This window comes from Tyto alba, unplaced genomic scaffold (genome assembly GCF_018691265.1).
Source record: "Tyto alba isolate M040663 unplaced genomic scaffold, T.alba_DEE_v4.0 Super-Scaffold_38, whole genome shotgun sequence".
NCBI classification, from domain to species: Eukaryota; Metazoa; Chordata; class Aves; order Strigiformes; family Tytonidae; genus Tyto; species Tyto alba.
Genome location: NW_024881313.1, coordinates 32,818,250 through 32,879,197, shown reverse-complemented (window position 1 = coordinate 32,879,197; position 60,948 = coordinate 32,818,250). Strand labels below are relative to the sequence as shown.

Sequence of the window (60,948 nt, the reverse complement as noted above, 5' to 3'; positions counted from 1 at the left end):
ATGCGCATTCCCAAAGCATCAGCTGAAATTGTGCTACTGCAGCATCGAGTGGGGTCACTTTGGATCTTCTGTTTGTTCAGATAGTCAAATCAGAAGAATATGAGATAAATTTGGTATTTTAAACCCCAACAATTTGAAAATTCTCTACAATAGATCATATTTTAGCAATATAAGGTCAGATTGCTGTGTTAAACCACTGAAATTCATTGCAAAAGCAGTTTTCCACAAAAAGATACCCATTAATAAGGTGTCAGCCTTAACCAGAATTGTTCTTTATGACTAATTATGACAAAAATCCAAAAATAAACTTTCATTCCATCCACAGTATGGAAGCATAATGCAATGTGGAAAAAAAAAAAAAAAAAGAGGTTAAGATTTAACTTAAATAGCTTTATCAAAAGAAATTGGTTTCCTAAATTCAGTCCTGGAAAGCAAAGGTAAAGTTGTTGGAGCTGTGACCTGGGATGTGGGACATGGGCGTTTGGCTCTGTCCTTCCCTTTCTGAATGGAGTAGAAGCAAATTCACAGAGGCACAAGGTGGGTGCGGCTGCTGAATGCCTACATCCTCTGCACGTCCTTTAGCCACAGAGCTTTTAACAAAAATGAGAATGAGACCATCATATCTTCCTTCCACCACATGAATAAGCCCTGAGAGCAGCTCCTGGACAGAGGCCTGTCACTGTGCTTGGTGAAAAAAGACTCAGAAAATCTTGCCTGAGCTCAAGTAGACATCAGGTCAGCAACCAGCTGTGTAGCACAACTGAAGCAAAGACATTTCTGCATGTGCCACAAAACTGCGCAGCAACTGGTCTACAGAAAACCTGCCTGGTAGAAGTTTAGACACCTAACCGTTCTAGTGGGCCCTGAGAAGTAATTTTGTAAATCTCAGTATTGGCTTTTGGGTCACACAGAGTGGCTGTTGTATTATCAGCAGTGATACTAAGCTTCTCACACAGAAGTATCTTTTTTTTTTACCCACAGTCTTGCTGGCTTCAAGATGACCACTCCCACGAGAAAAGACTACTCATATGAGTCACAAATTCTTCCCCTTAATTATCTTCTAAATAAGCAATAGAATTAAATTAATGAACATATTTTTTACTTCTTTATGTATTTCATGAGTCACCTGTCAACAAGTTATTTAAATTCTAGTAATTAGACCATTTCTAACAAAAATGAATAGCTCCAATTTTTGCATTGTGTGTATGATCTAGTTTATGAACCATAAGAACAGAAAACTAGATTGAAAAAATATGTTATTGAACAAGATAAATAGCCCCTGTATTTGCCAGCAATAAATTCTGGGTTCTGCTCACAGGTCAGCACACAAAACTAAGTCAAATCTCAAAAGCAAAAGCTGGTCCGACTGCTTAGTCGTAGCAAGGTGTAGAACAAAGTGCTCACCTATATCGAGCATCAATACAGATTTGTTAGGTCATCCAACAAAGGTAAAGCTCATCTGCATGAGCTCAGAGGGACAATGGCAGGAGGGGGAACCCACAAAATACCCTGCCGGGCTGCTGCCAGGCCCATTGCAGGGGCCATCAGTCCATCACAGGCCCATCTGCACAAGCTGGAGGAGCACAGGGACACCACCTTGTCGAGGCTCCCCTCCCAGGGCTGTGTACATATATATATGCGTATATATGTATATATATATATTTTCACTAGTGGACTTCCATACTGTCCAGCCAAAGAGGCAGGAGGATAAGGCCACTGGTGCTGTCCATGTTGGTGTGAGTGCACTGAGTGTGTCTGTGATGTGTGTGGCAGGGCATGCATATATATATTTATGTATGTCTGTAGCGTATATATGTGCTTGTGTGTGTGTGTGCTGGCTGGGAATACATGTTCAGCCTTGCTACTGGTTGGGCCTGGAGGTGTGCAGCAGCAGCAGTCTCATCTCGCTTGGGCTGCAGAATGTGGAATGGCCTATTTTATTCTAGCAGTATTCATGCTCCCCATTAATTTCATCCTCTTTCAGGAGGGTTTTCAGTCTTTCCCTGTCACATCGCCGGCGTTGCGCCCGTCATGTAACATGGGATGCTCAGTCCCATGGTGGCACGCTCGTGTGTCATGCCAAGCGACTGTCGGTAGGTCTGATCACAACACGCAGGGATGAGATGAGTTCAAAGGAACTTCACTCTTGCAGAGGTGCTGAGCGCATGACAGAACCTTAATCTACCCAAGAAACGTCCCAGATTGGACTCTCACTTTAAGTGCAGTCTCTGCTCTGATGCAGCCACAACAGTGTAATTGCACGGGAGCAACTACTCAGAGATCAATTACGGCTTAATATGAGTTTATTTCTGTGCTTAGTTACTCTAGTGAATAGACTGATATGCACATCACCATAGTCCACGATCATCTGAACAGCATATTATCTGTACTATAAACACACCAAGCACAGTATCTAATACGTCTTAACAATGAGAGCTCCGTACATAGAAGTTGGAACATAGAAGCTCCAGAAGAGCTGTAAAGTGATCTTTATTTTAAATCAAGCGTTGCTTGCACATAGGGAAAGCCCACTGAGTTGACAAGATTTGTGCAGACAATTAGTCTTTGCTTACATAAATGCCTTATTTGTGTGCACAAATGATTATATGAAAAATTCATATGCACTTACAGTATCATATTTAGGCATAATTACAACTGAAAAAACAATGGTTTGATTTTTTTTTTCCTTGCAGTTAATTAAATTCAGAGCTTATATTAAATTGTATATTTGTTTTACTCCAGTGAGCAGAAGGCTTTCCGAGTCCTTTTTTAATAATACATACTTGTTTGGTAGCAGCTGGCTCTCTAGATGTTACTTTTCCAATAAAATTCATCTTCACAAAGTACCCAATTTTTTACAGAAAGCTGATGATAGTTTCAATGTGTCTTGAAAGTTTCTGAAAAGTCACAGAAGGCATGCTTTCTGCATTTTCACCATACTGATTTCTTAACATGAATAAGAATCTAGTTTTATAATCTGAACCAAAATATGCAAAACACGTACATAAAGGGCTCTGCTTTGGCATGAACTGTCTATGCATTTTTCCTCTTTCCTTCAGGTGGACTAGCTGCAATGGCGAATATGATTTAAAATTAAAACCTTTTTTTATATCTGTACTACAACACTGAATCCTAAAATGCTCTCTTGGAACAGATAGTTTCATTTTTAATTCTCTTCCAGTTCCAGAACTGCACTGAGAATGCCTTGTCATTTGCTTGACGGTTTCCTTTTTTAATATAATAGTTACAAAATGTTTTGCAAGTGCTAGGTAACAAGGTGTACCGTTACAGTAACTGTGCATAAATGAGAGGAGGAGGAGAAGAATGCTCTCATTAGCACATCTAACGTAAGGGCATTTTTTATCAGAAGTGAGACATAATATTAAAGGATGAGATATCCTCCTTCCTATTGCCTACTAAGGAATGTGTCTGGCATGTAAGCCCACAGGGAAAGGTGAATGAGATGTTTTATGTCACATTTCAAGGATAAAAAGGCAGCCCTAAGCGGTATCTGAGTATGCCTTTATCAAAATAGCTAGCAGGATGGTACATGGTGTAATTGCACTAGTTACACTTGCCTAAAGCCACTCCTGCTCCAAGATCTTCTCCAACAAGTGTAAGTAACATAGCAGCTCATCATTACAGGGCCTGCTTGAAGTAGGTCTACTGGGAAGGTTGCATAGTAGTTTCTAGCTAATAAAGGAGTTAATTATGCAGACTGATGTGGGGATCTTCAAAACTACAGTCTTCACGCATACAGCTGAAAGTAGGTGCCAGCATGGATGGGGGAGAGCAGGAGGAACCCCTAGTTCATCCCTCTCCTTTAAAAATTCCAATGATAACATCTACACAACCTTCCCGATACCTTGTTCTAGTGTTGTAAAAATTCCTTATGCTTAGAAAGTTTTCCCTAATATGTGATCTAAGTCTTCTGTTCTGTAAATGAGGCTGATTCTTTTTTCTTTCCCTCAAACTACTACTAACCCTCCCTATATTAATTTTCTAGATAGATGCATACATACTTTTTTATATAAATACATATAAATATATATATATAACATTATAATACTTTCTTTGTGAGTTCTGGTCCTGATTATAATGTACCAGGAAAGAAGAATGCAAGTCCTGCCAGAGCTCTGGGCAAGAACAAATAATTTGCTACAAATAAAAGGTGATACTGTTGTTTATAGGCTCCATTCTTTGCATCTCAGGAGAAGTCTTTGTTTCCACTCCTACTAAGGTATTCGCCAATTCCTGTATATTTTCTGAGTTTGAGAAGAAATGTTTGTGAAATGTGGTGGGTAATTATCTCTATCACCCTTCTTTGTAGCTTGTCGAGATTTCCTTCATTTACAGGCTTTCCACTGGGGTATATTAGTGGCAGCCAAACAATGGAAAATGGAAATTTTCCTCTAAGCCTGGGCTTTCATTCGTGCAGGCTTGAAAAAACTTAATGAAACCTGGAGTTACTAAAACGAGTTTTTCGAGAAAGGAACAAATTTGACATTTTTTGTGCCAAATCTTTATTATGTGATTCAAAGGATGCTAACACTTGTATTTATTTTTACATTATTAATGCATAAAAGCAGAAGAAGGCAACTGAAGCTGGTGGCATTCCAGAGCATGTTACAGAACAGTATGAAGAGTGAGTCTGGGTACGTCACTGAAATGATCTCCATTATTCATTTATGACTTTGTGTTTATGAGTAGAATAAAAATCCTAAATTTGTGCTGATAAAACCTTTACATCAGATCGCTCTCTTTCTCTATGTTATCCAGAAAGTTAAATGTTTGTTTTACTCATCTGGAAAGAGGAACGGACAGAAGACGCTTGCCTGAGGAGGTGGCATCACATCACAGCTGTGCTATCCTGCGCTATTCTGCCGCTGGCTGCTGCTGCTAAGAGGGGCAGGTTTCCTCCCTCCGTTCCACGGCAGCCTGGCTGGTTGGTTGGTTTTTGCTATGCTTCTGTTTTGCTGTACTTCCACTGCTCCTTTCAAACAGGTTGTGATCTTACCGACATGGGGCCAAAGTCACTGAGAACTAATTGTCTGGTCTAGTTCCTGGAGCCTGGATTTATGCAAGGCCTGAAGTAGCATAAAAGAGAGCTCCACACTGCTGAGATGGGAGGAGTTGTCCGCTGCTAACTTAGATCCTCCAACCTGCATTCTCAATTAAGTTGACTTAAACCACCCAAAGACCCTGGTTCTGGCCGCTCATTTCTGCCTCTGCACTTTTTTCACTGCTATGCTCACACAGAAGTTCCAGTGCCTCAGGGGTGACCCACACTGACCTTGCTGAGAACAGCCTATTGAAAACGGTTGGTTCTTCCACAGGTAATTTTCCTGACTCAGTCAGCCTGGTGCTGGCTCGGCATGGCAGTAACTCAGGGTTTGCAGAGTGAGAGACAGCAGCTGCTGCACAAGCCTGTCTGGACGCCTGTGACTCCAGAGAAACTCATATGTAGCCATGGGGTCTTAGTGCTAAAACCAGTGAAAAATATTTCTGCCAGGAAGCTTTCCCTGGCTGATGTAAATTCACAGCAACTCCATCATCTTCAGAGCAGTTCCTCCAACTTACAGAGTGTAAGGCCAGAAGGTTACTTAGTTAACCTTTCACATGGAACACAGGGAGCAGAATTGATCACTCCCTTGTTTTTCTCTAAAAACAGCCCCAGTCTGGGAGCACATTCATGCTTTATGGCCTTCCCGAATGCTGAAACTTTGAGCAGCATTTTCAGGCTAGCCAAAGGACATGTGCCTGCACATCCTTAAGCATAGACGCAGAGGACTACATACTTACCTGCCTATGATATAGTACGAACAGAGAAGCTGATTTAATTTGTCACACATTTGTGGTTGCAGCTTTGGGAGGCTCCCAGTGCTTACACGTGGATGTTACTGTACTATGCAGACAAGAAGTGATTTTTGCTAGGTTGGACTACCATGTTCTTTTTTTGTGGAAAAAACCTGATTTCTATTTCTCATATTTTTTCAAATTAAATTAAGAACTTACACTGACATTCTAGAAAAATATGTTCTGAGGGCATTCTGCTAACAGCCTTGAGGCCAGAAGAAACGAGTAGATCTTCTGGTCAGCCTTTCTTAAAATATGCCCTTAAATTTCATCCAAAATACTCTTGCTCTGAGCTGAGTGTCTTGAGTGACTGATTAGTCACCGTGGAACTTCCTGAAGGATATTGAATCTTGATCTGAAGGCATCAAGAGATGAAGAATCCACTGCTGCTCCTAACCAATCAATAATTTTAACATGACCTTGGAGACTGATTAATTAATTAGAGATTGATATCTAAAACACTCTGCCTCTTTAGTATGCCAAGCAGAAAACATTATGAAGTAACACATTTGTTACTTAAGTCCCTAATTGCCACTCTTCAATGCAAAAAAAATTAGAATTATTGATTGGGTATCTAGAGTAAGTTTGGTTTAATGATCTCAACTACTCAGTACTAACTGGGAGTTGGGATTCAAAAGAAACAGGTCTCACTGTCAAGACTTCTCTCATTAGAGCTAAGCTCAGGATGAATGCAGGCATACTGCTTATACTCTTGGGCCAGCCCTGGCTCTAACTCTCTTTTTTTGCTTCCAGAAGTCTTTCAGGGAAATAAAGGCTCTGTAAGTCCCTAAATGTTCTAGTTACTTGAAAGATGCTCTGTGATATGCTGAAGCTCCCTCAATATGAACAAATAGTTCTCTGAACGAGGAAAGCCTACAATCAATTTATGTCTCAAGGTCCAATTCCTCCGTGAACTCGCTGAGGCCAAATAAGGTTTATGTTCACAGTGTGGCTCCTTCAGTGTCTAGGAAGGTCTTTCACCCCTACCATATCCCTGATGCTTCTACAGCCCGGTCAGATATGGTTGCAACCGCCCAGGAATTGGGGAAAAGAAACAACGGCCATACCACACACAAGAAAATGTGATCACATTGAACCTCTCCAGGACACCTGACTACAAAGAAGCTGCCTCTTTTGGTTTGGGTATACTAGAGCCTGAACTTGTTAACTCTTCTATGTGCTTAAAGGACCGTCCTCCACCTTCTTCACTGAGGCTTCTGCTGTATTCGTGTCAATGTTAGTAATTTTTAATCTATGACACTGCAGTAGACACTGACAGATACAGGTTTAACCTTCAAAGAAGCCACTGAAAACTTCTCAGGGTTTATTTAGAGCTTGCTGAGTTCCCTATATAAATTATAGCGGCCTCAGGGTCCCAGAACTTGCCAAGTCTGAATTCTCCGTGTTGCAAATGGAAGAAAACGTGGCATGAGACAGCAAGCACCAAAGCTGTAATGATCTTCCTTCAGGGAGTCAATTACATTTGCTGTTTGCCTTATGGCACACTTAGGTGATTACAGTGTGAAGGCCAGGATACATTTGTTTAATGTATCCTTGAACTCTATTACATTTTCCACTCATCTTGCTAGAGCCTTATCTTCAATTACACTCCTCTCCATATGCCCCAAGCTGTTATTTGTTACAAGACTAACCTGACCCTCTTGTATCAAAAATGTCAGTGAATTAAATCAAATTTTTATACTTTTCAACTTGAACAGTTATCTCACGATGCACATAACAAACAGATAATGAGATCTGCATTTTATTTGACACAGTGGCGCTTACTGATGTTTAACTATTAGGCAGAACCATTTCGCTGCTCAGAGTTACAATTACATTATTTTTCTCTGTGACTGGATAGTCATCAATTGATTTAACTCATTCTAAATGTGCAGTGTAGTATTTTCCTTAGTGTTGCTTGCACTCAGACAACTGGATAAATTCCTAAAAAGGGAGGGACGTTTCCATAGTTCCATTTCTCTACAGTCTAAGCTTTTTGCCTCCTATATTTTGTGACAATTTTCTCAAGCTTTGTCTCTGAGTCAGGGATGCTCCAAAATAACATTCTTAGCTTTAAGCATATCCTCAAACCCCACTCATTTTGATAGGACTAAAGCACATACTTGAAATTAAACACAGTCATGAATGAGGATGCGTTCCTGAAATAAGTCCATGTAAAAAATTACTCACTGGGCACATTCCAATGGCTAACATATACACCAGCTCGTTGGAGCGCTCTACAGATTTTATGCTTTATATGTACATGCTTATAATTTATGATTCATACAGTGCTCATAACAGTTAAATGATAAAAGCAGCAAACTGGGATCTAATCAATGCAAATATTTAGGTCCATCAGAGGATACACGAAGAGCCGCCCTCCCCAGAAAAGCCTGGCTACCACGTGGCTCTCCTACACGCCGGGAGTCGACTCACACATTCATATATAATCCAGTTGCTAAATATCAAGTGGTTACATACCCTCACTGGTTTTGTGTGCATACTCCTGTTCTGGCTCAGGGCAAGGGAAGAAAGAGAGCCGTGCAGGGAGGTAAATCTAACTCTCTGCATTAAGCTGACAAAACCAGAAGCGTATATGTCATCATTTACTGCATCTCAATTTGCAGAGGGTAATTTCTCATAATATGCTGACTTGATTGCTTACTGAACATACCTTGGAGACTGTTAGGTCTTGCTTTTGTACACCAAAATCTCCCCCACGTCTCTCTTGACTCTGAAAGAATAAAGGATGTAAAAGCTACTATAGGAATATTATTATTCAGATAAAGAAAATAAAACTTTATTTAGATAGGGATGTATTTTTGAGATTTACTAAGCAGTACAGAGGATTTAGATACCTACATTTTAGACATTTCAGTTTTATAAAAAATCTTGTTACAGTTTAAAATAATAATCCTCCTGAGATGAATGGAAGAGAGGCACCCAAAGCCATAGATTGCTTAAGAAAATCTATTTCCTCACCTATTTCACTGATGCTCACAGAAAGTAGCTGCCATCAATTTTTATAATAAATGCTAGGCATATTGATGGCCAACTCTGTTTACACAACCCAAGCCCTTGCACTAAACCCCACCTGTGTAAAACAGTCCAGCTGGGTGTTTATCAGTAATTGTTTGCAAGATGTATCCCAATGAACCCCCTGTGGTTCTCCATGACCCATGGTGCTCTTTTGTAACACTTGTCATTAATCTGAGGCTGTAATGAGGTGTTTAATGGGGCGTGCCTCTTACTGGGCAGGAGGGATTATCTGGGGCAAGGACATTGGGATTTATGGTTCCTTACAGTCACAGCTGTCATAAAGCCAGAAAAGCTGCAAGAAAACCTTGAAACAGAGAACATGCAGTGGGGCAGAGGCCATTTGTCTTTGTGCATCTTCCTCACAACGTTTTGAGCCCTGGGCTCCAGTTACAGACTCCCATCGAGGTGTGGCCATGCTGCAGAAGGGATGATGGCAGGAGAAGGACAGAGCACTGGCAGCCAGACTGGCTGGAGTGCGACCAAAACCGAAGGGATGGGGAGTACACATGTGTGTGGGCAGCTCTTCAAGGCTGAGAATAGTGCTAGGAGTCAAAGCTAAGCAACAGGAGATGCTGTATGTGTGAATGTTGGGGGAAAAAAAAAAAAAGGCTTTAAAACATGTTAAGTGTTTTTTTTCTCATTCTTCTACTGAATTACTGATCATAGTTGCAAAATTACATTTATAACCCTGCTGCCAAATCAGTTGCTAGTGGTGACGTTTTAAAAGGTGACCATGTTACCTATTCTAGTGCTCAATAAAGCATAGAAGAAAGGAGAGGCATCAGCATACAGTGAAGATGGTGGAACATGTAGAGGAGGAAGGACACCAACAGTCTGCCCAGAAAGCTCTGAAGGTGTGAGGTCAGATGAGGAGTCCTTTCTAAAAACGTAGTGATTTCTTTGTTTCCAAAATGAGATTCAGTTTTTAAAGTAATATATAAGCCATCTTCTGTGCAGATGGATAATAACTTCTTTAATGAAGATGCCCCATGAAGTATGCTCATATGAGACCCTGAATAATTCAGTGGTATCAAAATGGAAGACTTTTACTAACTTTACGCTGGAATTCTGATAGGGAAGTCACTTTTTTGGTTCCTTTAGTAGCTGAGTTTGAACCCACTGTGGTAGATTGGAACATGAAAGAAGAAGGTAACCACAGAAGATGTAGAAAAAGGAACTACAGAAAATTAATTTACAGAAGCCACCAGCTTAACATGGTCAGCCAGGTCCTTTGCCCTTTCAGGTCACATACTAAAATGTTCACAGGGAGATGGGACAAGAATTACACAATACGTTGCATCTACTTGGAGGCACCTGAAGAAAGGTGGAAGAGAGGGATCTGAAGAAAAAGGAGAAATTCACTGGTGGCAGATGCCAGCAGCTCCCTCTGAGCCTGGTGGCTTTACTGTGGGACAAGGCAGTGGTGGGCACAGAGCTGTACCCCAGCGTAACACAGAAATGCTGCCCTCAGCTGCTCTTGCTGGATCATTTTTCCCACCACCAGCTCTTGCTTGAGCAAATTCCCAGTGTCACACGTCATGTCCCCAGTGTGGGAGCTGCACATGAACTGCTGGTGAGCTGCTGCAGCTCACAAACCTCTCGGCCACCACCTCTGAGGTACAGCCTACCAGCCTTGACTCACAGACGAGGAGACTGAAAAAATACCAGCTATTTTATAATAAAATGTATTGCTAGACAATTAAGAAAGGTCTGGCAACATTTTGGTGTCAAAGTAGTGAATACTGGTTGTCAGAAATAATGATGCTAGTAATAAAAATCCCTGTGAAAAAACAGAGAGACATTTAGACACATTTATACAACCGCTTTCATCCCAAGGGTCCATAGAATTTTATAGCAGTAGCAAGAAGACACTGCTTGATCAGGTGCCTGCTGCAGTAGAGGGAACCAAAATAAAGTATTTGTAGCATGATACTGCCAAATTCTATGAGAGAAATTATGTTTGGGATCCTTTAAAAATGGCTGTCTCTGTTCAAATAGCTGGAAAAGTTTGCAGCCTTGCCTGCGATCAAGAGGTGAGCTCTTTGTCAGCCTACGGGAGACATTTGCAAACAGTTTTCTTGCACAAGCATGGGAGCAGACTCATTTTAGTTGCAGAAAGAAAACATGTGGTCATGTCCTCCCAATTTTCTAATTTGTAAATAATTCCTCTCATTTGTATGAGCTTCTCATTCACTTAAATAGCTACATGGATATGAAATATAAATAAATTTCCACAACTTTCCCATTTTCTCTAATGACCTGCCATGTTGCACAGTTTGAAAATACCAGGAATTTACCTTACTTAAATTAACAGCAGTTCTGCTGATCTATGTGACCTGGGCAGGCAGGGGCAGAGAAACGTAAAGATACACTGAATAATCAGGGGGAGGAAAATATTCCACAGCTGGAAGGAAACAGCATATGAATATGAATGTGAGACACTCATCAGCAATACCCAAGCTGAGAAAGTGGCACAACTATGTCAGTGCTTCCTCTGGCAGGTAGAGATGTGGCTGTGGCTGTTTAGAAATCTGCAGGGAAGAAGGCAGCAACCAACAGCATGAGACGAAAGAAAAGAGGAGGAGAGGAGAGGAGAGGAGAGGAGAGAAGAGGAGAGGAGAGGAGAGGAGAGGAGAGGAGAGGAGAGGAGAGGAGAGGAGAGGAGAGGAGAGGAGAGGAGAGGAGAGGAGAGGAGAGGAGAGGAGAGGAGAGGAGAGGAGAGGAGAGGAGAGGAGAGGAGAGGAGAGGAGAGGAGAGGAGAGGAGAGGAGAGGAGAGGAGAGGAGAGGAGAGGAGAGGAGAGGAGAGGAGAGGAGAGGAGAGGAGAGGAGAGGAGAGGAGAGGAGAGGAGAGGAGAGGAGGAGAGAAATCTCCCACTGAAGACATCATCTGATGACACGCATCAGTGGTTTCATTTTTGCACGTACTGCCAGTTTGTTATAATCAGAAAACCAGTCTTGAATGCTAAAGTCAATGGTGGTTTGGGGATAAGGTACTCCGGTGGTTTGGGGATAAGGTACTCCAACCAAGGAAGACATAGGCATGGGAACACACTGCCAAGGAGTCAAAGGGAGCAGAATGGGGATGGAAAGATGTATAAGAAAAAAAATGTTGAAAAAGTTCTGGCCTGGAAAACTGTTTAGAGTGATTTCTCTCCTTATTATGGTAAATGGATCTTAAAACATTTTGCCTCTGGAGTTCTGAGAGAACATTTGCAGACTACGGATGGATTTATGTAAATAAAAGCTCAGAAACCTACCACCTGCAAGGAAACAGAAAGCTAACCTGGAAAACAACACACAACAGAAAAAAACATGTTCAGCCTAACACTATCACAACCTTTCCTATAGCTTCACACCTATGCAAATTATCTGCCAAAATGCATAAAGCTCAAAATAAACAAATCTCTTCCACGACTTGGCATATGGAAAAAGGGTCTGGTAATTGAGTTTTAGAGACCCATCCATTCGCTGTCATTGTGCCATCTGTCTCCCTGGCAGAGTCCTGATAGTTTTCATTGGCAGCTTTGATTGCCAAAGCTAATGTATTAAGTTAGAGTTACCTAGTCTTCCCACACACAGTTTCTTATTATTTTTCTATAGGCCTGCTATTCTATGATTGACAGAACTGCAGGATACCATGTACTCCCTGAAGCATAACACATTTTGATATTTTTAAACATTTTTTTTTAAAATCAGAAATATGGATAATTTTCTGTTGTGGTTTGTAAGCAACCTGCAGAGACCAAGTCCATCAGAGTCCAGAGAAAGATTTACGTCTCAGGGACTGACCACAGGTAAAGAAGATCACAGGTGCTGGTGTATTTATGTGTTAAGTATTTGCTATCACTGGGGTAATAAATGAAAACTGTGGATGTCTTATGAGGGCAGTACACCCTGAGGGAGGCTCCAAGTTATTGCATTACTGTCATAACTACTCACTGCAAAGCACTTTTGACTAAAAGCCAATATGACACCTAGCATAACTCTGCTGACTCCCCTGAAATTACACAGATGATTAATGTTGTCCCTTAAGGTATGAAAGAAGCAATAAAATTATTTACATTTCATTTATTTACACAGAGTGCAACTCTAACTGCAGCAGTGAATGATGCGGAAGTTGCCCTAAGACTTTATTAAGTTATGTTCCATCTGGTCCTTTGTCCATGATCATGGTTTTGGCTATGCAAGAACGAAGGGTTTAATTCCAGCAGGAGTTAATTCGTGTTGGGCAGAAGACAGATAAACACTCCTGGCAGTCCATTTACTGAGACATACACAGTAATGTGAGGTACCGGAGTCCATCCTCCCTTTAGGCTGGCTGTGTAATAGATTGTAGCCAAATTCAAGCGACACAGGGACTGAGACACCACAGGGTTTACATAAGAGAGGACTCTGCTCTAGGCAAGACGGATATGCAAAGAGGCTGCTGTGTTGAGCAGCTTTTGTTATTGTTCTGCTTTGTTCCTATTGCAGAATGAAACAATACTTTAGTTATGTCACTGAAGTTACACAATTGGTGACAATTCCTAAAGGAAAGCTCACATGGCCTAAACCAAGTGGGACCTGCCATTAGAGGCTGGATGAAGAATAGCTTTCCAGTCATACAAATAAAAAGACAAGAGGATTTCAACTCATTGTTTTCATTTCTGCCTCAGGACAGAGAGACTTTTCAAGGTTCCTCACAAGCAACTGGAGCAAGAGAACCCAGTTTGGCAAACAGGTCAGTCACTGGGACACTCTGGGGACATGGGACACTTGGATGCTCCTTGTTCCTGCTCTGACGTACTCCTACAGTCCTGCTGAGTGGCCTACTAACACATAGTGGGATTAGTCCCTGCTTCTCAGTCAGTAGGAGTTGCTCCACTTTGCAGTAAGTAATTACATGTTACTGGGAAAGAAAGGCTGACTCCATCTTTCCATTGCTGTGGCACTTGGCTGGGATGTTAGAAAACCTCAGGTAAAGCCATGCTCCAGTGAATATGCTATTATTAACCAGCTTCAACATAAGAAACCTGAGAGAGAGCTGCCGAGAATAGCCAGCCACTTGGCAATTCAAATGCTTATGTGGGATATGAGGCATCATGATTCAAGCCCATGGCCTGAGCTGGGATGCTTTGAACTGTGACTGCCTGTGCCCCAAATACGTGCTGTCACGGACCACCGGAGAGAGAGGGAATCACTCAGCCTTCCTCCCAACTGGAGTTACTACCCTGCACCTGAAACAGCCTTTATGGGCTGAATTAGACAAAGAGATGAGTTTCACAAAAGCCTGTGCATGTCCATTAAGAGCTCTGGTTCGGCATTCCCCCTCTCCGCTCCCAAAATGACAGTCCTAACACCATGGGACACTCGAGCAAGAGAGGGGGCATCATGAGAGTCTATCACAGTGCTGATATTGCTCATCTCTGAAAACCTCGGTTTTGGAATGAGTGAGACTCAGAAGTGTGGATGGGCGCTGAGGGTGTGAGAACAACCTCACAGTCTGTGAATTTTGACTGTGTTGGTATCTGAACATTTTGTTGTTATAGGAGGGGAGCGGGTGGTCTGCAAGTGTGCTCAAAAAGCACGTCTGGATGTAAAAAGTGTGGGCTGGAGGTGATGAATGTTAAATGAATTTTAAGTGATGGTTACCTGAGTTTTAGAAATTGCCTTGACAGGTTGCACACTTACTGAGCAGTCTGGCTGGCAACCGAGCAGAGCTTTCAGTGTTGATATATATATACAGTGAGTATATGTGTTCCCTCAATCCTTGTTTAACCTAGCAGCTCCACCTACCCTGCAGACTGAAAATCTCATTCATTCATTAAGTATGCCCAGCAAAAACACCTCCTGAGCCACCTCCTCTCCCTTTTCTGCCAGCTATAAGGTTCAAAAGATCTACATGCAGATTCACAATGTAAGTCCATTCACCCTGTCCCCAAGAGCAGATACTACTTGGATGCCCACGTAGGCAGTGGCACTGATTATTCACTGGGAATTCCCTCCTAATCTCCAACTATTAACTACGTATTTTGAATTGGAAGGTACCTTCAGTAAATGGTATTTAGTAGCAAGCATCATTTAATGTCTCAGCTGGAGGGAACCCTGCTAAATCTAGGGAAGTCCTGTCACTTTTAATTCCTCTGGCTGCATCAATAAGGATGTGAGATAACCCTGAGTTTGTAGTGTGGGTGCTTTTCTCAGAGACTTTCATAGATGTGATCATTCCACAAGCATTACCCACTCACCACAGATCCCAGCCTTCCACTCACCTAAATATCAACAGTTCTGAGGAAATCAATGGGCTTACTGATCTGTGTAAAGTAAACAGAATTTTGTCCTTAATAATAACAAAATTAGGTCACCTCCAGCATCTGGTGCATTCAGCCAATGTGCTTAAAGATTGCAGAATCAGAATTGTGGAATGACCTAGGTTAGAAAGGACCTCTGGAGCTCACCTAGGCCAACCCCCATTAAAGAAGGGCCAACTTCAAAGTTAGATCAGGTCACTCAGTGCTGTCCAGCTCACTTTTGGACATCACCAGGGATGGAGATTTCACAGCTTCTTTGGACCCATTTCAGTGTTTGACCACTCTCCAGGTGAATATTTACTTCCTAATTTCTAACTGGAATATCTCATGTTGTGACTTGCATTCATTGCATCTTGTCCTATCACTGTGTACCTCTAAGAAGAGTTTGCCTCCACCCTCCCCTGAGGTAGCTGGAGACATCAGTAAGATCTTCCCTTTAACCTTCTCTTTTTAAGATTTATAAACTCAGTTTTCCCTCTCTTTATACATCATATGACAGTCCATTCATCGTCCTGATGACCTTCCACTGCACTTCTCCCAGTATGTCAGTGTCTTGTACTGAAGAACCCCAAATTGGGCATAAAACCCCCAGGTTTGTTGGATAGAGAGCAACAGTCATATCCCTCAACCTGATGGCCACACTCTTGCTCATATAGGCCAGGATGCTCCAGGATGTCCAATGGCACATTGCAGCCTGCAACTTCTTGCCTGAGAGGCCACCCAGGTCCTCTTCTGGAAAATGCTGTCTACTCCGTCAGTCCCCAGTCTGCACTGTTGTATAGAGTTCTTCTATTCCAGGTGCACACCTTTGCATTTCCATTTATGCTATATATATATATATGTATTTGTCTATGTTTTCTATTTCCAATTAGTACTCAGCTGACCCATTCAGCTCCATAACCTGCTAACAGATATTTTTAAAGTCCAGTAAGATAATGAAAATATTAATAATTTTTTCATTAGAACATAATCTAGTTTTACTTCTTCAGGTTTAATATGTTTTATTTCCATTTCCCTTTAAATTTAATTTTTGTCTATTTGTTCCTGAAGCAAAAAATAATAATATATTTTCAGGAGCACATATTCCTTAATTTGTGGTTGATTTTGTTGATTCTGGGCTTCATAGGCTTTTCTGGGAAGGGCCCACGCAACGAAAAGCTCTCGGCCCTAGCAGTTGCTGAGTGTTTTGATCAATTGAATGACAGTCAAGGATATTTGGCACCTTGCAAACCAGGAATTTTAAATCAGAAGGCTTTGTGAAAGCCTGCAAACCCCATTTGTCCTTTGAGTTGTAAGTAAAAAACCTACCCCTTCCAAAATTGACAGTATTCATGTGTATAAAAGATGAAATTATCACCTCTCCCCCCAAAAGATGTCAGTATATTTCCAAAATCATATAGTCTCTAAGTCTGTATCTGTTCTGGTGACTACAATAAACCAGGGACTGGTCTCTGGCTCTGAGGACAAATACCACAGCACAGCATGAGTCCATATGGGGAAATTCCCATCCCGACAAAACAAGGTCCTGGACCTGTTTTGGTTACACTGACTTGTTTGTCACTTGGTAGTATGGAGAAACAAGTAGCAGCACTAGAAAACATCTTGTTTCTTTAGCCCTTGTTATTGTTACTTTGCCATGTTTCATGAAAAAGTCCAGAGAGATTCAGCAGAGGCAGCAGAAAGCCCCGGCTTGGTTTTATCCTCCATATACCCCAAGCACAGTATGCATTGGGCACTCCCCCAAACACCTTTCGACCGTGTTTTCTCCCTGAACTCTCTGAAAGTGCAGTTCGCTGGCGAGTGTCACCGTCACCCACTTTTAACACTGATGCCCTCCCCTCCTTCTCCCCCCGCCGCCCCAAGTTGCAGTCTGGGACCCTCATGTTAGTGCTCACCAGCTTCTCACATCATGTCTCAGCTCCGACCCAAAATCTCTTTGGACCCGTTATCCCAGGACGGTCCCGAGAAGCGGGGTGCCAGCACCAGCACAGCCCCGCCTGAGCGCCGTCCGAGGCGTGCTGGCTGGAGCTGCCTGGAGCTGCCTGGCATCTCTGCGTGGAGCTGCTGCTCGGCGGGTTTAAATTCCACCTTCTGCTTCTGAGGCCCAGAATCCCACTTCTTATCAAAAGCGGTGTGATAAAAAACAGGTGAAACGCTCAAACATTTCATTATTGGTTAATGTTATTGGTTCAATGATTTATAACAACGGCCAAGTGATAGAATATTTTGAATAAAAGGCCCGCCAATTGCTAGCAAGTTAGGAAACGCCAGAGCAGAAGTTCTCAAAGAAATAATCCCCCTGCCACATCCCCCCTACACAGAATAACCAGGATTACTAATGGGTTTACTGGACAGAGACCGCAGCCTATATGGGAGCTATACAATCCCCGTGGCACCTCGCTAACGCCTTTTTCGAAGAGCCGAGGCACAATTCCACAGGGACGTGAACTTTCTGATATGGAATACGCCCCACGGGGGAGAAGCCACCCTGAGCAGAAGTGGCGCAGACAAAGCCAGGTCTGTGCCCCGCAGGGTGCGGGCAGCGGGCAGCGGGATGCGGGATGCGGGATGCGGGATGCGGGGTGTGGGGTGTGGGATGTGGGATGCGGGGTGTGGGATGTGGGATGCGGGGTGCGGGGTGCGGGCAGCGGCTGTCGGCTCTGCCTTCGCCCCTCTCCACCCGGCGCTGGTTCCGAGGGACCATCCGCGCACCGAAATGACTAAGCACGAACTCGCCAGCCCCGCCGCTCCCCGCCGAGAGGCTGCTCGCTCCGCACCCGCGCACGGCGCGGGGACACACACAGACACGCACACACACACACACACACACTCGCACTCACCTGCCCGCCCCGACCCCCGTCAGCCAACAGCGCCGACTCCTCCGCGGGGGCAGCCGCTCCTCCGCGCGAGTTCCGCCGCCGCGGCCGGAGCCAGCACCGCCCCGGAGCCGCGCGCCCCGCCGCGCCCGCGGAGCCGCCGCCTCCCGCCGCCGGGGCGGGCCGGGGGCTGCCGTCAGTCGGGGCTGACGCAGGGCTCTTCCTCCCGGGGATGAAGACCCCGGCGGCGGGCAGCGAGGAGCCGCCGCGCCCGGCGCCGCTGGGGGCGGCCGGGGCCCCTCCGCGCCCGCGGTAGGGCGGCGTTCCACACCACCCCCCCCCCACCCCCCCACCCCCGCGGAGTGCGCAGCGCCGAGCACCGGCCGCCTCGCCCGGAGGAGCCCGGCCGCCCCCCCGGAGCCCCCGGCATGGAGCGCCCGCTCAACCTCAGCTGCTTTGCCGCTACCACGCCGGACGCCGGCAACCGGAGCGGGTCCTCCGCCAGCCTGGACGCTGGCCGGGCGCACCTCTCCGTCTTCAGCGTGCTGGTCCTCACCCTGTTGGCCGTGCTGGTGGTGGCCACGTTCCTCTGGAACGGGCTGGTCCTGGCCACCATCCTCCGGGTACGCACTTTCCACCGGGTGCCCCACAACCTGGTGGCCTCCATGGCCGTCTCTGACGTGATGGTGGCGGCCCTTGTCATGCCCCTCAGCCTGGTGCGCGAGTTGTCCGGGCGGCGGTGGCGACTGGGCCGCTCGCTCTGCCAGGTGTGGATCTCCTTTGACGTGCTGTGCTGCACGGCCAGCATCTGGAACGTCACGGCCATCGCCCTGGACCGCTACTGGTCCATCACTCGCCACCTGGAGTACACGCTCCGCACCCGGCGCCGCATCTCCAACATCATGATTGCCCTCACCTGGGCACTCTCTGCCTTCATCTCCTTGGCCCCGCTGCTCTTTGGCTGGGGAGAGACTTACTCAGAGGACAGTGAGGAGTGCCAAGTCAGCCAGGAGCCTTCCTACACCATCTTCTCCACCTTTGGAGCCTTCTACCTGCCCCTCTGTGTGGTGCTCTTTGTGTACTGGAAGATCTACAAGGCCGCCAAGTTTCGAATTGGGTCTCGGAAGAGCAACTCCATCACCCCCATTACACCAGAAGCCCTGGAGGTAGGTCAGCTCAGTTGTATTTTGCTCTAGTCAACTGCTGGTAGCAGCCAGGCCCTCGCAGCAGTGGGGGAAACTTCGAGCTAAAGTGCGCAAGCAAGCAGCATCCCAGCAAAGCCCTGGGAATCCTGGAGGCTTTGAAGGGAAAGTTGACCACACGGCTTGCAAGCCCAGTGTTTTGACTCCGTCCGAGTCCCCAGCTATGAGCATGCAAGGTGTAGCTAAAGCAACTTTGGGCCAGATTGCAATCCTGAGCTCCACGTGGGTGTGCGGTGACTCACAGATGTCCCCCCGTGGAATGCTGAATCAGTGCTCGCAAGCGTGAGTAAGGGGTCACCGTTCCTCCCAGGGGGAGGCGTCTGGGGGTGTGAATTCATGGGATCCTGTCTCTGCTGCGGGCAAGAAGCTGTAGCTTCGGGGAGGTGGTGAATTTACCCACACAGCAGACACACGTGCAGAACGTAAATCCTTCCTAATCGTGGCAGCATCGTGTCAGCTCATCACAGGCACGGTGACTGTGCACTGTCAAGACCTCTTGGGGGGAGGAGGGAAATGTGTGCTCTCCTACAAGGACTCTTAAACTCAATGGGTCCAGAGAAAGCAAGGAGACTTCCATGCATAGCATGTGGGTGTGTCTGTTCTACTGATCTGGTTGTAAATGGAGAAATAATATTGCGATGCCATGTGAGCAATTCCATGTGCCCTTATATTACTACTCCCTTTAGTTTGTAGCCTCACTTAAAAATAGTCTGTTACCCAGAAGGGGTTCATACAGCCACTCTCCCCTCAATTAGAGCATGACGTGGATGGCCTGCGTTCCCCGTGAGCTCTGGCCATCACTTGCATAGTTTGGCTGTGTACCTGCTGTGTGGGATCAGCTGACTGAGGCACGTACGGTGAAACCTGTGTTTGTGTTTGGCAGGTAAAAGAAGCTGCCCAGCAGCCACAGATGGTCTTCACCGTCCGTCATGCCACTGTTACGTTCCAGACGGACGGAGACACGTGGAGAGAGCAGAAGGAAAAGAAAGCTGCCCTCATGGTGGGCATCCTTATTGGGGTCTTCGTGCTCTGCTGGATCCCCTTCTTCATCACAGAGCTCATCAACCCTCTCTGCTCGTGTGACATCCCACCCATTTGGAAGAGTATTTTTCTATGGCTAGGCTATTCGAATTCCTTTTTTAACCCACTCATCTACACTGCTTTCAACAAAAACTACAACAATGCCTTCAGGAACCTATTCTTTAGGCAGCACTGAGCAGAAAAAGCTTTCCTGCTGCCCCGGGAAGCTGATTTCAACTCTCGATGAATCCTACCAAACTCGTGAGGAAGTTCAAAGCCACAAATACTGAGGTGATGCTAAAGACGCATCCCCATGGGTCGTATGTGTGAGCAACGATCCCGGTGTCTACACAGACTCTCCATCCCAGCCTCTGTTATTTTTCCTGCGGACAGCACATGAGGGTTTCTCTGGCCAGCAGCACAGCATTCTCCCCTCAGTGCCCCACTGCTTTCCTCCCGCCCTCCTAGTGACAGTCCGTTTGGTGGCAGAACACGGTGCAGAGGAGTCTTCTGGCAAAGAGTCATATCTGAAACTCTGGTTTGGCCACTACTAGTCTCTCACAGAATTTATCAACTCTGTCCCACATGCAAAGCTGGAACCCTTTTGTGTCAGGAGGTTTTGTGAAAACTTACGAAGCTAGGTATTTTATGGCTTGGTCGAAAAGGCGGTTTGTCTTGTCTTTCGCCAGCAGAGATTAAGTGTTTATATTTGGGGAATAAAACTCTCGGTAAGGGTTAAGAGCAGTCTCCAAGTACAAAGCCTTTTCTCACATGCTTTAACAAGAATGTATTGTGCTATTTGCTATTGGATTCCGTGTAGCAAGTTTTTAAAAAAATACTATTTGTTGTGAAAGCTTAATGCATGGTGTACCCTGGAATAAGAAAGAATGCATGGGAAATCCACCTGACTGCCACATGTGAGCATCTGCCTCAGACCTTTACTTTCAGAAATACCAGCTGTAAATGCTAATCTTTGTGTCTGTGTTGCCCATTCTAAATCATAGATGTTTTTTAAGCAGCTGTGGGTCAGGTTTCCTGTAGTTGCGGAGTCTGCAAGGAGCTTATTTCAAATTGCCTGTCAATGAGGAGCTGTGTTTTACTATTTCTGAGTGCAATTCAGGTCTTCTTAAAACCAAAGAAAAGACTCCACTTTGTTTATGTGGGCACTGGATTGCAGGCAAAGGGCAATGACCGGTGATGTTTCATTCTGGAAGCATAACCAAACTGTAGAGGTGCTCTTCTGCAAGGACCAGACTTAAATAATTCTTCTTTTGCCCACCCGTCCTTCTTTTCCTCCTCCTTAAGGTTCTGGTCCTGCCTGGTCATTATTGCTCTGTTGCCTCCCTGCCTTTCCTTGTTGCCAACATAATTATAGTAGTTGGCATTTCACTCCTAGAATTAGAATTATGCACTTCATACTGCACTGTGGGAAGACTGACAGCCCTTCAGATAAAGAAAAACATTAGTTTTAACTATCAGTTCTTATGGGGCAGCCACTGGAATCGGACCAGAACTCAAATGGTGAAGAAGAAGACAAGATGGGAATCAGAACATGATTTCATGTCAAATATCTCAAGAAGAAGAGATAAAATGGAAAAATGTCAATAAATCATGGGAAATCTCCCTGGGGGTGGATAGGATTAGTTCCTGTCCTTAGCAGATCATGAGAAATCAGGTGTTGAAATTGTCATTGGTCCTTTAAACCAGTCAAAAATTGTGGTAGAGTAGGTAATAAAAGTCCTTTTTCTTTTCATATTTCAGGACAGGTGAAAATGGAAGCAGAACTCAAGGTCTTATCAAGCGTTGCAGCTCTTTCAGGACCAGTTAGACAAACATCCATCAGGACTGACATAGATGTAGCTGATCCTGCCTTGCGGCAGGAGGAGAAATAGGATGGCCCTTGAGATATTTTTCAACACTATTTTATAAAAGTCTGTTAGAAATATTAAGTAAAATCCAGCCCTCATTGACATCGCTGGACAAATGCTCAGTGATTTCAAGTGAATCAGAATTTTATCTAGCATGTCTTGTCTTGTAAAACCATAGTTTTAATGTTAATTAATTCAAGGAGAAGATGGGTAGGATGGGAGCGATCTTCTAACTCCCCTGAAAGAGTCTGATCTGTGCTAACCATGGACCAATCTCTCTACAGCTAGTAAAGAGCGTTTTCTTTCTTTGTTACATATTTTAAAATATCATTAGTGACATCTCTGATGTATCAAAAATTCTAATAAACTCTTGAGCCACTTTTTTTTTTTACTGAGGATATAAAGATTGCATGGCTTTCTCTGGACAGTCCATCCCCAATGCAGAGTTGTTCTTTTCTGGAACTTACTCCTTTTGTTGTGTCAAAGGTTGTTTAGCCAAAAATGAGTTGGAAAAAATGCTTCCTTGTCCAGGTCAGACCTTCAGCTAAGCTTGGTGGTGCCTGAAAGTAGGAGACTAGTTGTTAGGCCACTACAGCAACACTTTAGACACTGACACATGGATTAACTGGAAAGCTGGACTTTAGTTCACCATTAAACACATAACATCATGTCTATACAATCCCATGTCAGTCCCACCTGTGTCCATCCCCCTTTTTATTAGCTCTTTGATGAGTATTTCAGATTATCTGTGTTGTGTGGGATCCTTGCATAGGCTGTGGAATCAACTGCAAACTCAAATTAGTATCCTGTGTAAGCACAAAAAAATTAAATTGAAATCAATGGGAAAGGTCCCTACTTCTGCTGAAGCTTGGTGCTGGGATGAAGCTCCCTTTCATTACACCCTGTCTTTATTCATGCCATGCTTTAAATGGTGACAGGGAAACCGGAGAGAATTTTTAAATGATGTTAGATAATTCTAATTTGTCTGTAGTCATGGAATCCACCACCCTGGTGTAAATTATGTCCACATTTATTTGACAACTCACATCCCATACAATCCATATTGATCTTCTGCAAATAACAGCTTCCAGTTGGTCATAAGTTTTGTCCTTTTGAATCTTGACATAACTAGCAGCTATGTTATGGGCCAATTCCTACAGCTCTTACTTGAGTCTTAAGATCATAGGCTTTTCTTCTAAGTACCATTCCTGCAATGTAATATAGCCATGCAGGGAAAATACCAGTATCCTGGAGATTGTGCTGAAGAATCGTGTTGCAACATGCCAAAATGGTCTGAGCACAGTGAAGGGACACAAAGAAACCTTGACTTCTGATCCTGGCTTCCAGGCTTTTTACAAACCTCTCAGTATTCAAACACAGGTTCTGAGTGGGCTCCCAGAGACCCAAATCATGTTTGAAGACATACACAACCCCATCTTCAAAGGATGTATCTTGTATCTTCATGTTCCCATTTATAAAAGAGAATCAGTGGTGTGAAGAGATCTGCCTCACTGAGGCTTTGTGAGGATTAATTAGTAAATGTTTATCGTGTACCAGGAAGGTGGAACACTCTGGTTTGAATGCCAAGCAGCATTATGAATTGGGCTTCTATTTAATTCCTCAGAAGAACATTATTACCCATTATAATTGAGTTTCCTATGCAATTTAATGGCTATATAATACTTCCAGAAAAGATTTAAGTAACCTTCTTCCACTTACAATTAATTTATTTTCCTCTCAATGCTCTGTCAGTTCAATGAACATCTGTATGGGAGCTTGATAGCAACGGTGGTGCGTGCTCAATTCTGTCTGCTGAATGCCTCCTTGCAATGCTGAATGCGTATTGTCAAGGTTCGAGGAGCAGCAGCTCTCCACGCGATCTGCTACTGTGTTTCCTTTATTTTTTTAGGGAGAAGAAAAGGTCACAAAAGAGTGCTCTTGGATTATATGACAGGTTGGCTGATGACCTTCCTCCTCCACCCCTATCCCACTGACCTTTCTTCTCAATGCAGGCAGGTCAGGCAGGTGACTCCAGGACACGTATGGTCCTGTACAACCAGAGGTGGGCTATGCATGACTTCATCCATTGTTAATTTTCCTAGACTTTTCCTAAAAATTACTGCTGGGAGACATGGCCTTTAAACTGGCAGCGGCAGCTGAAAGTAGAAGTTTCCGGGAAGTAAAGTTGCAGGCAATTAAAGAAATTCACCTGGCAAAGATAATTAATGACTATTAGTTCCAGCGATTGCTGTGGTGAGGTACAACTCACAAAGTGCCAAAGTGATTTTTGCAATGTAGTGATTTGAACTGCTTTGTTTGCCTGTTTTACTCTGGGATCCCTTATTTTACCTGCATTGGTACAGCAGCAAACTGGGACACCAACAAAGTCACGGTGCACATGATATGAGCACCACTAATGCTCTGTTTGGGAACAGTGGGATAAAACATCCATGGCAAAATCTGCATCCCCACTGTGATAGACTCCAGCTGAACATCACGGAACTGCCAACATATTCATCAAATTTAAGAGGTGATCAAAGAGCTCTTTAAATCACCATTATTTTCAGTAACACTGAAATGCTGAGGAAGTTGCAGGAGACTAAAAGAGAGATGAAGTTGTGCCAGTGTTTTAAAAGGGCAAATTGGGAGAGCCAAGTGCTTATAAGGCTAATACTGTTACTGATTTACAGCTTGAAATTGATCCTTGACAAAAATGTGGAACAGCTGATAAAGAACTCAATGAATAAGAAATTACAGGAAATAAATATAATTAAAATAAATCACATTGATGTCTTTCTTTGATTGTAGCACATGGTTCATTGCTGATGGTGATACAAAGTATTCAATCCTCAATAATGCATCTGACTTGACAACACTCAACACTTCCCTGAAAAAGTGAAGGAGAAACCAATACGAGGTTCAAACAGTCCAATATTTGCTAATAACTCGTGGGCTGGAAAAGGTGTAAATACAGAGAATGAAATCACTCACACAGAGAAATCAGGATGCCAACCATCCAGGGGCACATTATTAGCCCAGGGCGAGGGGAAGGCACACCCCCAGGAGCAGCGGGACGGGGCCCTTGTTACAGGCGGGGAGGCACAGCCACGTCAGGGTGCATCAGGAGCTGAGCATATGGGGCCATGCAGCGTTCTGGGGACAAGCAGGCTTATTTCTTACCTGTGCGTGGGCTGTGTCCAGCTATGGATTTTATTCTGGTCACCGGAGGGAAGGCTACAATTTCATTTCATTGCCTTTTTGCCGTTTTCCCCTCCACGCCGCTGCCAGGCAGTCAGCCTCAGCACTGCAGTTCTCTTGGCCATGTAATTTCCCATGCTGGCCAAGTCAAATACTTTCCTTAATCATCCTAAAAAGCAAGACAGATGGGCTCTTTCTCTAGATACCTCATCGCATTGATGTTGTTCCTCTGTCTAACTAAGAGTTTCAGCGATGGGAACAACAGCTTCTGCAATGCTGAGCCCTGGCTGCCTGCTCAGTGGATGGGACCAAGCAGGGCTGGGTGCAGCTCCGTGGAGCGGGCACTGCCCCACCACTGCTCTCTGACAGTGACTAGGGTGGGGAAAGAGGCAACAGGAGCTATACCCTCACCTCACATTTCTGCTGGAGCCATTCCTGACAAGCCAGGACAATCCTGCTTCTAGCCACCCTCCTTGCTTGTGGTGAGAACAAACTTGACCAGGCTGCTCCTGTCGTGGGTCTGGTCATCCCTGTAGGAATGCAAATGGGAGGGGAAACAATTTCCTCAATTCACTGCAGCCCTAATTGTGGGAAATAAATTCCCCAGCCCTGACTGCTTCTCTAAGAGAGGACACCTTTTCTGCATGGCTTAGGCATCTACCATACACAGTTCAATCCCTTCCCGCTGCTAGCTGCAGAGAGTGGAAATCTCTGTATCATTCAAAACTGCTTGCTGCTGGCCAGATCCCCAGGTTTATTCAAGCGTTGGCCTGAAACGTTTCATTTTTCATCAGTTCAGGGCTGCAACCTGAGATCAGTACTTCTTCCTTGTACTTTTCCATCATCGAATCATGGTTATGCACATGTCCCAGCAGCCTTGGTTGCTGGTGCAGTGGAGGGCAACCTTTCAAAATTAGCATCTTTACTTGTCAGGAAAACCCCCTCGTCTCTGGGTTCAAGGTTCCAAACCAACAGTTGAGGTGCCATAGAATCCCAAGATCTGCTTCCTCTTTCCTAAGCTACATGTGATTCAGTGTTTGAATCACCTGGCTCTTCACAAGACACCTGGTTGGGCAGACCCAAAGCTTAAACCATGCCTGGTCTGGATCATTTTGCTAAGCTCTATCACATATCCTATCTTTCTACTGCTCTCCTGTGATGCTACATTGGAGCTCTGGACATCAGGAAGCCGTTCTCACATTGGTCAGGATGCTGCTTCTGCCACATCTCCCTGGCCTGGCACAGCTAGACCAAACAGGGCTGTTTCCAACCCAAAAGAGCCTGTAGCACATAGTCTGTGGTGGAAATTAATGTGATCACCTTGCAACTCCCTTCTGGATCTGCTAACAGCCTTATATCCTGCCTCACAGGTTACCTGTGCTCCTGTCAGGTAGACTTTATAGGGGAAAAAATAGAGCTCACGGTCACGTAGTTTCACAGTTTAAATTGAGACCTGCCTTCAAGGAGGGGGGAGAAATAATTTTGATGCAATGCCAAACTTGTCTCTTTCGTCAGGCTCCGGAGCATATGGAGCCTCTCACACAATTGCCTGGGAGTTGCAGGTCTGTGATGTTTTTTCTCTCCTCAGCTGTTTGCCTGGTGCCAAAGTTTCCAGGTGCATTAAGGCAGGATGCCCCCGCTGCGCGTCTTGGACCTTCCACCCGCACATCACGGCGTCGGGGTGAATATTAAACAGACAGGATGGGTACAGCAGATGCGAAGTGCAAGTACACTTGCTGGCACAAGGGGTTACTCAATATCTGGAATTTGAATGGAAAAAGAAACTGCAAGCCCCCAGTATTAAGTAATTAATCTTTTCCGAGGCTTTTTAAAAGTAAGCAGGTAGATGCAGAGGCGAGATGATGCGGCACTCAGCCACACTCCTCTGCTTCCTGCAGTTTTGCAACACATTCCTCAGCTTTGCTGGGGATTTCAGAGCACATTACCCTGACTAAAGCCCTAGGGCTACTCTATAAGCTGTTAACAGTTGCCAACCAAAATGAGTGTCAGGGCTGTTTCTTATTAAAATGAGCATTTAAGGCACCTGGAGAAGACTGTAAGTACCATAAACCCTTTAAATTCCTTCTGAAATCCCAAAGAAGTGGCCAGTGTTTGCATGCAGAACATAGCAAAGCTTTTAAATGAAACCTATTTGACAGCAGATCTGCTGCTACTCCTCAGATCAGCTTCTCCACCACTTTTATTCACACATGCCTCCAAGACAGTGTGCACCCACCCGCCATGTGTGCACTCTGGCATCTTCCCCAGGTGATTCCTGAATCATTGGCATGTGATTGTCCTGCACGGGGCTATGCCCTGGTCTCCCCAGCTGTAGGTGCAAGGAAACACCTCCAGCCAAGCAGGCTGCTGTCCCCAGGTGGCCTGGCCTTTGGGCTACACTGCATAATTCATCTGGGCGTGGAGCAGCTGGGTTGGTTTTCACCCTCCTGTTTCTCATCCCTCTGGCCAGCAGCTCCAGATGAGCAGCAGCTCCCACCCCACCCCACTTCTGACTCCCTTCTTGCTCTCGGAGGTGCCCAGAGGAGATCTCCGATGGCTTGGCGGAGCCTGGTTCCCTACGTGCTGTCATGGTGGTGCTCCTGGAGTCAGGGCTGCTCCTCCACTCAAGGGCTCATTGTGGAGACAATCACTTCATAAACTGAATGATCCATGCTCTAGATCAAATGGGGTAATAAAAAGCTGTGTATTGTACCAGTACCCATCCGCAATACCTGTTTGCAATGGGCTCTAGGCACTTCAAAACCGTAAAGTAGGCATGATCTTCACAGAGGGGAAGTTTTTTCAGGAAAAGAGGGAATCATCTCAGCGCCAGCATCTCCAGCTCTCCAACACTATTAATGGGAGAGGCAGCTTCTTTTTGGACACCCTTTCTTACCGTGGGGCTTGCATACACCCCGTGCAATGCAGCTGGGTCCCCGTCCATCGCAGGCGCTCAGCATCAGTGCCACCAAGAAGATGAAGCACACTGTGTTTTTGCCCCAGCTCGTACACGGTGATGTGGACCTGCACACAGCCTGGAGCCAGCCGGAAAGAAAAGAGGGGGCTCTGGAGACACAGCAGAAGGGTAAGGAGAGAGCGACTGGCTCCCCAGGGGCTCTGTGGCTTGGCTCTGCTCCGCAGGAGCAGGCGACAGACAGCACACTCTGCCCGGCTCCGCCGCCGCCGATTTTGGCAGCAGGCAGATGACGAGATGACTCTGCTAGCTTGCAGGGAAGGAGATGAGGTCAAAAGCACCATCTGGCCCTCTCACCTTTCCACTCCTCTGTGGCAAGGTAAGAGCCTGTTTGGCAAGAGGTGAGGTCAAGGGCTGAGCGTGCTCTTATCTGCTTGAGGGTGGCAGCATGGGGCAGAAAGAGACTGATTATTTTTCATTTCCTTCTGCCAGCTGCTATGCAGGGGGGGAAAGGAGCAATATCCCTTTTATTTTTCCCAGGTGTGGTCCTTGGAGCCAGCGAGATGCTTAGACTTCTTTTTTTTATTTATTTGAATGGTAATGAAGCACCTAAATAACCCAGATATCCCAAACCTTAGTGCAGACAGTGGAAGAAAATGAAAAGTGCACTCTCTGCTGCTGAGCAGGTATCCTTCAGCTTTTGAGATGTCTCAATACTGTGCAAAATGAGCAGCGTGTGCATGTTGTTCAGCACTTGGATGCTCAGCTTCATACAGCCCTTTGTAAGTGGAAAACATCTTTCTTGCTCACCCTCTACAGATGTTATAATAGCCTTTTGAACCAGATTAATCCACTGTCCTCCTTCCCCTTCCCCTCTGAGTGCTCGAATTTTGAGATGCTTCAGAGTAGGGATAACACTGTATGTTTCCAGAGCCATTTATCCACCTTTACACCCTCTAACATTTCTACTCCGTGCAAAGGCAGAGCCACACAGCCTGGGTCTTGCCAGCTGGAGTCCCAAGTGAAGCGTGTTGCTCAGAGCCATGGGGTTCACGACATCTGCGGAGCATTGGGGAAGAAGCAACTCTGAATTAACTCAAGCCTCACTGCCCCAGATACAAAATAAACATCCCACAGCACTGAGTAGACAAGAAAACCAGAACTACCCAGATTGTAGGGTGATATTGTCTCTGAAGACTGGGTGATTTATTTTATGGGGCCAGGATGCAACTTTTTTATGCACAAATGTCCTTAGAAGACTTTGAAGAAACAGGTGAGTATGGGAGCCTCTTTTGTCCTTTGTCTTCTGAGCAAAGCTGCATAGGAGACGTGTGAACACAAACACACATCAGTTTCCCAGACTCATTGCTCTGAGTGCTCCCACCAAGCAAATGGTACTGCATATCTAAATATACCCAGGAAAATATGTTCTCTTTGGGTACAACGATCAGCCTACATGCACTGGAAAATGTCAACACAGATGCATAATTTTCCTACAAAACATACACACACATGAACGCACACACACTTCTTTTCCAAACTGCATCAACCATTCTACCTGGTTTTTCGTTATTTTGTTCTTGATTAGAAAGACTGTGTAAAAGTATAAAGGACAAAAATCTCTCTCAGGAAAAAATTAATTACTAAAGGCTTTCTCTGATCAAGGATAAAAGGAAAGGTGAATCAAAGGTAAACTGATTTTCACCAAGGAAAATTCTGTTAGCTTGTTGAATTTGTCTATTGCATCAATTATATGTCATTTGAGGAGATGAAACATTTACATAACTCTTTCTGGAGGAGATTAGCAAAATGTTTTGGAAATCACTCTTATCCCTCAGGATTGAGTAGGATTTTATTAATCATTATTCACGAAGGGTTGATGTTATAGACAGAGGCTGTTATAGACAGAGAAAATAAATGGGACCAGTACTTCACAGAAACACAGAATTGCTGAGTTTGGCAGGGATCTCTGGAGGCCATCTGATCCAGCCCCCCTGCTTCAGCAGGGCCACCTAGAGCTGGTTGCCCAGGACAGTGTCCAGATGGCTTTTGAATATCTCCAAGGATGGAGACTCCACAACCACCATGGGCAACCCGTGCCGGTGCTCGGTTACCCTCACAGTAAAAAAGTGTTTCCTGATGTTCAGAGGAAACCTCCTGTTTTCCAGTGTGTGCCCATGGCCTCCCATCCTGTCACCAGGCACCACTGGAAAAAGCCTATCTCCATCCTCTTTCACTCTTCCCTCAGGTATTTATAAACAAGGCTCCCTGAGCCTTTTATAGACTGAACAGCCCCAGCTCTCTCAGCCTTTCCTCATAGGAGAGAGGCTCCAGTCCCTTCATCATCCCTGTGGCCCTTCATTGGACTGTCTTCAGTATGTCCATGTCTCTCTTGTACTGGGGAGCCCAGAACTGGACACAGCACTCCAGGTGTGGCCTCATCAGTGCTGAGTAGAGGGGAAGGATCACCTCCCTCAACCTGCTGGCTATGCTTTTGTCTAATTCAGTGCAGGACAGCTTTTGCCCTCTTTGCTGCAAGGGCGCACTGCTGGCTCTTGTTCAACATGGTGTCCACCAGGACCCCCAGCTCATTTTCTGCCAGGGTGCTTTCCAGCTGGGAGTCCCCCAGAACATATTGGTGCACAGGGCTGTTTGTCCCCAGGTGCAGATCTCACTTTTCCATGTTGAACTTCATGAGGTTCCTGTTGTCCCATTTCTCCACCAGCTGAGGTCCCTCTGGATGGCAGCACAACGCTCTGGTGTATCAGTTCCTCTCAGTTTGGTGTCATCTGCAAACTTGCTGAGGGTACATTCTGCCCCATCATCCAGATCATTAATGAAGATGTTAAACAGGGCTGGACCCAGTATTGACCCCTGGGGGTACACCACTAGTCACTGGCCTCCAACTAGACTTTGCACCACTGATGACCACTCTCTGGGCCTGGCCATTCATCTAGTTTTCAATCCACCTTGCCATCTGCTCATCCAGTCCACGCATCAAAGCTTCTTAATGAAGATCTTATGGAAGACAGTGGCGAAGGCCTTACTGAAGTCCAGGTAGACACTACAGTTGATGAGCATGGTCATCACCATAGTGGTACTTTCTGAAGCATCTTGATGCCTAAATTCCCATTCAAAAGAATTGAGGTATTGTTAAAAATACACATCTTTCCACTGAGTATGAAAAAAGCCTACAGAGATTAGCTCACATTCAAGCATTAAACTTGAAGACTTTTCTAGGTAGGTGAGATGAATCTTGCTTGGGGTACAAATTAATTTAGAACCAGAAGTACAGAAAATTAGTTTACAATTTTTCCTCTGTGATGACTGGCTAAATCTAGGAGGCTGGCAGAGCTTTTTTTACCCTCTTCCCTCTTTTGATTCTCCTCTCACACATAAAAAAAGGAGATACAAGGAGGGTCAGTTTTGATCCTGTGGGCATAAGGCATCTGGGCTCTGAAAACCAATTTTTACCACTCTATCATGCTTGTTGCTGTGCTGTCCATTTGCCAAGCTTTTTTGTTTTCTCTGAGGCCCTTTGGGCTCCAGCTAACCCAAAGAAACTTGTCATCTTCAAATTTTGCCATGTCTCCAAATTACTGCAGGTGGCAATTTGTGTTACTGCTATGATGCCATGGAAGCAATAAACAGCAGCCACTACTGAAGCTTCTGGTACCCACAGCTATCCTTTGCCATTATAAACCTCCATCATTTAATCATTTTTGCTTCAGTACGTGGTTGCATTCTAAGAAAATATTCTGACTCGTGTGGTTTGAGTCTTAGGCTCTCTAATTACACCTTGAACAGGTCCAAGTATTCATGATGCTCCTGTTTGAGCAACTGGCTCAAAACAAAAACATCTTGGACCATGGATGTTTCAAATTCTATTCTGAGCTTAGAAACCAGTATTAGCAAAGCTGGTTTCTCCATGCCCTGTTCTGTAACCTGTGTAATTCACTCTTGCTTTCACTGGCTCACAACTTCAGAGATAGAACTGACTGTTAATCTAAACCTGTTGAAGTGACCTGTGTGACATTTGGGGTTTTTTTGAAAGGTTGTTAGCTTTAGATTAACAGGACAGAAAAACTTGCAGGGGCTAGTGTGTCATTTGGACTGCAATATGACAGATAGCTTTATCTCTTCACATTCATATCCTCTATTGCAATTAAATCCTGTGTATTGTTCCAATGTCTGATTGCATGTGGGAAACAGGGATATAGCCTGTACACCGACTTACAGTGCTCTAGGAATTAATGAAAACTTTTTTTTTTTAATAGAGAAAAAAAATTTATTATCTCCTTTTTGTCACTGCTTTCAGGAATCATCTGGAGAATTCTTGTAGCTATACGTCTCACAAGTATTTAAAGTAGAAAAATATATAATAGCCTTTTTTTTCTTCTCTTTCTTCCTTTAGAAAGAAAAAAATATTTTGAGTTGTGTGGAAGTTGTTTGGTGGTGTGTGGGTGTATTATGTGTATGTTAAACTCACCACGGGGAATCTAATGAAGAGCGAGAAGTTTTGCCCACATCTTAAGCATCTCTTCCAATCATTCGACTGGCATTTCTGGGAAAAAAACAATGATTTGAGGATTAAAGAAAAGCCAGAAATGTTAAGGTGACAGACAGTAATGTTCAGCTGTGGCTGATGTTGCAACGTATCTCTGCAATTCCTGCCATAAGGCTGATCTGTCTGGGAAGATGGCAAGCTGCCATTTGCCATCGGGTTGCTCTGTGTTCAGACCCTTACTGCTCTGCCTGCCTTGTGGAGCTCAAAAATGCTCGGCCACCCCCACGAACCGCCAAGGCGGCGGCCCCACGTGCCCGGCAGCTGTGTGGCATCTTTGCCAACAGTTGCTTGACTCTTGTGGCACTTCAGTGCTGGCTCGTGGGAATGAAGGTTAATCCAGTCAGTCAGCAAGAGTTTTCGGCAACCCTTTGCTGTTCTTGTTGCGTGGTGTTTCTGCTTGAGACAGTTGAAAAGAAATGGACTGTGCAACGAGACAGAGCTCAGGTGTATGAACAGGGGTTTTTTCTTGATGATAGAGCAGCACGTCTCAGGCATGAGAAAGCACTCCATAAGTCTGACAGCAAGAGAATCTGGGAAATACAAGCATCTCTTCATCTAAGATGAGACTTAGATGATATAAACCATTGTTTTGAGAATAGTTCAAGCATTAATTACATGGGGTTATTTTAGTTGGAGGGATGGGATGGAGCACAGCAGGATTTTGTTCTCTAACCCAAGATCCTGCTAGTCAAATACCTTCACAGAGCACTTTCGTAAAATCCATGTAGAATAGGAAATTTTCTACAGATACATCACCGTACAATGGGGAAGTGTATGGTTTTTAACCAGTGACACACCAGTTCTTTGGCTACTGGCTATTCTTTGTAAATAAGTACATGAATGTCCAAAGGCAAAACTACTGATCCTGTTTCAAGTGATGACTCCTGTGGTCTCAACACAAAATCACTCTTTTGCAGTTGAGTATTACAGTAAATACAAAAAGCCTTAGTACTGGCAACTACAAGTGTTAGACATATTTTTCACTGGAGACAAAATGGCAGGCTGAACTTCCAACCCACAGTTTCATGTCAAAAGCACCTATCCTAAAGATGCCAGAGCTTATACATTTTGTCCTTCAATAGTCAGTGGAAATGGATGTTGGATTTACCAGCTGGATTTTTCAGTATCTGCTCAAGTGAGACATGGACACACCCAGCTCATGGGTGGGAACAGTGCTTCAAAACACACTTTCTATTGACTGGTATTAAATAGGTCATACATGGTTCTTGGTTTTTGAAAATCCATCAGGCAGATAGCAGGGAGTGACCACCTAGATATATGTTGTCTATTGGTAACACTTTGAATTTCTTAATTATTGCCAGGTAATTCCCTAGCAATTCTGCACTGCAAAACGGTAGAAGGTGCTGGCTGAAGCAATGATCACCTTATTGCCCATATTATGGTCTGAAAGCATGAAAATGTCCATTGGGTTGGTGCTATTCTTATGTTGCAGCCTTGCCTTTGCCTGGCCATGGGGCCCATATGGGCCCCCACCCAAACCCTGACCTTCCTGACCTTGACTCATGCCTCTCCCCATTCCCACAGAGGTTCCCAAACATCACTAGGCTGATGCTGAAAGCACTTACTTGGAAAATGCTATTGAATGAGGAGAGAGTTTAGAACCAGGTTTCTCACTTCCCATGATGTTCATACATAAATTATATATATATATATATATATATATATATATATATATATATCTTCAGGTGCCAAGTTTCTGGCCAAAGCTTACACTTCAGAAGCTTCCTGAAGGTTCTGCTGTTCCCCACTGGCCATTGACATGGGCTGCTCCTCTGAGCTGCCCTTTCATCACTGCTGAACCAAACATAGATACCCAGGACAATCCTAGACACCAGACTTTGTTTTAAGTCTTGCAGTTAGATGCCTAAAGTATGCAGATAGGCAGTGTGGATCTTGCCTTTGATCTGTGCACATGCACCATCTCCTTTACTGTTTTACTACCTGTTGTAAAAACCTTCCCCCAAAAGGGCGGTGATCCCAGCTAGGGCTTCTTGCTGCTTCCCTGCTGCAGATGCCAAAAGGATTTATGGGAGGTACAATCTGAGAAAAAGGCTCAAAGGAGGAGCTCTCAGTACAGACAATTTTTAGTGGCAGTGCTGGAGAACAAAACACTCTGCATTTTCAGTCCAGGTTTCTATGAAGTGAGCTCTTCTCCCAGCACTCACAGAGCTGTAACATCTCCCTGGTGCAACGCCAGACCTGTCTCTCTGAGTCAGACCAGTGGGGAAGGGGCACAGCAAGACTGCCTCATCCCTCCCTGAGGAATAACCTATTTGTGAAAATGGTGAGTTCCCATTGCCCAAAGCTTGCAGTCACAGCTGTGCGCATCTCTGAAGCATGCACTGACATTAAACAGTAATGTCTCGGTGCAGAGCAGGGTTGCTCTTGCAGGAAATTTTCTGTCCTGTGCTACAGAAGTTGGAAGTGCTGCTCCGGCAAGCTCTGCAGTCTTACAGAGTAGGAATGGTCTTCTTTTGACCCACTTATCAGATGGTCTTTAATATTTCTGAAGACAATTTTTGCATGTGAGTTATACTGCTCAGATGCATGGTAGGTACCACTTGATTTTTTAAAAAAACACCCCCACACACACTCCCCCCCAAAAAAAATAACCACAAACAAAAAGAGCTCTGAGCACGGCTGGTTCGACCCTCCTACTCCATGGGCTGTTCTAGGGTCATCATTATACATTTTATTATATAAATTATTTTTAAACCTGCTCGTCCAAAATACCTTTAAAAGTGGGAAAAAGGACAAAGAGAAGGGTGGACAGAAGAAAGAGGGAAGCTGTGAAAGATGACAATGACTTGCCCCTCCAAGAAGAGTGGAGGGCAGTGAACCCATCCCAGAGCAGGGAAGTGGTGGTTTTATGGGATGGAAGTAATATGTGAGTAGGTGGTCCCAGCTTGGGCACTCATCTATAAACCTGGTAGAGCCTGGTCCTACTCATGATTCAGAAATAAACATAGAAATCAAATGGACACGGAGGGGGTGAGTCCTAATGCTAGAGGACCTTAATTCTTAAATAAGTAGGAGCTTCTTATCCACACTTGGAAATGTTTGGTTTAGACCCCCACATACATTGTGAGGGGGGACAACGCCATAGGTAGCCCTGCAGTGTGGTCATAAAGAATGGAGGAGAGGAAAGAGTATTGGTCAGGTGCTGTGCCAGTCTTCCTTTGAATCAGCTCTTGGCTGCAAACCCCAAAGGGCTCCAATGTGAGAAATCAGAGAAAATTTAGTCAGAGCTGCTTGAATGATCTACTAGTTTCTGAGGCTAAATCAGCACAAAAAAAAAAAAAAAAAAAAAAAAGAAAAAAATGTATGCAGAAGCATCAGGAGCACTCGCAAGTTGTTCTGAGCCCAGTATCTAGATTCGCAAAAAGCAACAAAGGATGAATCAGCAAATACAGAATTTAGAGGGACTTGAACAATAGTGCTTATATTTTTGAAGCATCCTAAAAAGGAAACACCCATTTGAATTTCTTTAACTTCTCTGAGATCTCAAAACATCCTACAGATTTCAGATAAATGAGTACAAGAAACCTCCCCTGCAATTCTGTAAGTCCAACTGTAAGTGCTGAGGCAAGAAAACAGTCCCATGTGGCCAGTCAGACCAAAGCAGCATGCAGCAAATAAAGCAGCTGTGGATTATTTCTCATGCAAGGACTTTCATTACATCACCTTCAGGCTGAACTGAAAAGCAAGTCACCATAACTTAGTAGGCTTACAAGAAGAGATTTTCTTAGGAGAAAATTTTGAGAGTTTGTAGCAGTTTTAGCTAAGGATCTGAGTTCAGTGTTCAGTGCTGAATTTAACCGTGTTGCTGCTCTGGGCTGACACTGGGTTTCAGTGGGAAACAAGCCGAAGTCTTGGTATGGAGACATATTACAGCATGTGCTCTGTTGGGGTTGTGTTGAGTTGTTTAAATATCCTCAAATTATACAAAATGGAATCACTTAATTCACAGTTTCTTCCCAGCAAGTAATGGTTAAGCGTAGTACCATACAGCAACACATTCCCTGACTCCTCAAGTACCTGTATTGCCCTTCCTTGTGTGTCACCCATGGTTGTTTTCAAGCCAAAAGATCCAGGTTTGAACAGCCACTACACTGCCATCCTGCAATCTGGAAATCCTGTTTGCACATCAAGGTATGAGGCTGGTTGAGATAAAAAAATCACCTCTCTGTACAAGGTCACTGAGGACCACTGTGGAGCTTCATGGGGCTCTTGGCGTCACTCGCCTGTAGCAAACCACAGATCAGAGCCTCTCCCATTGCCTGTTTTACACCCTCCTGATTTCTCTCTCACACAGAGACTCTGACAATAGGGACCCTCCTCAATAGGGACCAAAGTGAAATTCAACCGCATAGTAAGAAGCCAAATTTTGCCAGGGCAGTTAACTATGGGAAGAGCTAACCAAGCAGTTTACCCTTACTTAGAAGCAAATAACTTTTTTCTGAAAGATTCAGACCAGGAGAAGAAGAAGGGCTGAGGCTGGTGAAGGAAACGCAGGGTGGAAACCAATAGAAATTATAATGAGGGGGTCTCATGGGATGATCCCAATAGTCACTCAGAGATCTGGGATTATCTCTCCAATTTCTATTTGAATTCTGATTTTACTTCCCTCAAATACTACTGGCTTCAATACTCACTCTTTCTCATATTTAAAAATTACTGCCCTGAAGACTGAATCTGAGAGATGCTCACATTAACATTAATGCAGCCTTGGACTCCTAGCCTGCTAAACCAAAAAAAAAACCACAATAAACCACTTGCTCAATCCAAATGGTTGACACTATGCACTGAGAAAACTGCAGTGAGACATCGCAGGGTGAACAAGTGCCCAGAGGCATGTTAATGGTAGGTGGAGAAACCCACATTACATCGATGTTTGGATTTGGGCAGTGCCTGGGCCTGTAACAGAGAGATGGGTTTCTAAAGACTTGAAGACTGCCAGGATCTTACCTGCCCCCAAAACGTAGTTTCAAGGCCCAGAGCAAACCCTCAGTGGTCCATGAACTGTTCATTGTCCTAGTATGAAAGCTATGGAGATGATACTAATCTAAATTCAAATCTCAGAATTCAGATTGTGACTAAAATTTAACTATAGTTCAGAAAATTACAACTCGGAAAAATCCGACTCAAAAATTTGGGAATGCTCATTGCTGAGCATGAGCCAAGAAAACTTGTTTACAGCTCGCTCTCCATTCAGAACAATTAATCAGTAAGCCTTGGCTGTACTTCCCACAAATCACCCAAAAGGACGCCTGTCGGGTTGTGTTAAGCTGAAGCACCGTGATAGACTCAGCTACTGCCTGGGATATGGATGAAAATTGGCACATTAGCTTACTGCTAATAGGTGATTTACAAAAAAAAAAAAAAAAAAAAAAAAAAGATAAACTATCCATTGAGGTAACAGGGACCACCTTTTTTCCCTTTAATTACTTGTGATACCTGAACTGAATCCATGATTAAGGAGGTGTACCTGAGATGCTCCTAGAGCTCCACAGTTGTGGGCTCTTCTCTGGCCATGAAGGAATAAAATGGACTCAGAAAGGTGCTAAAGATAAAACAAATGAGAGAAGAAAAAGTTTGGATAAAAATAACAATTCCTCCCACTATTCTTTGCAAGAGCTACTATCCTGATGCAGTGGCAGAAGAAGTGTCTTAAACAGCAGATACAAATCTGGAAAACAGCAGAAAACATGAGTTTGTGTAGGCAGGCCCATACACGAAGTTAGTTTTTACATTTGGAAACTCTGAGATTTTCCCTGGCCAGGGGCTGGGTGAGGGACATGGGCTTCATCTCCAACCATGGATATCCTCTCCTACTGACCCTCACCTTCCCGGCTTGGTCACGGACCTGCCTGGTCACTGGGGGCATGCCTGGAGACCTGGCTGGTGGCCATCATTTTGTCTGCATGGGGAGCCTAGATGGCTGGTTTAGACCATCAGAGGTTGCTACCCCAGATAGGAAAGAGATTAAAATAAATATCTCTCATTCATCAGCGTATTAGATAAGTTACACACACTTTAAAAGGAACCAGAAGCTAAATTTAGAATTTTATGTGAGAGCAAGTGAGTATCTTGATCTGAAATAGTTATTGTTGTTTAAATGAGAAATAAAGTCAAGATGAATGCGTGCTATGTTCCGAAACCTTTCCTGAAGAAGCGTGAACTTTAAGGATTTATAGGCCTGTCTGGGAAAATTCAGCAGCATTCACTTAGGTCATTATCACACATAAAACGGTCCAGGTACAGACTTCTAATTATCTTTAAAAATAATAAAGTGTCTAGAACATAATTTCTTGGCATTTTCAATCACATTTTTTTCCCTATACTGCAGACATGAAGTGATCACTGTGGCTCTCAGATGATGTCTAAGGAGCACTAGAGAAAATAGAGATATCAACTATTGAGAAGTCTCTTTATTTATACAATATCTCTGAAAAAGAATGGCTTGCTTCAGTTAAGCAATGAGCTGCTGTTTTAATCTGTGTTTCCATGTCTCCTTTCCTGTTTCAGTGTAAAGTCATCATCAAGAACAGTTTTCCATTCAGGAGATCCATCAGCTTGTCTACACTACCTTTCTGAATACACTTACAATTATTTTGCCTCCAAATTAATGTGTTTGCATTTTGTAATGCTTTCTGATTCCAAAACACACTTCAGAGGGGGATTCTAAAAAGATAAATATTGTATCCCCAAGTAGCGTGCTCCTCCAGAACTGGACATCTAGGCTGGCTGGACCAGCACAGGAACCAGGACTGGTGAAATCTTTCTTTTTTGTTCGTCTTCCTCTCTCTCTCTCTTTTCTCTCCCATTCTCTAACCCTATATCCCTGCATATATCGCAAGGCATGTCGGTGTATGACTTACGGCTTGTCGGGGCATGTTTACGGCTTGTTGGGACATGCTTTATGGCTTGCCGGGACATGTTTACAGCTTGCCAGTGTATGTTGTATGACTTGCAGCTTGTCAGTGTACACTGTAAAATTTGTGATTTGTCGGTATATATTTTAAGATGTGTGGTTTCTCGGTGTATGTTGTAAGGTTTACCGCTTGTTGCAGAGGACTCAAGGCTTACTGAAAAAGTTTCGCGCCAGTATCTGTTGTCAGCAAATAAAAACTGAATTTTGTGAATTGGAGAATCCCTGGTGTTGTTTCACCTTAATCCTAGCCTGGGAATCAGCAAATGTGAGTCGTTGTCCCAGGAAATTTGGATGTGACATTGACTTGAGCCCTCTTTCTATCTGCTGCATCAGACTGTGCCCAGGGCTGGGCAGAACTTCTCTGTGGAGATTTAGCCCAAGGCAGCGTGCCCAGTGTCCTTGGTGCTGTCTTTAGAACTGGCACAAAGGCACAACATAACACGTATTTTGTTTTCAGCAGCCTGCTTCCTTACAGGACTGCCTGGGAAAAGGAGTCCCTTCCACTTGTAAAGTGTACCGAGATCTGCACCCAGCTGCTCCCACCCCATCACTTTGCCTTGTCATAGCCGCGATTCCCAACATCGCACACGGGCAATTCTGGGGCCATAACACTTACTGTGATTTTATCAGATTAATGTAAAAAATATTAAAAAAAAAAATGGGTAAACAAGGCAGTTTTAATACAAACATGGTCAATCAGTCCAAACTGGAGCAGAATGCTTGCCAGTGTTGGGGTTTTCAGTCCAAATCCCAATGCCGGCAGAGGTAGGAAAAGCCCTTCAGAGAAATCTGTTGCCTTTCAAGTTGTCTGATGTTTCTCAGCTGCACTCTGCTTTTACAAAACAGACTCTCTCACATCAACAATCAAATTTGTCATCTGAGGAGGGAGAGAAGCAATTCCCATTTCCCATTCTCCTAAACACTCATCTTTTTTTAAACAGGTTTATTATGTCTTCTTTCGCGATGAGAAATGTGCAGAGTAATAACAGCATGAAGCAATTTATAGAACACTGGCTGAGCTCTTTTCTGAGATCAAGGCAGCAGTATGTTGCCCCCACCTCCCACCCAGAAGGGAAACTGACTTCTCTGCTCGCTGTGGGAAAGGGCTGATTTCACACAGGGCTGCACGACACACACTTGTGTGTTACAAACACGATTGAGGCCAGTGAGGTTCGGTTCCCACGTCTGCAGAAGATGTGCCAGACAGCCTTGCCTCCTGCTCTGCAGGGTAATCCTCCGGGGGAAACTCCAGAATACAGCAGCTCTTGCTACACCAGCAGGAAGGCAGAAGGGTGGCCAGTTTAGCTGGAAGGAGCCTTGCAGACCAGGGCAGTGGCCCTCCGTGCCTATTGCCTGTCTCTAATGGCTATGAAATCTACACACACCTGCAATTTCTGAGGTTTCACACTGGCTTGCTCATATATTTTCAGTCCACATGCAGTCATTTGTGCATAAATCCTGGTGCAGTGAAGCATATGGACCCTTACGTGGCACTATCAGTTTCCTTATATGCTTTTTTTTTTTTTTTTTTTTTTTGTATCTAAGCTCTATTCATATTTACAAATCGCATACAATGTAGAAAGCGTCCATACTGCTTACACTCTCCTAACCTGCCTGGTGAATGAGAAAGAGTCATTGCCAGAGGAGACTGCCTGAGACCATCTCTGCCAGACACATGAAATAGCCCATGTACATCTGTGGCAACCCCTTTGAACAAGTTCAGTCGGTTCTTGTAAAATATTTTGGAGAGGCTGGATAAATGTCACAAAGTAAGATCACTCTATATGTTTCACTCAATTTGTCCTCATATCCCACTGCTTGCCTTGGGGCTCTAATTTCTTGTCCAGAACTGCTCATAGTAGCAGCTATCTTTTGACAGGAAAGGATTGAAATTGTCTGTAGTAAGGAGTGTGTGGGTTTTCACATGCTGCATCCGCTTTGTTCACAGTTTGCAGGCAATTTAAAATCAGCTATTGAAGATACTAAGGCAGGCTCTGTCTATTATGTGAAAAGCTTTTATGAAAAAGCTTGGATCAGATTTGCTGGGGGGTGTTTCATAGTACTGAATATCCATAATTTTAACAAAATACATTTTAAATAATACTTTTTAAACCTGACATATGAAGTACTGCCTCAGAAAAATCCTGCCAGTTTGGAAACCCAGTGCAGCATTTAACTCGTCTGTTCTAAATTGCTCTTTTAGCACATATTCATTCCCCAAATCCTTTTTTAATAGGAGGGCTGCTTGAAAGCTGTGTAAAAGACATAAACCTCAGAACAAGATATACAATAATGCCCATCACTGCTTCCATACAACATTGCCCAACTAGTGTGTGAGCTTTTCATAGCAAGAATGCTATGCTGTTTAGAAAGCACTCCTATGTTATTGACATTTATAAATAATATAAGACAGCTTTATATATGCATGCCTGGTGATGTGCAGATGGATATTTTCCTGAACCTTAACGTTACAAATTCAACTGTTTTTAGACAAGTGAAAGATTTATTAAAAAGGAGCAAATTTCAATTTCAGAAAACAAGCCAAATTTCAAGTGCATAGCCAATGAAGATGTGGAGGTGATGTTTTCAACTGTAAATGTTTGTATGTGTCCAGTTGTAGGAATCAAGCCCACTCAAAGTGAACACAGACACATTGCCTTTTGAGAACTACAATTTATTAATTGAGAAGGATCAAAAATGTTCATTGCAGCTGAAATCAATCAAGGGAATAACAGTCTTATTTGTTAAACTTAGCAGACAGTGATTATTTAGAAAATAGTCACCCTTTAAGCTTAAATCTCCACTTTTGGGAACATTTTTGGATTTCACCCATTGTATCTGTGACTGGTGTCACTGTTATCCCTCTATCAGAATTGTTATTTGCATTTCCTCTCAGGCTATTCTGCCAGGTATATCTGTGTTGCTTATGAATGTTGAGGCACTTATTCAACCCCCTCCAAAGGGTTCAAATCCTGCACATAAAGCATCCAACAGGCAAATGCAGTTACTTCTAAATAGCGTTTATATAATTGAATTTTGTAGTGGGTTGAATATGCAGAAGAGGTAGAAGATATTTTCAATTAATAAACTGAGAGGGATTTAGGTGCTTTATATTTATTTGAAATTCAATAGACATGCTGTGTAATGCTCTCTCCATGAGCTTCCCAAATGTGTCAGGAACAATGAACAGGCCAAAAGCCATAATTTCAAGGTGCCACAGGCTTTGTTCTGCTCCGAAGGCACATTTTCCCCCATCCTCTGAATTCATTTCTATTTGCAATATTTAAAATCTAATACAGAAAACCCAAAACCAAACCTGCTACAGTCTCCAGGGAGCCACATATCTGTGCTAGTAGATAAGAATATTAAAAGTGACTTAATTTTGTTTGCTGTCATCTGCTTCTCCCCAGTATTGTTTTTTTGGGCTGAACCAGTGCAGTACAACTTGTATCAAACAAAGTTGTATCTACGTTAGAGTAGGAGAGCATCTCCTGATTCCTGACCAAAATGCCTCCTTGACTATCTGCTGAGAATAGTTATCACATGATGGATGGCACTTCAGCAGTGCTCAACGGTAACGTTGGGAGCTCAGCTTCATCCTCACCTCATTTCTTCTCCCACTGGTCTGATTTCACTCACCAACCAACATCCAGGGCTCACGGTCTCCACTCTCCCACCTGCCATTTGCCATGGACATTCAGCCCATGCAGAAGGCTCTGCCCTGCCTCACATACAGACAGATTCAAGCACATCTTCTCTTCCCCAAAATGCAGCTTCAGGCTGGTCAGCTTCTGCGGAAAACTTCTTCCTTGAAGGCCACTCAGGCCACATCTCAAAATGTGTATGCTGCAGACAAACCTGCAAGGCATTTCTCAGATCCCCCCATATCTGCCTGAATAAAATCCCCCCCAAAGACTTGCTCATCCATTCAGCAGAGGCAGGCTCCTCACTTGAATTCCCCCAGCCCCATCTCCACCTCTTTTTGAGTGATAGCTCTCGTCACCTCACCTCACCGGTGGGCACCACGAAGGTGGCTGCCCATCAGACCCATTCATTGACCTCCACAGCTTGTCTCACCTCAGAGGTGGCTCTTCTGGGATCCAGCATGCCGTTCCCATCACACATCTGATTATGAAAGGACCCAAATTCCTGTTGTTGTTGTTAATCCTCCCAGATGGAAACCACACATGGAGAGGTGATATTTCTACCTCCAACATTAGCTTCTTCTGTTCAGTGTCCCTGTTTCACAGAATGGAGGAGTAATTTCAATTTTAAACTAATTTATCCTGGGTAGTATTATATTTGTGGTAGTCCTTTTTCTTGCCAATTTTTCCACTTTTCCTGCAGTTAACTGAACCACTTCCCTTATTTTTTCATAATTGCTAATTTCTCTGGCATCGCAGACTGGATTTATGACTTTTTCTAAACATCCAGTAATGTCAAGAGCCAGCTGAGGATCACTTTTGTCCTCATGCATATTAAACCCAGATGTACAAGGAGCTCACACTCTACCAACCACTTGCTTTCTAACAAAAATCAGAATAAGAAAATGGAAAGAAGTTCCCCTTGCTGTGTTTCCCCCCAAACTCTGTGAGATCCCATGTTGTCTGAATGGGAATGGAGAGAGGTTGTAGGAGACCTGACATAACTTCTGATTGTCGGAGGTCCTTTCAGGCCCAAAGTCTTCTCCAGCTCCACAGAACTGCTATAAATGTCACATCTCTACCAATTACACCAACAGGCTCAACTGCACTGCCAAGCCTATGGCTCACACTGAGTCCTTTCTGGTGACGAATTTTTGTCTTCTGTGTTGCCCTTCACATCTGTCAGCAAATCCCAGGTCATCCAGTATTTCTCTGCTTTCCACTATATCATGAGAAATTTTCTATAGGTTGTGGATCACTTTTTTGAGCTTGTTTGCTGTTCCAAAAAATGGGATTTGCAGATGGGCTCCCGACAGGTGCAGATGTTCAGCAGTTGCTCTTCATGGAAAGATGCTATCTAGCCATTTAGTGTTTCCAGGAATACTGACACCTTTTGACAGACATATGGTTTTATCTCCTTCGGCAAAGTCTCTGGGCCTTAAATCCTTTTTGCCATGTCCGGGTTTGTGACCCTTTCTATTCCATGATCTGCCTTGGCCAGCTCACAGTCCTCCTTAAAAAGCTGGTTATCTCTGCTGTCTTACCCATCATCTCTTTTTTAGTGATATATAAGTCATGGGTCCTGAAAGGTGTTCCGGTTGCAAGGCAGAAGGAGAGGCACAGCCATCTATCCTTGATTTCACTGTGTTTATGCACAGAGACATCCAGAGCGCTGCTTTGCTGAGCATAGGACTGAACCAGCAACCACAAAGAATTTCCTTGCTTCCCATTCAGCCCGCACGTGGTCCCAAACTTCAATCTCAAAGATGCATGGGATCACAGGGGGCATTAAAGCTTTCTTTGCTACCTGCCTTGCTTCTCATCACCCACCCATGCTCCTTCCAATACCGCACACTGCAAATCTCCTCCCAATTTTCTGGCACTCCTGAGTGATTTCACATTTGCTTTTATGAGTACAAGCTCCTGCTTAATCGTCCATAACACTGCCTCATATTAAAGGTGCTGATTAAACATCTTACTTCCAGTGAGGTTTATTCCACCTTAGAAAAAATCATGCCCAAGCATGTGTCATACCACTGCCACAGTCAGTGCACAGCATGGCACCTGCAAACTTGATTTTCCTCCCCAGAGAAACCAGTCTTCAGCCATCCCTGTAACAGCCTTCTTGGATTTATTCCTTTATTCAGCAGCCTTCTTCCACTGAACCCCTTCCGTTATTCTGACATCAAGGGAAAAATAACAATGACATGAGCAGAAATGGGCAAGGGACAGAGCTAGGGCAAAGTTGCAATATTTTATGGTGTAACATATGTACTAGTTGTAGCAATCCTAATTTCTCATGGTGATTCTTTTGATGCTAAGAGTCCTGCAAGAGAATATCTGACAAAAAAAAAAATTAATACTTGAACAAGTTCTGATTGCTTTCCTCCTAAGAAAAATCATGAACATATCAGTGAAGTTCCCAACCCCCTCTGTAGTGATTCTTCCTAACATACTTCCACAGCAAAGGAGGAAGATCTGTTTGCCATCTCTACACAGCTCACAGGATGCCCGACTTTGATTTCACTTCCACCTACAGCCCAGTTCACAATACCAGGATCACTTATGCAATGAGTTTTCTTTTCTGCTCTGGCCTAGGCTGAAAGCATTATTGCAACACAAAATACAGAGTTTGGGAGTCTCGGAGCCATCATATCATGCCACCTTTCTGCCACCACTACTCACCTGAACCTCAGTTCACTGGCAGAAATCCCCAAAACAGAGGGTCAAAGGATAAAAAGCTTAATTTCCTGCACTTCACAGAAAAAACTTCCCACTTAAAGTTGTGAAAAAGTTGACCAGGTAGAACTGTTGAGTCTTTTTTTCCTTCTGGCTGATCTTCCCATTAGCATCAACTCTTGCTGAAATATTTGACCTGTTGACCTCCCACACTGCTGATGAAGAAGAGCCCTTCCTAGCAGTGCCATGGCAGGCACTATGCAGCATCTGCTCACACTGACTATGCCCACAATGTGTTTTATATGCATGGGCTGTTTTTAAAGAGTTTTCTTTCTCTCTCTTCTAGGTTGGAAAAGCAGCTCCACCCACACATTGCATTGATGAGAGAAGCAGGGTCTGGACAGTCAACAGAGAAAAGAAATATCTGGAGGAGTGAGTTGGAGGATTTGACTAGCATTTTACACTATACAACCCCAAATGAACCCTGAACCCATAAATATTTCTTGTGAAGGCCTGTGTGCATCAGAGGTGGCTGCTGGTTGCTCATCCAAGCTGCCATCGTCACTGCAGCAGGCACCCCGATGAGTCCTCTCCTGCTCACTCACAGGTGAGGTGGCATTTGCACATGATGGGGTGAAGGGGAAGGCCAGATAATTATAGATTTTCTGTTTCACATGGCCACACTGAGGGTCCTTGCCCGTATGCGCAGAACTATTACCAGTTCATCCCACAGCCCCAGGACTGGCCACAACATCCTGGTTCCAAACGGTGTCAGGGTTGGAGGGGTGACAATGCTTTGTGATCAACTGATGAAGCTGGAGAGTGAATTGGTAGGGACAACCTCCACAAAGCTATATTTTCTTAAAGGAATGAGTCAAAATGCTTTGTTTTGCAGTGTTCAAAATGTCACATTTCTATTTTGTAGTTCTAAATGACATTTCTAAATTTTACTTCAACCTCATTACAAAAACCTCAAGAAATTCATGGAGCTGTTGTTTCTCTTCTCTGTCTAGCTATTTTCAGTGGGTTTGTTCAACTTTAAATGATTTTTCCTTCAAACTCTTGGTGCATTTAATGAACTAGCACACCAAATATGTGTATGAAGCTGTTCACTACCTGGTCGCTGGGCTTTTGCCATGGCAGACCTCAGCATGAGATCATGGGATATCAAGCTCAGGGCCTTCAGGTGTCAGCAGTGGCCCAGTTCCACTGCAGGTACAAATATCAACATCCATAACTACCTCAAGTAGCCAAAAATCATAGTACCAACTTACAATGAGTTTTAAAATAAAAAAACTGTCCATAAATGTTTTGAATCAAGGACCATCTTTGCATGTGGCACATGGTTCATGATGGGCCACTTAGCCCAGCAAAGTGCTATACACAGATACTGCGGTTTAGAGAACTGCAACATGTATACACCTACTAAATATTATCCCTTTTGGCTGTAGGTGGTTTCTCCTCTTTTAATTTTAGCCTGTATTTTGGCCTGTAAAGCTTTCCTTTATGTCTATTAAGTTGAGGTTTTTCCAGGAGGTAGAGAGAGGAAGTTGTTTATGCATTCCCACTATTCCAAGACCTGGTGCTTTAGAAACAGTAAATGTTACAGGATCTGCAGAAAACATGGCAGATCTGGACAGTGCCTGTGATCTCCTCATGCAAATAACTAACACTGCATCAAGATGTGCTGACTGAGAGCCAAGCATTTTGTAGCTCTGTCAGAAAGTACACAGTGTGTTCAGTTGTGCAGGAAACTAATTCAGCTGAAATATGTGCGGCCATTAGTACAGATTTGATCAAGATGGATTTTTTTAACCACTAAAATCCCTTCTGATATGTTTTAGCAAATTGAAAACCATATTGCAGTAATGAGCTGTCTATATGGAGATAATGCCTTGCAGAAACAAGGGACACGTCTCCAGATAATGTGTAGAAGAGCAAATACAAGCACTCACTGAAACTCATCAGGAACTGCAGTTCTTGTTTTTACAGATTGAGATCCAACTCTAAACAACATTGACAACTGGGAAATTCAGAAGAATAACCTAGGTCAACCTCCCCCTCTATTAATTGTGAAAGCCAAACCATGTTTATGACTGCAATGTCCCAAGGATGCTCTTCATCAGTATGCTAACTACATGCATTGCATAGACTTGGTTGTGTGAACCACAGCCCTGCAAAGGCCTAATGCAGCACAGCCAATGTTATGGACAGTCAGCCACTCAAACAACTTTCAGAGCTGAGGAAATTCCCTGGGTTACCTCTCAAAAGCATACAAGTGCAAAAAAAAAAAACCCATAGAAAAACACTCACCAGGTTCAAAAGCTCCCAGGACTGGGAAGAAGTGGGAATTAAATGCCAGAAGTATGGAGTGAAAAGACAGTGTTTCAGCTTCCTGCTGTAGAATCTGAGAAATGAATGATGACTACTTTCACTCTTCTGGCCAATGAAATGTAACAGTTTCATTTCACTAGGACACCAATACTAACTGCTTTTCACCTTGAGCTAAAGAATAAAAGAGTGGGCAGATGAAGGGAAGACACTCAGTGACTTAATGAAAGTCTCTAAGAAGAAGAGAGTAATGCCTCTGTATTGGGAAGTACCTGGGAGGAGTAACCTTGCTGCAGTCTTGCTGCTGGTGGGGAGCTGGTAGAGAGAGCTTATGTGGAAGGAGGGCATAGCACGGCCTTGCACTGGCCAAGCAGACTGTGATGAAGGGATGGAAACACCCAGGCAGCCGGTGGTGGTCACAAATTCATGTCACTGCTAGAGTGGACAATCCATCAAAATGGTAGCTCACATCCTCCTCTCTTTTGGCCAACAGCATAGACAGTAAGTGCAAGGTTCACCCACCCCACGTCCTCTGGCCATGGGACTCACTCAGGTGGGAGTGGTGCATTTACCACTAAACCTTGATGCTGCTGCTGCTTCCACCTAGCCAAGAAAACACCTCCCTGTGGGAGCTTGTAGGTAGCCAAGGCTGGTCCATCCCAGCTCCTGAGATTTCTGTGCAGTTTCTAAGTGGAACAGTTGGTCACAATAACCCTGAAGATTCCTGCAGAGAGAACAAAATCAGTTTCAAACTTTGCAAAATGAAATGATTCTTACTCTTTCAATCTTTATTCACATTTTAGAAGAAAAAAACTGGGAATCTTTCATTTGAGTTGAAGTGCTCCTCCTGTGCATTGAAAGACCCTGACTTCACTGCTTGCAACACTACAAGTACCCTGCAAACCCCAGGGGCTTGGATAGAGGCAGCTTGTCCCATGCAGGCCAGGAGAGCTGAGCAATCAGACATTCTGTGCATTGAAGATGAAAAAGCTGCACACGCCTGAAAGACCCTAGTGTTTAATTCTCCTGTTAGTCAACACCTGCTGTTCTACTAACACATAAAATGCAAACGGAAATGTCATGAGACCTACACCTCACCAAAAGCACTCCATGACATTCACTGAACCATGGCTATGTGCCATGCTGGTGTATGCTACATGCTTGGGAAACAAACCAAACCAACCAAACAAACAACAAAACAAGCAAACAAACAAACAACACCCCCCAACAAACTGATAACCCAAGCAAACCATAATACTCTATTCAGTCTTCAAAGTGACCAAGGTGATGTCCTGCTGACAACTGTCATTTAATAGTGAATCTCTCAATTTCCCACAAATCTCTGAGCTTCCTGCCCTTGGTTGCACACAACAGAAGGGAGATGTTGTACAGATGTTGTGCAGATGTGCAGAACTCAACACAGCTGAAACCAGAGAAGGGCTTTGCCCAGCAGCATCAAGCCTTACAAACAGTGACCATCGTTGTCTTGAGGGCACCATCACTCTGACCCTTCAGCCTGATGCACAGCACTTAGTCACTCCCTCCCCATGACCCAAACACCTGTAAGACTGTCACAGTAGCAGAAGATTCCCGAAAAAGTGCCTTCCAGGCTAAGAACACTTAATTCAGAAAAACAGGCAAGAGACCCTGAAGTTTTTATAAGTCAACTCCAGGTCATAATATGTGATTTAATATTAAAAGCGTGATGCCATCAACCATACCACTGCAAATAAGTGTAGAGCCAAAGTTATCAGCAGCCTAACTGACTCATCAAGGTTGGCCAACTGTGTTACAGTGGTGGTGTGTTTGAGGAGCAGATCGTGCATCCATCACAAAGCCCTGCTCAGAACCATGAGTTTTCAGACAGCCGTAGCACACGTACAATGACCAGGAAAGAGTTTTTCACTGGAGATGCAGTCCCTTCAGCTCCAGGGTCAGTTCTGCACAGATCTTCATGTGAAAGCCAACTTGGTTTTTTGGAGTTCATCTATGCATTGCCCCAAATACAAAGCATTACTCCTTCCTGCTCCCATCAGTGTCTTGATTTCAAGAATGCAGCTATGGACAGTGAACTTGTTTTGGAAAGAGCTTATGGTGAGAGCTGCTTCTCAATCTAGCACTCTTCTTGTTCTTCCTGCCAACAGCATCTGGGAGGAGCTGCAGGTCTGGAGGGTGAAGTTACAGCTGCTACTTCTAAAATGGCAAATAAAATTGCATGCTATTGAATGTCATGCTAATCCAAGTATGACATTGTGTGTATCCACCTACTAACTCTGCACAAGAAAGACTGTGAAAAGGCATTATAGCTCTAAACTGGAAGAAATGAGAAATCTCATCACAGACTAAAGCCTTTGGTCCCCTTTTGCATTCAGTAGATGGTACTAGATCTCTTCCCATGACATCAGTCCTAAAGAAAAGAAAAGTAAAAAAAAAAGCCTTAGTCACCTCCACATTATTCTGTTAACCCCAAACCACATGCTGCTCCAAAAGTGGAGGGGTACAAGGTCTTTGCTCAGAATTCCAGCTCCTGTTACTAAATTTGTACTGACATCTAATGGGTGCCACACATAAGTATGCCTGATAGTATCCAACTGACTTTGGATTCAGGGTTGGGATTTGCATTACAATTTTTATCAGTTGTTCCAAATACTAGTTAATTCATTAACTGGCGCTTTTGCTTGATAATTATTGCATAGCAGTACTTGTGAAACAGTGATCCTATTTGGTGAATGACTTAATGCAGAAACCTCACTGCATAAAGAAAACAGAAGAGGTGTCATGTTTATCAATGTTCAGTGGCTGCTACAGTAAGTGCTTTTGCAGACAGTGCCCACACTTGCTCTGCAAGAATGTATAACTAATGAACTTCTGGAAGTGATCTCATGAAGCAGAAACCATGAAGCCAAGAACAGATGGGAACCAAACTTTCACTCACTGCTGCATTTTGAAATTAGAAATAATCTCTAAATAAGAACTCAAATGAACAAAGAGATTGCAGAAGCAGAAATGCTCAGGATATGGTGCTTTCAGTCTTCACATTGGAACACTCAAGTCTTCTCAGAAATGCATTTACTTTCAGTGATTAACTGCTTTTTTTTTTAAAAAAAAACAAAACAAACAAAAAAACAACAAAAAAAAAAAACAAAAACAGAAAAAAGCATGCAATTGCGAGAAAATAATTACGGCAGAGTTAATATGATGTTCTCATTGAATGCTTGTATGTGTCATTAAATATCCTTAAGGAAATTCTGGATGTGTATCAGTTGCAAATGAGGAAGTTTTTAGCTACAGCACACTAGTACAGACAGTTCAAGGAAGAGGAAGGAGTTTACTACTTGGAAGCAAGGAACATTTTCTCTGTCACACACCTTATTAGGCTCAACCTAAGGAAAAAAAAAAAAAAAAAAAAGATGAAAGGAAATTCATCTCAAACACAGGACAGGAGGTAAAGGTGGGTAGAAGGACTGACAAGCAAACACAGAATTGATTCTGAAGAAATAATGAACAAGAAATAAGCACGGTGAGAGGACCGAGGAAAACAGTTGTGAGTTTGATGAATCTGTAGAAAGCAGGCACGCATGATTTATTGTGTATTTTTTACCATCTGGGAAACAACTTCTGTGGTTAGATTAGTTCCTCTCCCACTTTGTAACTTTTTTGCTTGTAGAACAAGAAGCAAAGACAAGAACATGAGGCTCATGGCTTTGAATTTCACTCTACAGACATCCGATGAGCATGATCAGCTAGCAGTGGTTCACACAGATGATGCCCAACCACAAATTTCAGGGCGAGAAATTGCCTTTGCACCAGTCCCTCCCAGTGTGCTACCCAAAGGGCATGAAGGCACCCTGGAAGAGAGATAAAGCCCAGGGACATACCTAGGGCTGGAACAGGGTGAAATGATAATCCTGCTGATGAGAATCAGAGGTTAAACTGCAATTTCTAACAGCTTAAGCAGAGAGCTGTTGAACAGTGTTAGTTCTGCCCTCTAGGCAACAAATCCCTTGGGCTGTTTTGTACAGCCTGAGTGGGGCGTAACCTGGACTTCGGCATGGACCGTACAATCACTCTGGTTTCTGCACTGACAGGGGTGAGCTGCTGCTAAAACCATGAGCAGCTCAGAGATAACTAGGAGTGGAAATGCTGGAGACTGTTACACCGGTGGAAAATCACCACCTGAGCAAGCAGGAACCTGCTCCTTATGCAAGCACAGAGATGAATAGGCCGTTTTAGTACGTCTCATATGCACTACAGAGAACTAAAGCTGCCCAGACTTTAAGAGGAGATTAGGGCTCGTCTTCTGGCTTTTTATTGGATGATTGTAGACTAATACAGGTAAAATAATTGTAAAGGAATCAAAGCGAATGTGGGTTAAGTAATCAGGTAAAACATCTAATAGAGATAAAAACGATGGAGACTAAAAGGGTTTGTTGGTTGGGGTTTTTTTTTCATTTGTTCTTTAGGAAAAATACGAAGATGAAAGACATGTAGTACCTTTGAGAAATGTGTGGCTGAAATGCAAGAGCCACATGAATTACGCAGCGTCTTCTCTAGAGAGAGGAGACTTCTGTGCAGAGCAAGAGCTGTGCTTCTTCTCCACGAGTCCTCTGAACGCTTGCCTGCACCTCTCAAACGTCCGTGTTAGCGGCAACGAAAGCATACTCCTGCCTGATGTTAACCCTTTTAAACAAGTTAAGAAAGACCAAGGTGCTTAGCCTTGGGTCTGTCTGTACCCGTAGCTCTTCAGAAAGACTAGACAGAAGTCAGTATTATCCTCTTCTCTCTCTCTCCCCCTGGTCTTTAATTCTTCTTTTCACTTTATTTGCAAGATCTTTTGAAGTTCCTGGCAGCAGTTCCCTGGAGCAACTCTGTTCAGTTACATCAGAAGATTTTGATCTTTCACAGACTGTGACCAAAACATGTCTTCACTGAAAAGGAGATCCCGATGGCTGAAAGGCTCAACTCTAGCCCACTTTGCATCCACACATTTGTTGTCCAAGTATTTGTCTAATGATCTCATACTGGCACAAACCTCCCCCAACATCCAAATCTTTCAGTCTACAACATAAATCTGTGAAAGGGGCCACAAGATGTTACAGGATGAGTTGTTGGCTGTTGCTTCTCTTTCTTGATTGAAGTAGTAATTGCAAAGAGACTTCTGATTAAAAAAATAAATTTAAAAAAATGCACAGTGGTGAGCGGACCTTGGCTAGACACCAGGTCCCCACCAAGCTGTTCTATCACTCCCCCTCCTCAACAGGGCAGGGGGAGAGAAAATATGAGAAAAATCTTGTGGGTCAAGATAAGCATGGGGAAACATCACTCACTAATTACCATCACAGACAAACCAGGCTTGACTTGGGTAAATCAATTTAATTTATTGCAAATTAATCAGAGTAGGATAATGAGAAGAACAAATCTAAAAACACCCTCCTTACTCCCCTCCCTTCTTCCCAGGCTCAACTTCACTATCCACTCTTCTACCTCCTCCCCTCAAGCAGCACAGGGGGATGAGGAGGGGAGGTTGTGGTCAGTTCATATCACTTTGTCTCCCTCCTCACACTACCCACCTGCTCCAGTGTGGGGTTTCACCCATGGGAGACAGTCCTTCATGAACTTCTCCAATGTGAGTTCCTTCCCATGGGCTGCAGGTCTGCACAAACTGCTCCGGTGTGGGTCCCTCCCATGGGGTGCAGTCCTTCAGGAACAGGCTGATCCAGGGTGGGTCCCCCACAGGGTCACAAGTCCTGCCACCAAACCTGCTCCAGCGTGGGCTCCTCTCTCCACAGGTCCTGCCAGGAGCCTGCTCCGGCATGGGCTTCCCACAGCATCACAGCCTCCTTCGGGCATCCACCTGCTCCTACATTGGGTCCTCCATGCACTGCAGGTGGGTATCTGCTCCACCTTTAACCTCCACGGGCAAGAGGGGACAGCCTGCCTCACCATGGTCTTCACCATGGGTTACAGGGGAATCTGCTCCAGAACCTGGAGCACCTCCTCCTTCACTGACCTTGGTGTCTGCAGAGCCGTTTCTTTCACATCTTCTCACCTCTCTCCAGCTGATGTAGCACAGCAGTTTTCACTCGTTCTTAAATACGTTATAGCAGAGGCACTACCACCATTGCTGATGGGCTCAGCTTTGGCCAGTGGCCAACCAGGGTGAGAATGGGCAGGAGTGAGAGAGATGAGCTGAAAAAGTGAAGGAAAATTTGAGGCTCGAGCTTGATGCAAATGAGAAGGCAGCAGAGACACATGCAGATGTGCAATGGTGACCAAAGCCATGGGCCAGACTGGGGGAGGAAAGAGCACAATAGCATTTGACATGGCCAGAGACAACATAGCAGCTGCAAGGAGGATGCTCTGAATATCACCTGCACTGAGCCACTGAGTTATCTTGTTAGAAGCAATAGCTAAACCCCAACTGACTTCAGCTGAAGATGAATCAGGTCCCAAAGCTACAGGTCATTTCTACATGACTCTAAATAAAACATGCCTCAGATGCAATATGTATTTTCTCTACTGTTTTCACTTCTGTACTTTCTGTGCTGTCTCCCTTTTCTTCCACCTAGTTTCCAGACAGGGAATATTGTTCACATAAAAGTTGTTTTCTTTTAGGAATGTTTGAGAGCAATAAAGGGAGGCAATGTTATTGTTCATGTTGCTGCGAGCACTTCACATACCAATGAATGGTTCTTTTCTATATTTACTGTGGAGCATCACATGTTGTTTTGACATTTTTTTTTGGCCCGATAAGCAACAAAAAAATAGAAAGTTCAAGATAACTTGTAAGTTCTTAAATTCTGGTTTGCAGGAACACCTTGAAATGCCGCATTTAAAAATCTGAAAGGTTAATACATTTTTTTGGTTATGAGAAGCAAACCATGAATACTCTGGTGGGCTTAGCAGCAAGGGAAAATACCTTTGAGATAGAATAGTACCCACAATATGAGGAGAGGCAAAATACTACCTGTTGCTTTAATACACTGATGTGTTTGCTTTCTGCTTTGCATTGATTTTGTACCATGTGAATTCACTCACTTTAATACAACAACCATTGATTTGTACTAGTGGAAGAGAGCAGAGAATCTAGCCCCATTTGTTATAAACAAAAAAAGTTTCTTTGGGGGTTTATACCAGAGATTTTGCTTCAGTGCAATTATAAATGAAACTACAAGTTCCAATTGAAATATATTGTTTTTTCCAGGTTCAGAGTGCAGAATTTCCTGACGGGGGGTGGCAGAGGCTGTTCAGCCACTGGACATTGGTGCTTCCAGCACCAAGGGAACTAGAAAATCTCTTCCAAGCTGCAGAGAAGTTGTTTGCAGCGTGGCTGTATCTTATATTCCTTGTGGGTTTTGCAGTGATCAGAAGATGAGCTCCAAACAAGGCTTTTCAGCTGTGCTTTTTTCCCTCAAACCCACAAACTCAGCTTGCAGCACTCAGACCCCAGTTGCTGCAGTGGCTCAGCCTCTGTTGCCCAGTTCCTGCACTGCTGCTGAGTCTGCCTGGCCCCATTTATGCCACCTGGGTGTCCTCTGTACCTCTAATGCCCAGACTGGGAAGGACCACAGTAATTTCTGCAGATGCAGGGAAAGCAGGTATGTACCCCTAGCCAGGAGCCAACGGTACCCTGCTCTGCCCAGTCAACACCAGCATCTAACATCTACCTTCAGGCACTTCATTAACCACCTCTATCTAATCTCAGCTAAAATGATTTGCCCTGATTCACTGCCAATGAATCAGTAATAGGGTTTGTTGACAATCAAAACCGCATAAATGCACATCTCTGTGCTTCAGACACCATGTCTGATAATTCCTTCCTCCTGGCTGTATTTCTTTTTGGTTTGTCCTTGTGCAGTATTGGAGCTGGTAAAACATTCCCTAGGCAATAAGATCCAGGACTGCCACCATCAAAACCGAGCCAATAAATGCCCCTCAATCTGGTGGGGGAATGTGAGTCATTTGGAGGTTTGAGGTTGCAAGCGACCCAGCCAGTCTGTCTTCAGCTGACATCACTTAATGAGCTCCTCAATGAGCACCAAGCCCATGGCAGTGCTCAGGAGAGCCTGTTATCTTTACACGATCCTCAATTCACTCAAAAATGAGCAAAGCTTGTGGAGCCTGGGCCCACTATGAGCATCTGTGTGAATCTCCAGCTGGAGCTGAGTCCTCCTACATAGCTGCAAAACCCAAACTAATCCCCAGGTAAACAGCAAGATTACAGCATGCCTCTTGGCTTTGTGGTGAGAAGGTGAACAAGCCACAGCTGCCTGGGTGCTGCAGGCATCCCTCATTCGTGTTGAGATTGTTCTCCTGTAACTAAGCAGCATGTGTGAGAAGACGTGAGCTACTGGAGCTGCACTGAAGTTTCCAGATGTAACACCAAAAATAAAACCTGGATATGTCTTCATACCAATCCTTCATGGCAGCTGTTTCAGCCCATGACTGGATCTCTCTACATCCCCATTGGCAGCGGTCTGCCAGGAAAATGTGGCAGTGAATGCATCATCCTGGCAAAAATGCACCCAGTGATGCACTTTCTTTCCCTGGTGAAGGAAGGTTTTCTTATGCCTGCATAAAATATAGCCCTGTCGTTGTGTTCAGAGTAAATGCACTTTTCAGGTATAATACTCACAAGCCCAGGCTAAGGAGGGTGTTTGGAGCTGGCGTAGCCTCATTGTTAAGCAGCAGGAGGGATAGTTTTCTAAGTTATGCCTGGCCAAGGTAATTTATCACACTGAAGGTGCCACACAAATAGGAGCAAATGAGATGGCTTGTTCAGTCTCTAATGAAAAGGAGAAGCCATTTTCAAACAGAGCAGCTGTGAACCTTTTTGGTCTCCAGAAAGCTCATGGTGGGATGTAAATATCGCTGTAAATGATGAGATGGTGCATGGTTACTGTGGTGGGGGAGAATACAGAGTTCCTACAAAACAAGACCTCAAGGTAATCTTGAACACAGAAGCTGAGCACAAGGAATGATTTGGAGCCTTGCAGCAAGGAGGGAATGATGAACCCTGTCTCTCACCTGCCTTCTCAGGTGGATGGTGCAAAACAACTCAACTGCCTGCACATCCGCAAATCTCAAGCTAATGTCACAGAACGGGTCCTTGTATGGCTGTCCACATGTGCTGACAAGTTAAAGCAATATAGCAGGGTAGATAAATAAATAGAGAAGAAGAAAATGGGTTTATTCTCAATGTAGGATAGCCGAAATGTCCTTTAGTAAGACATCTATTCAGCTACACCCAGGAACACATCACACAGCCCGAAACACTAGGTGCTTGTCCTAGCTGCTGACCAGCAGTTACCTTCTGTGTGAATGTCTGAAAACACATTAGTCCATCTATGTCTCATGGTGCTGGCGGAATTCTGATTGACTGAGTAGATTAAAGCTGGATGAATAATTCATTAAATAAATAATTTATTTGAAGAATTTCTCTCCTGTTTTGTTTGCAGATTGGAGTGTGGCACAAACAGTATCACACTGGTTTGACATTATTTCTCAGCTACTTCCTACCCATAATTGTAGCTCAGTCAACAATGCTGACAGCTTGTTTCCAGTGCTCAATAGCTGCAGCGCTGTTGGCGGACAGCAGTTCTGGCTGGTCACTGACAGTTGGGGCTGAGATTTCACCCAGGCCAAGGTCAATGTGATGCCATAAGGAGCAGAGCAGAGGGATGAGGATAATCTGAGTACTAGGTCCCCCATTGTCTGGAGGCTGAAGAAGCCCTGTGAGAGCTCTGTCCTTTGCAGCAAGGTTTTTCAGGGTGCTGGTTAGACTATAGAAAGTCACCCTGGGCTTCTAAGCCCAAATACATCGTCCATTGAGAGGACAGCCAGTAAAACATTCATAAAGCCCTCTTGCTGTGTCTCCACAGGCCAGATTCATGGGTCACTGCCTGAAGAGCTTTGTCCTAGAGCCCTCTCCGTCCTCTGCCCCTTGTGCCTTGATTAATTTTCTGGTAGAAAATCATCCTCCTCACCCTAATCCTTGAGCAGCAGTGAGTCAGCTTTGTCATGGACAAGTAGAAATTGGGTTTCCCATGTAAATTGTTACACATATTCATTTAAGCCAACTATTTACAAATATTTTCCTGTTTATTCTGAAATACTCCACACTCATGAGCATTCCTGTGAGTTAAGCCACTGCCTGGAATACCCATACAAAAAGGTAATAACACAACCTGCTTTATAACCATCCACATATGTTCAAGTCTTTGCCTCTGCAGCATTTTTCTAGCTTTAGAATTAAGATGGGAAGGGAACAAGACAGGTGGAAATCGGAAAAGAAACCCATCCCCAAATTCAGGATGTCTCCTGGCTTGTGGTCCCTCCTGTTACTTTGTTTATTTTTGTAAAAGTACTAAAAAAAAACAAATGAAATGTCCACTTAATTAACATTTCTTTGGCCTTTCTATCTGAAAAGGACCATGATTTTTAAACTATGGGAAATTTGTTGAGTAAATGTGCCATCATTTATGTACCATCTCTTAGAGGTTATATATATTTGGCATGTCCAAATTGCACTGAAAAAAGAGGTCAGGATCCTCTCAGTGCTGTGTTCCCAAAGGCACACAACAAAATCTTCATCTCATCAGTGTTTCTAATTTCTTTTGTGTACCTGGTGTTATGTCTTGTTATTTTAACAGAAGAAAAATCTATTTTTAAAACAAGATACCGATAGCACTGCAGGCACAGCTATGCTGAGCTGGCTTCCGCCTAGGAATATTCAGTGCATTTTTTCAAGAATTAGCTTCATGGATTTTTTCCTCCCTTGCCCTAGCAGTCTTGAAATCAATGGAATCACACAAGTGGAAAGCAAAACTTCAAGATAATACAGATTTTTTTGGCACCTTTATTATGAGCAAAGGCATGCCAGCCACAAAGGACTCATTCTGAAATTCAAAGAGTTCGGGTTTGCTGAATAGCAGTGTAAGGAGTATTGACTCTTTTTACTTATATATGAAGATCATCTGCACTGCAAGGATCAAAGCACAGATGATAGGATGGAAGCTAGTCTCCAAAATTACCCATGTTCTCTTAAAAATCATAGTTAGACTCTCCCAACATGGAGTTGCTCAGGGTGAGACTGCATTTTGACTGGTAAGAGCACATGAAAGCTAACATATAACCCTATGCTTCAGGGGAAAATAATAATATTTTGAGTGGAGATCTGAAGGAGATGAAAGCCAGTCCAAACCTTGGTCTATGCTAGCCAATGCAACAAGGTCCAAGTGTGCAGTTTTCCACTCGCCGTGGACCAAGGCCAGGGTGCACCAGGAACCACTCCCAGGAGGTGTGGGAACAAGGTTGGGCTTCCCCCTCCCTACATGAAAACTCCTCTACTTTATTTAACAATGTTATTTACCCATCTCTGTGCATATTTTTATGCCTTTTCCCCCCATGTAAATTACTATCTATTTAGTGATGCTGAATTTCACCGGCTCTTTCACTGCCTGGGTGCTCAGGAGGACATGGTGAGATATGCTCTGCAACGCCAGGAGGTTGGCATCAGCCATCACTGTCACTTCACCCTGTGTTCTCTTTTTCCCAAGTATTTAAGCTATTTTGAACAGAACAAGGCCCAGCGCAGATCCCGAAGATGTTGCACAAGATCCCACAAGCAGTGTCCCTCTACTGTGAAAATTCAGCGTTTCTTCCTATCATTTCTTTCCTGCTGCTAAGACAGTTATTACACCCAAGGGCAGTAAGTCCAGTATGTTATTACGCCAAGGTCCAAAGGTGTGCAGGTGACCGGAGCCCTTACACACAGCAGACCATCCACTTTTGCTGTGCTTGATTGCTAAATGAAGACCTACTGTGCTTATGATATCGAGGTGGCACCAGATGCATCCAGGCTCTTCTAACAACCCTGCCCAGAGGACCTTCCCTTTTGACTAGTGTACTTCCCTTAAAAACCTTAGCGGAAGAGTCCCGCCAAAATCTTCCCCAAATCCAGATATTGTCTGTTATGCATCTTGCCCTACACTCATTTGCTCTTTTTGCAGAACTCAGACATACTCCTGCTACATAGCTTTCCTCTGAAAATATGAAGCAAACGTTCCCAAGAATCTAAGCACTAATCAATCCTTCAGTGGGAAAGATGTGTTTTCTAGTAATAATAGTAATTATCTCTAAAAGCCCTTGAAAGCTGGACTGTTGTTTACTGGGAATAAATAGAAATAGAAGAAGAGCTATTTCAAGTTATAAAGCCAAGCTGCTGCTGTTGTGCTCGTGGAACCAGTTCTCTTCTGCAAAGATCTTTTAATGATCACAGCTCTCAGAACAATTACTTTACTGGGATATTTCTACAAGACACGGGAAAAAAAGAAGGATTGCAGGTGTGAAAGTATAAGCCAGCCTTGGGAAAGTGTGGCAACTGATAATGAATCACTGCTAAATAGCTCACAGCTATTTAGACTTTGTTACTTGAATATAGAAATGACTATCTAACATGCTGACATTCCTGATGGTCTTGGGAAATGTACTACCAATGCACTCATAAATTACGTCAGATCAAGTTACCCAGCAACATCATAACTATATGTTCCTCCCTCTCAGGCAC

General features: G+C 44.0%; 1 protein-coding gene across 1 annotated transcript; it reads left to right on the top strand.

Annotated features, from left to right (window-relative positions):
* Positions 1 to 18,413: 18,413 nt before the first annotated feature.
* HTR5A (5-hydroxytryptamine receptor 5A) lies at positions 18,414 to 20,979 on the top strand. The gene is made up of 2 exons (XM_009964693.3): positions 18,414 to 19,168; positions 20,088 to 20,979. The coding sequence occupies exons 1-2, from the start codon at positions 18,431 to 18,433 to the stop codon at positions 20,418 to 20,420; spliced, it is 1,071 nt and encodes a 356-aa protein (XP_009962995.2). The 5' UTR covers positions 18,414 to 18,430; the 3' UTR covers positions 20,421 to 20,979.
* Positions 20,980 to 60,948: the final 39,969 nt, after the last annotated feature.

Coding starts and splice junctions, on each gene's coding strand:
- HTR5A (XM_009964693.3), top strand. CDS start 18,431: ATGGAGCGCCCGCTCAACCTCAGCTGCTTTGCCGCTACCACGCCGGAC. Junction 19,169..20,087: donor TTACACCAGAAGCCCTGGAG/GTAGGTCAGCTC, acceptor TGTGTTTGGCAG/GTAAAAGAAGCTGCCCAGCA.